At 38.8% G+C, this 68,549-nt stretch overlaps 1 protein-coding gene across 3 annotated transcripts; it reads right to left on the bottom strand.

The window, feature by feature from the left end:
* Window positions 1–17,834: 17,834 nt before the first annotated feature.
* On the bottom strand, window positions 17,835–42,294 carry YBX3 (Y-box binding protein 3). Of its 3 annotated transcripts, XM_025401713.1 has the most exons (11): window positions 41,699–42,294; window positions 37,845–37,908; window positions 36,847–36,880; window positions 34,296–34,385; window positions 31,865–31,987; window positions 28,596–28,802; window positions 22,821–22,918; window positions 20,687–20,861; window positions 20,003–20,098; window positions 19,477–19,478; window positions 17,835–18,399 (listed from the first exon to the last, which is right to left on the bottom strand). In XM_025401713.1, the coding sequence occupies exons 1-9, from the start codon at window positions 41,961–41,963 to the stop codon at window positions 20,033–20,035; spliced, it is 1,122 nt and encodes a 373-aa protein (XP_025257498.1). In that variant the 5' UTR covers window positions 41,964–42,294; the 3' UTR covers window positions 17,835–18,399; window positions 19,477–19,478; window positions 20,003–20,032. The 3 variants fall into 3 exon arrangements, with proteins under 3 accessions (XP_025257498.1, XP_025257499.1, XP_025257500.1); XM_025401714.1 differs by lacking the exon at window positions 19,477–19,478 and having other exon boundaries at window positions 19,998–20,098; window positions 20,687–20,858; XM_025401715.1 differs by lacking the exons at window positions 19,477–19,478; window positions 28,596–28,802 and having other exon boundaries at window positions 19,998–20,098.
* Window positions 42,295–68,549: the final 26,255 nt, after the last annotated feature.

Genomic DNA, 68,549 nt, shown 5'->3' with positions numbered 1-68,549 from the left:
TTTTTTTTTTTTTTTTTTTTTTTTGAGACGGAGTTTTGCTCTGTCACCCAGGCTGGAGTGCAGTGGCTGGATCTCAGCTCACTGCAAGCTCCGCCTCCCGGGTTCACGCCATTCTCCTGCCTCAGCCTCCCGAGTAGCTGGGACCACAGGCACCGCCACTTCGCCCGGCTAGTTTTTTGTATTTTTTAGTAGAGACGGAGTTTCACCAGATTAGCCAGGATGGTCTCGATCTCCTGACCTTGTGATCCGCCCGCCTCGGCCTCCCAAAGTGCTGAGATTACAGGCTTGAGCCACCGCGCCCGGCCTGCAAAATAAAATTTCTTAAAGATGATTTCTTACATTATTACAAAATAAAATGTCTTGATGGTGAATCTCCCTTAACCCTCACCTTATCTATACTTCCTAATATCCACCAATCATACTACATATTCATTTTTTCTACAAAAACCAAAGAAACAAGTACTAAATCCTCTCACCTGACAAGCATTTGCACACTCTTTTCCCTATGCTTGTAATGCCCTTCCCCTCCTAACTTACTTAATAATTCCCACCTAGCTGTTTAGGATGCAGCTCACCTCTGAGAAGTAAATGGTCCCTGAGCTTTACTCTGAGTCATCTCCTATGCAGACTGTCCTTCTTTCTTCTTGGCACCAGAGTGTTTCTCATTTGTAGTTTCCTTGTCTGTTTCTTCTGATAGACTATATTCTCCCTAAGGACAGAGAACCCAATTTATCACTATTTATGGACCCTTGCAAAGTGCCGTGGTGTGTTTGTCAAATATGGGAAGAGTATAAGAAAAAGTGATGGTCTTACATTGAAGTCTCAAAATACTTTCAGATTTATCATTTTGTTAGATCTCTATAAAACCTTAGTGAGGCAGAGAGGACAGATACTGTAAAAAACATGTAATTTTTATTGAGATTCAGTGATTGTGTCTTGTCCATAGTCACACAGAAAGTAAGCTGCAAAGTCAATATTTGCCAAATTAAATGCTTTATTAAATACATGTTTGTACCCAAATACATAAAAATTGCTTGTAAAATAAACTTAAAAAATGTAACTGTGTGCTAAAGCCTCTAAGAGGTAATTAAGAAATGCATTGAGATCAGGAAGCCCAAATCTCACTAAGGATTCATTTATATCATAATAATGCTGTGGTCTGAATAGAGTCCAGAAAAAAAAACCCCAGAGTGAAATTTTTTATGTATTCAACATTACCAAGGGGAAATATGCTTTTATCACATGATGTGAACACTTTGTGTAGCATAAGGTTGCTATTACTACATAACACAAGATCCCCAGTACTTCCTTCCCCAGGTCTCCCCAGGGAGACTGTGTCTCCTTGGCTTCCCAATATCTTTCAAAAACTCTAAACATATTCCCGGAGCAATGCACTTGTGATTTATTGTTCCTAGAACACTCTGGATTTCTCCTCAGCTACCGACCACCATCATTTCCTTCAGGTCTCTGATCAAATGTAATCTTATCAGTGAGGCCTTTCCTGACCACCCAACCCCCCCACTCCATCTTGGCACATATAGTCATCCTTGCCATTATTTTCCCTTTAGAGCTTATCATACCCAACCATACTATACAATTACTTCTTTATTTATCATCTTTCTTCCTCAACTTTGTAAAGTCAGAGTCCTTTTTGGTTCACAGAAGTATTTCCAAAACCTAAAACAGTATCTGGTACATGATAGCCCCTTAATAAATAGTTATGAAATGGATGAGTGAATGAGTCAATGATCCGTGGGATATATTTCCTTCTGGGTTAAGCATGAGGTGTAGTTGTACATTTTGGAAGCAAATTATTTGACTCTTTTTATAGACGCAGTTCACTTATAGCTACTTGTATTTCTTAGAAGTAAATTTGTTACAAAATATCAGAACCAAATTTATGGCCCACTTTATTATGTATAGGATTCATGGCTAACATATTGTGCTCTGCCTCAGTTTTAACTTCAACCTATTTGCCCTTTACTTCATTATCTTTCCAATTTACTTATTTTTATCTTTTGGTGTCATATATATATACATATATATATTTTATATATATAAAATAAAATCTTAAGATGCTTTACTATATATAGTATATAGTAAATATAGTATATATTAAATACAAATATAGCATACAGTAAATATATAGTATATACTATATAGTATAGTAAATATGGTCTATAGTATATACTACATATAGTGTACTATATATCATATATACTATAGTAAATTTAAGTATATATACTATATAATATATATATTGTAATATATTTCAGTATACGATGTATAAAGTATATATAGTATATCATATACTATAGAGCGAGTAAAGCATCTTAAATTGTTCTAGAATAGGAAGGAGAAAAATTCAATAAACGAAAGAAGTTTTTTAAAGTTATTAAAATGTCACTTCTTATAAATGATTTTTGCAAACATAGTATTAAACAATCCTTGGGGAACTAAAAATTAGCAGTTTATGAACGGGCAAAGCTAAAGACAGATCTCATTGTCACCATGCTGTGCCCCTACAAAGTGCAGCATGAAGAGGCAGTTAATCTTTTCATGGGTTCTTCCTTTTGCCTAGCACTGACAATGTAGCATGAAGAGAAAAGCATGGATATTGTAATCAGAAAGACCGTGGATGAAACCTAAATCCACCTCCAAACAGTTCATGCTTTGGAACTGTGGCAGAGATTGTGGTAGGTTCTGCCACCTCACCTGTTTCTTCCCTCTAGGTGCACTTTCCCAGCACCCTCTCATCTGGGTAGGACCATGTAACTAGCTCTTGTCCAGAGACCATAAGCATTAGTGCGTTGTCACTTCCAGTCTGAAGCCCAGGGGCTCCCTCATTTCCCTGCCTATTGGCTGGATGAGCACAGAACAGGCTGAAACCATGTTAAAGGTGATAGAACCACAGTGTGAAGGAGACTTTATTCTTAAGTAGCGACCGGAAGGAGAAATGCCCAGAGAGAGCCACCAAACCAAACACACAAGAAAAAAATAGATTAAGCCACTGGAATTTAAGATTGTTGATTACAGCAGCTAGCATTATCTTGAGGAATGCAAACATATTAGGATGCAAGAGCCACTGTTTTCCACATCAGTAAAAGGGAAATAGAATGTGTTTCAGTAAAGGTAAAAGATAGTATAGTTACAATGCTTGATATTTTGGTTACTTTTGTAGGTAATATGTAAACCAGGAGGAAAAAATATATGTGTCTTGAAATATACATGTCTTGAAATATATGAAAATAAGGTTTTGCTAAAATTTACTGATATTTTATATCATGAAATGACAGTGGCACCCTCACTGGATCTGTGTGTCACAGGGTTGTGTATTATGTATGGAAGACGAGATATTCATCTAGTATCCTGGTGAGTAGGACAGCAATACATGGAATGAAGGGGTTGCTCATGTGCAAGATGCGTTTGTTCATACCTGTTTAACATAATGCAGCCTATGATGATATCAGTGTGGTTTAGTTTATAAAACAAAAACCAATAAATAGTGTGATCTTAGCAAAACCATAAAATGACAGGAGTAATAATTATAATTATTTGTTTTTACTGCTTTCATCTGTCAAAATACTCAAGAGTTATCACGTTCAAAATGCTATTCATTTTTCCCTTTACACAAAGTCAAGTTTCCCACTTTGTGCTCTATTCTTTGATAAGTACTGGCAGGAATATGCTACCTAGCAAACGATATCCCATGACTTAAATACTATGATATAAAATAAACATCAATCCTCTATATATGTGAGTTTCAAATCCACAGATTCAACCAATTGCAGATTGAAAATATTCATTAAAAAATGGATGATTGCATATTTGCTGAACATATGCAGACTTTTTTCCTTGTCATTACTCCCTAAACAATATGGGATACCGATTGTTTATATAGCATTTACATAGTGTTAGGTGTTATAAGTAAGCTAGAGATGATTTAAAGTATATGGGATGATGTACATAGGTCATATGCAAATACTATACCACTTTATATAAGGAACTTGAACATCTGTGAGTTTTGGTATCAGCAGGAGGTCCTGGACGCAATCCTCCATGGATACTGAGGAACAACTGTACTTAAACACTATGTCTATACAATGAATATATCTTATGTTACATGATAAGGGAATAAGAGAGGAAAGAAAACAAAGATGCACATAAACACAAATGTATTCATGGCAAAATAAGGAGGAAATACTCATGACAATTACAGTCCTTATTTCTGTAAACAGTCAAGTGGTTGTAGCTGGTATTTGTAATACCGTCTTTCACTACCTTTTCTGTGTTCCCTTTGCTTTTAGCAACACCTCAGCTGGTCATGATTCTTTATCAGGTGGTGTGACCAAAACCTTCATTTCTGAAGGATCTGCCCCCTTAGTCCTCCTGCCTAGACTGGGTTGCTATAGTTTCACTGACCTTAATGACAGAGCATGTAATCTAAGAGATGCCCTAAAGGATCTACTGTATTCCAGACATGTTTTCTTCCTTATTTCTATTGCAAAGCAGTTGTCCCATTTTGCCTTAGGAGTCAGGATCTTCCTCTGCTAAGGTCAGTATTCACGTGGGACACAGGAGAAGTCCATCCATATAGCTCTTCTGCAAATACTTTTTGCCACCAATATTCCAATCATGTTCCTTCCAAATCCCTGAGCATCCAGTGAAACCATTGACCACAGCCCATAAATCAGTACATAACCACATGTTTAACTATTTTCTGTTACAAGCAAAGTAAACAATCAGGTGCACTTCTCAATGTTCAGCCCACTGGGGGGTTTCGCTTTACCAGTGTCCTTCAATGATGTTCCATAGCGGGGCTTTAGGGCTGCAGCTGTGTAATTTCAGGTAGTGCCTGCATATAGTGCAGAACCATCTGTAAACCAGACCTAAGTCTTCTCTTCCTCTGACCACTGATCATAGGGAGCTCCCAGTGAGGCTGTAAGTGTAGGCTGGGAGAGAGAAGGCAGTATAGTCGGAGTGGGCATTTGGACCACTTTTCATGTAACCTACTTGTGCCTTTAGGCCTGCTCAGGCCTGATCATGTATATACCACTTCCATTTGATGATGGAGTATTACTGGCATACCCAATTTTATGGGTTGAGGAGCCAGATAACTCCCAGTTCATGGTTGGGGGCTCAGGTCCAGTTAAATTAGTGGCCCATGATTAAGTAGACAGTCTCTACTAGGCCCAGTAGCACACCAAGAGTTGTTTATCATAAGAATAGTAGTTATTTGTGGATGATGGGGCAGGGCCTTGCTCCAAAATCCTAAAGACTTGTCCTATGATTCACCTAAGGGAGCCTGCCAAAGGCTCCAAACAGCATCCTTATCTGCCACTGATACTTCAAGCTCCATATGGCCCAAGTAGCAGAGCAGGTTGCACAACAGCCTGGACCCATTGCAGAACCTTGTCTTGTTCTGGGCCATAGTCAAAACCAGCAACTTTTCAGCTCACTTGTAAATGGGTCAGAGTAACACACTCAAATGAGTAACATTTTCCTTCAAATTCCAAAGAGACCCACTAGGCATTGTGCCTCTTTCTTGCTTGTAGAAGGGGCCAGATGCAACAACATATCCTTCACCTTAGAAGAGATATCTCAACATGACCCACATCACTGCATCCTAGAAGTTTCACCAAGGGAGAAGATCCCTGAATTTCCATCAGATTTATTTCCCACCCTCTGACATATAAATTTCTTACCAACAAGTCTAGAATAGTTCCCAATTCATGCTCATGAGGTTCAATCAACATAAGCCATCAATGTAATGAACCACTGTGATACCTTGAAGAAGAGAAAGTCAGTCAAGATCACTGAGAACTAAATTAAAACATAGGTCTGGCAAGTTGACCTACTGATATGGTTTGGCTCTGTGTCCCCATCCAAATCTCATCTCAAATTGTAATCCCCACATGTCAAGGGAGGGACCTGATGGGAGGTGATTGGATCATAGGGGCAGTTTCCCCCATGCTATTCTCATTATAGTAAGGTAATTCTCACGAGATCTGATGGTTTAAAAGTGGTGCACTTTTTCCTGCCCCGTACTCCCATGTAAGATGTGCCTTGCTTCCCCTTTGCCTTCCACCATGATTGTAAGTTTCCTGAGGCCTCCCCAATCATGCAGAACTAATAAAATTTGTTGTGTCCCCTCCCAAATCTTATCTTGAATTGTAGTTCCCATAATCCCCACGTGTCATGGGAGGGATCCAGTGGGAGGTAATGGAATCATGGGGTTGGTTACCCCCATGTTACTGATCTTGTGAGTTTTCATGAGACCTGATGGTTTTATAAGGGGCTTTCCCCCCTTTTGCTTGGCACTTCTCTTTCCTGCCACCATGTGAAGAAGGGCATGTTTGCTTCCCCTTCCTCCATGATTGTAAGTTTCCTGAGGCCTCCTCAGCCTGCTGAACTGTGAGTCAATTAAACCTCTTTCCTTTATAAATTACTCAGTCTCAGGTATGTCTTTATTGGCAGCATGAGAAAAGACTAATACAAGAAGTGAGTTAAGTAAACCTCTTTTCTTTATAAATTATACACTCTCAGTAGTTATTTATTGCAGTGTGAAAAATGACTACTACAGAAAATTGATACTGGCAATTCAGGGCACTGCTATAAAGATACCTGAAAATGTGTAAGTGACTTTGGAACTCAGTCACAGGCAGAACTTGCAACAGTTTGGAGGGCTCAGAAAAAGATAGAAAGACAGGGGGAATTTTAGAACTTCCTAGTAACTTGTTGAATGGTTTTGACCAAAATGCAGACCAAAAACCTCTTTCCTTTATAAGTTACCCAGCCTCAGGTAGTTCTTTATAGCAGTTGAAAATGGATTCATACACCTACCCTTTAGTTGAGACAGTGAAAGTGCATTAATGGCATCACCAGGAGAAAGCAAACTGCTTCTGGTGAATCTTATGAACAGGTATGGAGAAAAAGGGATTTGATAGATCAATAGATGTATACCAAGTACCAGAGGATAAGTTAATTCTCTTAAGCTATGAAACTATATCTGACACTGCAGCTGCAACTGTAAGCATCACTGGTTAAGCTTGTGATAATCCTCCATCATTCTCCAAGATCTATCTGTCTTCTGGACAGACCAAATATGAGAGTTGAATGAGGATGTGGGGGAATCACTATCCCTGCATCCTTCAAGTTCTTGATGGTGGCGTGAATCTTGGCAATCCCTCAGGGAATGCAGTATTGTTTTTATTTACTATTTTCCTAGGTAGAGGCAGTTCTAATGGCTTCATCTTGGCCTTTCACACCATAGTAACCCTCACTCCACAGGTCAGGGAACCAATGTGGGATTCTTTCAGCTACTAATGGCATATGTCTATTCCAGCTATGCATCTGGAACTGGGAAGACCACCGGATGGATCTGGGGACCCACTGGACCCACTGTGAGATGACCCTGAGCTAAAACTCCATTGATCACCTGATTTCCATAAGCCCCTACTCAGACAGGTAGGTCAAAGTGATACTTTGGGACTCCCAGAATGAGTGTAATTTCAAAACCAGTGTCCAGTAATCCCCCAAATGTCTGATTATTTTCCCCAGTGATTTTCGCCCCAGCAAAAGGCAGTAGGTTTCTTTCTGGAGGGCTTGGAGAAGATTAACAGTATACATTTTTGATAGGGTACCAGGCTCCTCCCTCAAAAGGACCTGGACTCCCTTTCATTTAAGGGGCTCTGGGTCTGTAAATTGGCTCGTCTGGTAATCAATTGAGGAGCCATGACTCTCTGTTTTTATGATTCAGCTTAGATTTTTGTTCACTTGACCTAGAACTTTTCTGCTTAAACAGGTAAAAAATGTAGTAGACTTTCTATTTGCTTCCCTTCTAAGAGCACTATAAGCAATTAGCTAATATCACAGGTCTACACAAGTCAGACTATTCTGATTACTGCTTTGACTCTGATGCCCTCTAATGTAACTACACCCAACTTGCCTTTGCCCCGCTACCCCAAGATCCAATTACTCCTACTGCATTTAGTTTTCCCAATTCAGTGACTGCAGTTCCCACTATGAGGTCTGGCCTATAGAGAGTAGAGCAATCAGAGAACTCTTCAAGGATGCCAGAACTTCCTTCACAAATTTGTTTCTTCCAGTATTGCTGAAAGATATGTCTTCTGGACTTCTCAGTGTGAGTATGTCTTAAATGACGAATTCACTCTAATTCTAATATCCCTATGCCTTTGGATTTCTTCCTCTACATTAAACCAAGGCATTTTTGGTATTTCCAATTCACTCATGGTGAACCACCTTTTGGTTAATGTTTTAGCCAAACAATCAAATTAATTTTTAGAGCTCATTCTAACTCCTTGAGTTGATCTGCAACATTAAATGCAGAATCTCTACATAGTGAGCCCATGTCAATAAATTCAGCTTGATCCAATTTTATGTTCCTTCCATTATCACCCTATACTCTTGGTATCCATTCCCACACATATCCCCTGGATTTCTGTGTGTATGAATTAGAAAACTCAAGTAGCTCATTGGGAGTGTAGTGCACCTCCTCAAGGGTCATACTTTCTACCTCACCCTTAGGGGCCTGCTGGGACTTGAGTCTAGTTGTAGGTCTAGAAGAAAGTAAGGGTGTTGGGAGTGGGTCCTGAGAATCAACAATTGTTTCATTGGGCCACTGTCTCAGAGAAGGCAATTACTGTTTTCAAGGCAATTCAGGGTTAATACCACTGGGGGTGAGGATGCCACTGTATTGGGCATGGGGGTACTGCTTCTTCTGGAGTTGAGGGGACCACTTCTGCTGGGGCTAGGAAGACCTCTTCTACTTGTAAAGAATGCTATAAGAATTGAGGGACTCAATGTCCCCAGCTTCATCAGGGTCTTCCCACACAGCCACATCCTAATGTATAGGATCCCATACTTTTCCATTTAATGCCCTCACTTCAATAAAACATACCATGCAAAGCTGGGAATTCAACTTGCCGTGTACTCAGCCAGTCACAGGATGAGGTTCTGCCTTCGATTTTCAGCAATTTCAGTCCTACAGCTACAGGAGATGAGTCTCCTTCAGCTCAAACATAAAAACTCTTGAGACAGTTATGTAGTGCTTAAGCTGGGATTTCATATCCCTAAGCTCATCCTTTTCTTTCACTACTTTGTCTAGCAACGTAGGAACAACCAACTAACATCATTATTTTCCTTAGTTTTCCAAAAGTGATTGAAAGTATCATATACATAGTCACTTAGCTCCTTGCTTCCTTGTAAGTGGTGAACTAGGAGTACCCAGTAGAGAGATTTTGCGTATCTCCATAAACTATCAGTACACTATCATTCATGCCATACACTATCAATGCTTTATTTACTACTGGAAGTAGCCATTAGCATCTTTAAATCTAATCAGATTAGAGTCAATTCTGGGAACTCCAGAAGCAATTCTGAAAACTCATACTTAAAATTCTATTCCTCTAGAAGCACTCTCAATACCAAAATCTCTATTAGTCAGGGTTCTCCAGAGAATCAGAACTAGTAGCATATATTTATATGTGTATATATAATATATACATATAAAATGTATTATGATTTATATATGGATGTATATATGATGTATAGATGATGTATATATATGATCTATATATGATGCATATAAAAGAGTTATTATAAGGAATTGGCTCATTATAGAGGCTGAGAACTGCTTGCTGCCTGTAAGCTGGAGTTCCAGAGATGCCAATGGTTTAATTCAGTCAGAGTCCAAAGGCCTGAGAGTCAGAGGAGCCAGTGGTGTAAATACCAGTCTCAGGCAAGAGAAGATGAGATGAGATGTTCCAGTTCAAGTGGTGAGGCAGGGAAAAAGGGGTAAATTCCTCCTTCATCTGCCTTTTGCTCTATTCATGGCTTCAATGGATTAGGTGATGCCCACACACACTGAGAAGGACAATCACTTTACTGAATCCACAGGTGCAAATGCTAGTATCTTCTGGAAACACTCTCACAGGCATACCTCAAAATAATGTTTAATCTGGGTACCCTGTGGCCAGTCAAGTTGACACACAAAATTAATCATCAAAACCTTCCCAACTACAATGAACTTCATAAAGGAAGGTCTCAATACCCACCAAATGCTGCTTGTTGGGGATGATGGAAATGATTAACAATTGCACATGCCATTAGCAGTCATATAACCTTAAAATTTAACCTTAAAAAGAAAAAGGAGAAGAACTAAGCAGAAAAAGTAGGAGGAAAGGGTCTGAAAGTTCTGAGTCTGTCAAGAAAATGACTTCAGGAATAAAAATAATAAGGAAAAAGTCATTATCAGCACACTTTACTTTCACAACATCATCAGGGTTATCTCAAACTGTACTTGTCAAAAAGGATCTAATATCACAGTTTAAATACACTTTTTCTAAATAGAAACTAAATGACCAGAACGAGCAAGGTATTTGATCCTTGTTTAGCTTCTCTCTTACCTATTTTCGTCGGCTATACTTACGATACAATGTCATTGGCACACACTTGGATTACTCTACATTGGCTGTGGCCTCCACTATCCTTTGCCCTACAATTATGTAGAGGTATAGATTACATGTCTCAGGCAGTGAAACATAATCCCTAGATGAGACCAGGACAGAGCCATCCACAAAAAGACAATGGCATATTCTAGTTGAGGGAGAGCTGGGATAGTCTGAAATGTCTTCCCCTTTACCTTTAGTTGAAAACCACATTGTTCCTTTCAAACATGTTGAAACCACATTCTTGAGTGAGCAGCCTGAGGTTATAGATGATGAGAGTTTTAGACCTGAACCTAGATCATGTAGCTCCTGAGCTTGTTCTCCATCTAGCCTACTTTCTGTGAATTTCAGTCTTATAATACATTTGTGTAACCAGCATTCACAACATTCTCATTTCCTAAATGGCAACAAAAGAGACTAGCGAGGATTGTTGTGGAGGCCTAAAGCAATGTTGAGAACATTGGTATTTAATGTGTTGTTCATTTATGCAAGAGAATTTAAAGATAACTTCATACCATGCCTCTCAACATTTTTCACAAAATTTTTATAATCTTTCACTTTGCCTCACCGAATTTCTCTGACTTCTGCAGTAGTCAAGACAGGTTTTGGTTAGATTTACTTGAGTCCACAAGGCAAGTTTCAAAATGGGAGAGGTGCTTTAATTGGCTGGTTCAAACCAGGTCTTTTGGCCACCCCAGTCAGCATATGGCCCCAGATTCCCTTGTCTCCCCCAAAACTCAGCAGTTATCATGTTCATAGAGCAGAAACTACTGGACCTACATGATTAGATGGTCTTTCTATTGGTCCAAGGATAAATAACTTAATAATATCACTAAAACTACTAAACAATAGCAGAGTTATTTTTAAGAGCCCATGGAACATTCACTAATCCTGGATCATAAACCAAACAAAACTCAACAAATTAAAATAATCAAAATGATACACTGTGTGTTCCCCGATTATGATGAAATAAAAGTAGAAATTAATACCAGAATAACAGAAAAACCAACAAGCATTGGAAATTAAACACCATACTTCTTAATGGGTCAATGAAGACGTTTCAAGAGAAATTTTAAAATACATTAAACTGTATGAAAATATGAATAGAACATTTGAAATCTGTGGGCACAATTAATGCCATATTGAGAAGGAAATTTATAGCATAAGTGTTTATATTAGAATAGGAAAAAAGTAAAAAATAAATAATCTGAGCTCCAGTCTTAAGAATCAGAAAAAGAACAAAATAAACCTAAAGCAAGCAGGAAAAAAGAAATAATAAAGAACAGATGTCAATAAAGTGTGAAACAGAAAACCAGAGAGAAATCAATAAAACAAAAAGCTGGTTCTTTGAAAGTTTTTGATGAAACTGAAAACCTCTTATGAGACTGACAGAAAAAAAAAAAAGGATGCAAATTACAAATATCAGTACTGAAACAGAGATTTTACTACCGTCCCCAAAGACATAAAAGGAAAATCTAAAAAATCATTATAACTCTTCATACATAAATGTGGTAATAATTTAGAGGTAATGAATTCCTTAAAAAGCACAAACTACCAAAACTCCCCCAATATAAAATAGGTAATTTGAATAGACCTATAATTGTTGTATTTGTAGTTTAAAAATTCTCAAAAAAATCCTCTATGCTCAGATGGTTTCACTGAAGAATGCTACCAAACATTTAAAGAAAATTTAACATCAACTATACATAATCTCTTCCAAAAAATAGAAGAGGGAGGAACACTTTCCATCTCATTTTAGAAGGCTAATGTTAACTGTGATACCAAAACCAGACAAAGACAGTACAGAAAAAAAGAAAAGCTACACACCAGTATCCCTCATGCACAGAGGAGTACAAAACTTCAATAAAATATTAGCAAGTTAAATCCAATAATATATTTAACATTATACAACATGACCAAGTGCATTTATTCAGGGAATGCTAGGCTGGTTCAATATTTGAAAATCAATATAACCCACTATATTAACAAGCTAAAGAGGAAAAATCATGTGATCATATCAACTGAAGCAGGAAAAGCATTTCCCAAAATCCAATAATCATCCATGATAAATACTCTCAGCAAACTAGAAAACAGAGAGGATCTTCCTGAACCTGATAAAGAAGATCTACAAAAACACCTACAGCTAACGTGATACTTAATGATGAAAGGCTGAATGCTTTCTCCCTAATATTGGGAAAAAGGCAAGATTATCCACTCTACTATTCTTAGTTAATGTAACACTGAATGTCCTCACCAGTCAGCACAATAAGAACAGAAAATAGCCCGGGTGCGGTGGCTCACGTCTGCAATGCCAGCACTTTGGAAGGCTGAGGCGGGCGGATCACGAGGTCAGAAGATCTAGACCATCCTGGCTAACACGGTGAAACCCCGTCTCTACTAAAAATACAAAAAAAAAAAAAAAAAAAAAAAAATCGGCTGGGCGTGGTCGCGGGCGCCTGTGGTCCCAGCTACTCCAGAGGCTGGGGCAGGAGAATGGCGTAAACCCGGGAGGTGGAGCTTGCAGTGAGCTGAGATCCCGCCACTGCACTCCAGCCTGGGCGACAGAGCGAGACTCTGTCTCAAAAAACAAATAAAAATAAAAATAAAAAATAAAAATAAAGAACAGAAAATAAATGAATAAATGGCACACAGATTAGAAAGGAAAAAATAAAACTGTGCCTACTTGCAGATAACATAATCTACCAAAAAATTTCCTAAAACTGTTAAGTTCAGTGAATTTGCAGCATAAAAGGTCAACATATACAAATCTATTTCTATACACTAGCTATGAACAGTAAAAGCTTATAGTACCATTTGCAATCACTAAAAATGAAATACTTGGGTATAAGTCTAATTAAATATGTACAGAACATATATGCTGAAAAGTAAAATGCTGACGAAAGAAATCAAAGATTTGAATAAATAGATGTATGTGTTCATGGATTGGAAGACTCAACATCAATTCTCTCCAGACTAATCAAGGGCTTAACACATTCCCTATCAAAATCCGAGCAAGATTTTTTTTTTTTAGAAACAGATAAGCTTATTCTAGAATGTACACAGGAAGGCAACATAACTAGAATAGCTAAAACAATTGTGAAAAAGAATCAAGTGGGAAGAATCACTCTACCTGATATTAAGATTTACAGTAATTATGGCAATAGGTTATTGGCAGAGAGATAACAAACAAGACTAGTAGAACAGAATAGAGACCCGAGAAAAAGACCCACACAAGCAGAACCAACTGGATTTTGGCAATGCTATAGAAAAGCTATGCAACTAAGACAGTCTTTCCAACAAATGGTGCTGGGACAACTGGACAGACACAGGTGAAAAACTGACCCTCAACTTAAACTTCATATCTTATACACAAAGATGAAGAAAAACATGGAAGAAAATCTTTAAGACCGAGGCTAGGTAAAGAGTTCTTAGACATAACACCAAAAGCACAATCAATAAAGGAAAAAAAAATAATAATAAACTGGAGTTCACTAAAATTAAAAATTTTTGTTCTGCACAACATACTGTTAAAGGGGTAAAGATAGGTAGGTGCAGTGGCTCACACCTGTAATGCCAACACTTTGGGAGGCCGAGGTGGATGGATCACGAGGTCAAGAGAGCGAGACCAGCCTGGCCAATATGGTGAAACCCAGTCTCTACTAAAAATACAAAAATTAGCCAGGCATGGTGGCGCATGCCTGTAGTCCCAGCTATGGGAGGATGGGGCAGGAGAATCACTTGAATCTGGGAGGCAGAGGTTGCAGTGAGTCGAGATTGTGCTACTGCATTCCAGCCTGGGCAACAGAGTGAGACTCCGCCTCAAATAAATAAATAAATAAATAAAAATTTAAAAAGAACTCATCTAGATTACATAAAGAACTCCCAAAATTCCAACAGTAACAAAAACCAAACAGCCCAACAGAGTGAGACTCCGTCTCAAATAAATAAATAAATAAAAATAAAAAAAGTAAAGAACTCATCTAGATTACATAAAGAACTCTCAAAATTCCAACAGTAACAAAAACCAAACAGCCCAATCAGAAAATTGGTAAAAGACATGGAAAGACATTTCACCATAGAAGACAGAGAGATGGCAAATAAGCACGTGAAAATATATTCAACGTCATTAGCTATTAGGGAAATGCAAATTAAAGCCACAATAAGTATCACCTCACCTATAAAAGTTAAGCAAATAATGGTGACAATACCAAATGCTGATGAATATGTTAAGAAACCAGGTCTCATACGCTGCTGCCATGAATGTAAAGTGACATAGCCTCTGTAGTAGTTTGCTAGGGCTGCCATAACAAAATACCACAGATTAGTGGCTTACACAACAGAAATTCCTTTTCTCAGGTCTGGAGGTTGGAAGTCCAAGATCAAGGTGCTGGCAGGTTTGGTTCACCCTGAGGCCTCTCTCCATGGCTTGCAAATGGCCTTCTCTTGCAGCTGCTTTACATGGTCATCCCCCTGTGCATGCATGCTCCTGGTGTTGCTTCTCACAAGTACACCAGTCGTATTGGATCAGACCTCACCCTAAAATGGACTTATTTTAAACTCATTATATCACCCCTTAAAACAACTTATCTCCCAATATGGTTATTGGATTAGACCTCACCCTAAAATGGACTTATTTTAAACTCATCTCTCACCCCTTAAAACAACTTATCTCCCAATATGGTTACATTCTGAGGTACTGGAGGTTAGGACTTCAACATTTGAGTTTTAGGGGGACAAAATTAGGCCCTTAACAGCCATGCTGGAAAACATCTTAGGAATTTTTTAAAATACACACAGACACACACACACACACACACACACGAAAGCTTCTTCCCACCATTTTTATTACTCGGGAAATTCTGTTCTCAACTGATAAGAGGGAGTTTTCACTAGTGGTGCCAAGTCCATGTGGCAGGCACAGGTGTTGCCTGGAACTCCTTATGTGCAAGTCTTCATGAATTTAACAATGAGATCAATGCATAAAAGAACAATACTATGGCAATAGCACAGTGGTGATTTCTAGTCTCTTTTGTCACATGCCTCTATTCTATACCCCTTTTACTAGAATACTGTCCAAACTAGAAACATAGGGAGGGATCTGCAAACTAAGCTCCCTGTGTTATTTGACCAGTGTGGATCATTCATTAGAGCTTACCATCCCCATTCTGAAAGCCTGGGTGATTCTGGAGCTAGGTCATCAGTTAAAATGAAATGCTTTCACAAAGCATTATGGGAAAATCACAAAGCTGATGAATTCTTATCTCTGCTGCTGTACAAGGTCACCACATTTCCAGAGATTTGTATCAGCACCTGTATCCTTTCTAGACTTTTTCTTATTAAACAAGATGCTTATGCCATAATATACAAAATCATTCTTAAGAGATTCTTTTCCATTTTTTACCCAAAACTAGCTTCACTCTAATTTAGCTCTAAAATGTTTCTTTAAAATCTCAAAACGTTGGTCTTTATAAACACATTTATCCACTCCAAGAGCAAAAATCTTTCAAAACTTGCATCTTTGCAATAAACACAAGAGCCCTTAGAACACTGTTACAGCTGATTTAGTTGTGATCTGAAAGCACCCAGCATCACTCTTACACATACTAGGCACTCAAATACTGACCCGCATAGTGCTGCTTTCTAATAGGTGCAGTGCCATCAAGTATGAACAACCACACAGTTAAGCTGCGATTGCAGTATGACAGATAGCCTTCCAGTTAATTTCTGGCTGTGGTCTCACCCCAGTAGCATGTATTTCTTGATAAAGCAATCCAAGGTCCCTGGTCTGCTGCTGTGAAATAACGTGCTTTTGGCCCATCCTCACATCACATCCAATTTGTGTTCTTTCTGTACCTACAACCAGTGTGTTTTCCCCAACTCTGCATTCATTCCATTTTTTTCCTCCAGAAATAGAATAGCTACAATCCTGAAACAGTATGTAATAGTATCTAGAAGTAAGGATATTGGGATTATATCAGGCAAAATGTTTGCAATGGCAATTAAGATACCCTCAATATTCCATCATAGAAGGCTAGTACAATTATGGATAGTTATGTAATGGAATGTTATATAGTCAATACAAATGATGAGAGGACTCTACACATGTTGATAACAGGAAAAATATTAGGTGAAAAAAAAGTCGGTGCCAAAAAATATACGGTACATTTTAAAAACATTTTTAAAAGTATGTTTAAAATATTCTATACTAGAATAGCTTTAAAGTGAGCAGGAACAGAGAAGGGGAAGTTAGGAAAAAGAAGACTGGCTAAATAGTATAGTTGAATTATCCATAGAATTTTAAACACGGATATGTCTAATGATTGTTTTTAAGTTGTTAACATAAGCACAATTTAAGCTCATTTCCTCTTCTCAAATTTGCATTAGTCTGCCAATCACACACACACATACACACACACGGACTCACACACATGAAATATGTGAAATGGATGTATTTTTAAGATATGCTAACTGGTTGCCTGGAGGAAACTGGAACCAAGATGGGAGACTTTTTTAATAGAATACTTTTTTATATAGTTGATTTTTTTTGCTTTGGCCTATTACCAATTTTTACCAACCCTTTTAACTTCAAGATAATACAAGGTTCTTGAACAGTTCACATTCACCTGCTTGCCATTTATTAGGCAAACAATGCCTCCTCCACCTGCAGTGTTCTTCCCTGCAGATACTCAAATGTTTAATGACCCCTCACCTTAGGACTCCATTTAAATAGGAGACCCTCCCCACTATTTAAAATCAACATACCCATATAATTATGCCAGTCCCTATCCTCCTACCATGTCTTCTGTTTCTTAACAGCACTTATTGCCATCTGAATTAAATTCCATATTTGTTTATTTTCTATATGTGCCTGGTCATTGAAACAATGGTATTTTGTTGGTTTGTTCCGTCCTAGCCACTAGAATAATGTTTACCACAAACCTAGACTCAATATGTACTGTTGCAGCAGATCTGAAAAATAACTATATAGCACTGACAGCTGCTATAGTTTTTCTCAACTTAGGGGCACCATGGCTGGGAGTGGGGGAGAAATGTGAATGAACCCAAAAAGGCAAGAGCTCCCTTGTATACCCTTGTCACCCCACTGAATGAAGATTACTCAAAGAGACAGTACCAAATAATTCATGCCTACTACTGACCTCAGACATGAACTTGTGAATTTCCAGCTGTACATTTCAACAGGAATCCAATTTTTTATCATCTGAAGCTTATATGCCTAAATTTGTGAAACAGCATTAATTTAATTTACATTTGGCTTTGAATTTGCCACTAATCAAGTCAAGTAAAAGAAGTGGTGGAGAAGACAAACACAGGCTAAGGTCGGCAAAAATACACTCCTATTAAACATTTTGTCCTTTGAAGGGTAAAAATTTTATTTTTGAGGAACTTCTTACTGCACATTTTCAAAGAGAGTCACATAAGAAAGCAAAAATGTTATCCTCCCCTCATCCTAGAAATAAATAAGGAGGACATAAATTTTTTTTTTTTTAAATCATGACACTTGGAGGTTTAGCACCAGCATCCAAAATGAACAAAAACGGAAAAAAAAGCATTTACTATATATTTCAGATTTCTTTGGTTGGGGTTCTCCCCATGCGGTATTAATATTTCTTCAATATATATATTACCAAAACAGTAAAAACCAGGAAAAAAAATATAAACCTAGTGGTCGCTGAAACTGGGGAGGCTGCTCTCTTGTCTTCTGTGCAGGAATTCCCAGGTTCTCAGCTTGCTGGAAAAATTTGTTGACATTTTCTTTTTGTAGTTGTTTCTTAAAGAATAACAGTAAACATTCCAATGTCCAAATCTTGGTTTGTCTTCCACTTTATTGCTTGAATGTTTCTTTGGTGTTGGTAAGGTTGTGGCCTGCTTTTTGCTTTATTTCTGAATGGTCACTAATTCTTTAGGTCACCTGGGAAAAATTAAAATCAAACTTACAAAGAACGACAAAGTAATCATGAGTAAAAGAATAAAAAGGCAGAAATTATCTGCTTTTCATATAATTAGAAAAAGAGTACTTCAAATGCTCTAAATACAAACACATCTTGTATAGATCTGTAAGCAATATGTTAATTAAATGGAAACTCTCGCTTTTTAATAAAGTATTTTTATAAACCAGAAGTCAGTACATAATAGCGAAAATTTTATAAAATTGTATAAATGAAAATTACCATTACTAATGAACAATACTCAAAATCATTTTAGTGGCTGCACCCTATCTCCTAATATGAAAATACCACAATTAGTTAGCTACTTACCAAATGTCAGACTAAATTGTAAAAATATTTTTTCCTAATATTTAAAATTATTTCCTTAGAAACAATACCTAGAAATAATGTTACTCCATAAAAGGTTATGATCATTTTTATGATTAATATGCTACTCTAAATCAGTTAATTCCAAGTTTGAATAGGGAACTTATTTCTGTGACAGACTGTCCATGCTACCCAAGATAAAACAGAATATTGCCCTCATAGCAAATGCCTACCTAATCAAAGGCTGATTAAAATCCCACATCATTGGATATAAAAGCAGATGGCCTTAAGACACAAGAACTTATAATAATCCCAAAACTTCATTTATGAAATGTTAACAATTTTTGAAAAATAGCATTGACACCGAGTTTACAACCTCTCTCTTAACTAAAAGCTAATGGAAAGGGTGATAACCAAGAAGTATAAGAACTAAAGTCTCAGTTAAAAGGGTTATAGGAGGGAAAAAAAAAAGCCCAGAACTTATAATTGAGTTGATCTTTCTAGCTACAATCCTTTCTATGTAAATAAAATGTCCAAGATCTTTAAAAGACAGAAAAAAGTAGAAAATGACAAGAAAATAACAAGCTATCCTTTTATGAGAGGTTATTCTTTACCATACCCTATTGTAAACACTTCCTGTTATTTCACTTAATAATCCCTGCAACAACCCTAGTAAATATAATTACTATCCTAATTCTTACCAGTAGCAGACAGTACTGAGACAGAGGATAAACTGCTCAAGATCACCCAGCAAATGAGAGGTGCAGTAGAGCCTGCATTGGATAGAAAAACCTTGGCTCTTATACATTATGCTGCACCGCCTCAAAATAAATAAAGTTGATTATCAAACGAAAAGGGAAGGAAAAAAAAACCCTTTAGTTTATTCTACTGTTTCTGATTACTTAACAGGTTCTGAAACTGTTTCTGATTACTAAAACCAGGCCTTTGTTAGCAACTTTCAGCATCAGTTTTCCTAAGTGGTACTGGCAGTTAAAAAACTGCCTGTCTAGAAAAAAGAAGTTGAGTATCATCAACTCCGTCTGAATGCTTATACCCTCACCAAAGCTTATCAAAATGAGGTCAATCCCAGAAATATTTAACCACCAAATCACTCTTGCCACAGAATCCCAACAGAGACAAAGAGTTGGCACAGATGAACTGCAGAACTAGTTTAGACTAATTTGCACTCTTGTTGAGAAACCAGTAATACTAAACAGAAAATACCAACTCAAGACTGGGCTGCCCCAGCGCTTACCCTGCCGATGGTGAAGGTGCCTGGGGAGCCTGGTGTTACTCAGCACTGCTCTGCTGGGTGGGTGGAGCGGGGTTCTCAGTTGGTGCTTCACCTGCCTTGGCCTAAAATGCAAAACAAAGCCATAAATCAGATAAAGTCACATGACAGTGGAAAGTTCAAGACTGAAAGTTCTTCAAAGTTTGAATTTTCCTGTAAAGGAAAATTAGCATGCAAAAAATTACTCTTATGTATGAGTCACAAATTAGTACCATATTCAGTCCCTGGCATTTCTACCAAAACAAAACAAAACCAAAACCCCACAAAAACAAAAAACAAAACAAAATTAGTACCATAGAAGAACAGCTTACAAACGGCAAACTAAATACCGCTACTCTCCATGAAGTCTGTGACATACAACTGCTTTCAACTCGTGCTTAGAGGCAGCTTCCTCTCGATTAATGCCTCTCTTATTTGAAGAGCCCTAAATGTATGAGCTCTGAATCCCCATTAGTATGGGTCATTCTTTCAGAGAATGTTAACTGGATTCAAATATTTGGTCTGTGTTATGTGCAAGGCACACCCTATATATATAGATCTTGAGCAAAATGTTTTTGTATTTGTTAAGTGTCAAGTTATCATGTGATAAAACCACTCTTAGAATGCTAGTTTGACATGATTAAAGACAATCCACCCTGACTGGTTGGATTGACCTCTTTGCCATCTTGTGAAGGAGCGTTAGGAAGACGCGGGCGACGCCGGTAATTGTAGGGACGCCGGTATCCACGGCGAACTGACGGCTGGTTTGGACCACTGGAGGCTTGCTGATTTTCTTTATCTTCAGCCTCTCCAACTGCTGGGGCAGGTCGTGGGCGAGGAGGTCCTCTGCTGGAGGGAACACAGGACAAAAGAGAACAAGTGCCAATGGGACAGGGCTTCTCCAGAAAATAAGGTTTAATTTATTTTTAAAAATTAAGAAGTCAAGTGATCAGGACCAGGTGTGGTGGCTCACCCCTGTAATCCCAGTACTTTGGGAGGTTGAGGCAGGCGGATCACTTGAGGTCAGGAGTTTGAGACCAGCCTGGCCAACATGGTGAAACCCCATCTCTGCTAAAAATATAAAAATTAGCCAGGTGTGGTGGCACATGCCTATAATCCCAGCTACTTGGGAGGCTGAGGCAAGAGAATTGCTTGAATCCATGAAGCAGAGGTTGCAGCAACCAGAGACTGTGGCACTGCACTGGAGCCTCGGCGACAGACGGAGACTCCATCTCAAAAAAACAAAATAAACAAAACAAACAAACAAACAAAAAAAGTCAAGTGATCAGTACTTATTGCTAGAATTATTCACAGGCCAGTGCAGCAAAAGGAATCAAGGTTTCATGAAATAAAAACAAAACAAAACAAACAAAAAAACACATTTTCCATCATTTTCCCCTTTCATTTGAATACCTATTTGCAGTGCACATACACATACTGAACACATACTCTGTTCCTATCAGACCCTTTGATAAGCACTAAGAATAGGAAAATTAAAAAAGAGAAGAAGAGTAGTCTGGCATCTGCCTTCCATGAACAGAATTTAGTAGAGACCAAGGGAATTAAACATGAAAAGAAACAATATTATGTGTCAGAGTCTGTGCTAGTCGGTTTTCAAATTAAATATTTAATTTGAATGGTAATTCTGTGGATGAGATTTATAACGAGAAAACCAAGAGGTTTAGACGATAAAGCGTACGGTTGAGCTGTATAAAAGTGCTGCTTTTATAGGTTAAAAAAGGTCAACTATGACTTTCCAAGATCACATAGCCAGGGACTGACGAAGCTGAACCTCACACATGCTACCGCATCCTTTTTGTTCCAATAAGACATTTCTATGCCATCTCTTTTATTTGAAAGTCCTTAGTACTTAATCATTCGTGATTATGCCTAAAACTGGAGGGAACCTTGTGAAGAAAAAGGATACAATCCTTTTACAATTACATTGGTAGAATCCTTTCCCAGTATAATATACTTTTTCTCCCTTTAATAAACCCATATTGACACATTTCAAGGTAGCATAAACACCATTCAGGAAGGAAGTTGTAGTTTTCCCACTTACCACAAAGGGTAAGATAAAAGAATGGGCAGGCTTATAGTATAAAAAGCTTCAAAGGGATCTTAGGGAGGGAGTCTAGCCCAACTCAGTCTTCAAAAGGAATAAAGCACAAATACAATAACCCAGCATTCACTAATATTAACCTCAATGGTGGTAATAATATCTAATACATATTGAGGTCTTTATCAGGTACCACACTAATTATCTTAGCTGCATTAGTACCTTTAATCCCCAACTACAGAATACCTCTGTTTTCAGACAGGGTCTCACACTGTTGTGCAGGCTGCAATGCAGTCCAAGAACATACATCTAATGAATTGTAGAGTAGGAAGATAAATTCAGGTGATCTGATTATACCCTGATTTAAACCCTCTACTGGACTGCCTCAAGGAGCAATATTCAGTATCCCAAACACCCTCTGACACTCAATTCTTCCTCCATTTGCAGCATTACCACAGAATTGCCCACCAACAATTTATCTGATTTATTTTGATAAAAATTAAGTATTAATTTACATCATATTATAGTTCCAGAATACAAAATGATGCTTTGGCACAGAGATAACTAAAAAATCTAGTATTAAGTAGGGGGGAAATGTCACACCACCACCTGAAAACTCTGGCATGCAATCAAAGCATTCACATCTTCTAGATATATAATGAATCCATTAAAACAGAACCACACGGTCCTCATTCTACCACTGTGCACACAAGTCCTTTAATGGGCCATTAGTGGAAAATGCCACATACCTACGGTACCTTGGGCGGTAAGTTGGATTTCGATGAACCGGTCCCTGAAGTTGTGTTCCCTCTGGGACTCCATCCTTCATCTCTCCAATCTCACCAGCCTGGAGAGGCAATGAGAGCTGACAGTGAGTGTCACAGCACAGGGGATAAGATACAGTGCATACAGCTATGTTCAGAACAGTTTTGAGAAGTAAAAAATAAAATGCTTCATTACAAAGCTAGGCACTCTCAGCGGTAACACAAACTATTTATGAGTAAATCTTTGTGAACGACTGAAAAGGAAGACAAACCTAGTCTGACTAGAACAGTCATTTGCTTAATCCCAGAGCACCTCACTTTATTTTCGTGCATCAATTTAACATTTTGAAATCGGATACATCTCATTCATCTCTTTAAATAAAATACTCTTTTATTTTTCTTTACAACAAAGTTACTTTAAGCCAGTGGAATAAAATTAACTTATTGTACTACTTCCAGGGGGAAGAAAGAACAACTTAAAAAACAAACAAACAAAAACCCACCAACAATGCCTGCAATTCTTTACCATACAAGCCATAGCTTAACTTTATTTTCTTATCTCAAAACATCCCTTCCGCCTCCTAGGAGCCAAATACTGTCCTTCATATTTCGTCAAGAAAAGAGACACAGTCAGAAGACAGTTTCCACATTCTCACTAGCAAATCTACCAAGCTCCCTGTATTTACATTAGAATGTTCTTGTCTCCCATTACCCTGGATAAGTGATCCAAGCTCATATTTGAAACCAACAGCCTCTCTATTCTCATCAAGTAGATACAGCATGTTAACTCTATTCTTCACTATATATTTTTGCCTTTTCTATCATTTCCATCCAAGCATATATACCCAGTGAAATAGCACCCATACTTTTCAGTTTCTTAAAAGTTTGAAATAAGCACAAAGTTACAGAAAAGTTACATGTAATTCTCAGATCCCATTCGAGTTTCACCATTTGTCCCAATGATGCCCTTTATAGCAAAAACACCATTTAGAATTATGCACGGAAGTAAGTTATATCTTTTTGTTTGGAGCAATTATTTATTTATTTATTTGAGATGGAGTCTCGCTCTGTCACCAGGCTGGAGTGTAGTGGCGTGATCTTAGCTCACTGCAACCTCCGCCTCCCTGGTTCAAGTGATTCTCCTGCCTCAGCCTCCCAAGTAGCTGGGACTACAGGTGTGTGTCACCATGCCCAGCTAATGTTTTGTATTTTTAGTACAGATGGGGTTTCACCATGTCCGCCAGGATGATCTCAATCTCTTGACCTCGTGATCCACCCGGCTCGGCCTTTCAAAGTGCTGGGATTAGAGGCATGAGCCACCACGTTGGTTTTCATGACCTTGATGCTTTTTTAAAGATGACAGACCAGTTATTTTGTAAAATATCCCTCAACTTAGGTTATTTAGTGTTCACTAATGATTAGATTTTGTTTTTGCATCCCCAGAAAAAGTGACACTGCATTCTCCTCACTGCATCCTGTGAGGTGGCATATAGTTCCAATTTGTGCCATTACTGACAACGTTCACTTTGATAAGTGGTTAAGGTGGTTACCTGCCACCAGGGTCCTCCTCTGTAAGTTGACTCTTTCCTTCTTTGTAATTAATGAGTCCTTTGTGAGGAAGTACTTACAAAGTGTGTAAATATACTATTCCTTATCATATTTTTCAATATATTGGTTTATTTATTTATATTTTTATGGACTCATGGTTTTCTATTTTATTCAATGAGTTGTAATCTGTTACTATCATTACTGGCCAACGGGAACCCCTTCAAGCTGGCTCATATCCTTTTGACATGTTTCCAACATTCTTGGAGTACTTCTTCCCTTTCTGGCACAACATGATGTTCCAGCCTCATATTGTACTTTCTCTGTCCCAGCTCTGAAATCAGCCGTTTCTCCAAAGGGAATTCTTTTTGTTTGAGAATGTTATTTAAAAACAAAAAATTGGGGGACAGGTATGCTCAATGCTGTTACTAAGGTATCACTGCTTTCAGGAACTTAATAGACAGAACTATGGAACACATATACACACAATGTTACATATATATGTGTGTCTGTGTATGTGTATGTATGTGCGTGTATGGCAAACACACATGCCTACCTTGATCTGCCCATCTAATGGCTTTATAAGTTGTTGGTGAGATAAGGGGTAAGGGAGAGACTGGGGCAACTCTGCATTGTAAAAAGCAAATCAAATCACGCAAACATCTTGCTCTGCTCTCGTATCTTCTTCTAGCTACTACCCCATTTCTTTATAGACATACATACTAAAGAAAAACCAAACACCATGACCACCACTACAGAAACCTCAATGGGGGATATGTCTCCTCTTCCCACCCTTTGCTGTTTCTTAAGTTTATTCTATTTAAACTTTTGTCTTCACCAAACCACTAACCTCCAAGTTACCAAATCTAATAATCAATTCTCAGCTTAATCTCCTCTACTTATCAACAAGCATTTAACACATTTCATTCTTGAAATACGTTCTCCTTGGCTGCTCCTTCTCATTGTCCTTTGCTAGACAATCCTCATCTTTCTAATCTTTAATTGTTGTTGTGTCCCAGAACTTGATGCTGGAATCCTATTTCCACCTACACTCACCTTATAGTTAATCTCATCCTGCCCCTATGGCTTTAAATATCCTGTTTTATAACTCCAAATCGGCCAGGCGCGGTGGCTCACGCCTGTAATCCCAGCATTTTGGGAGGCTGAGGCGGGCGGATCACAAAGTCAGGAGATTGAAACCATCCAGGCTAACACAGTGAAACCCCATCTCTACTAAAAATACAAAAAAAAAAAAAAAAATTAGCCAGGTGTGGTGGCGGGCGCCTGTAGTCCCAGCTACTCAGGAGGCTGAGGCAGGAGAATGGCGTGAACCTGGGAGGCGGAGCTTGCAGTGAGGTGAGATCACGCCACTGCACTCCAGCCTGGGCGACAGAGCAAGACTCTATCTCAAAAAAATACATAAATAAATAAAAAGAAATAAAAAAATAACTCCAAATCATTATTTACAATCCCATTTCTCCCTTTCAGACTCCCATTCACGCTTTTCCTGGGACCTGATGGACTTGATCCCTTGCTCCATTTAGGTCTCTTCTCAACTACAACTTAACGAACTCCCCAAAACGCTGGCAACCACTGTATCTAAGGCTACACCTTCCATCCTCTAGCCACTTCCTACCTCTTCCCTCTACTTTATTTTTTCTGCCTACTTAACACCTCCACTTGTAGGTGAATTTAATAGGAAAAAAAGACCTCCAAAGAATTTTCCCTCCAAACCCAATCTTCTTCAATATCCCATATTTGTTTAAATCAAAACTACAGAGGTATTATTTACTCCTCATACAATACATTGCCATTCCTCATACTCCTCATTCAATCCATCATGAAATGACAACACCTCTGTCTGCTTAAAACATCTTCCAAATCTAACCATTTAATGAGACCTTGCACTGACAGCTTCTCTAAAACAGCCCATGTTCATCTCTCTACTGAGAAGATTACAGCAGCTGTTCTCCCTCCTTTTAACTCTTGCCTTCTGTGGTCTAGTCCCAACAAAACAGTCCAATAATCTCTTAAATGTTTCTTTACTATTGAGATCCCTTTACTGGCTTCTCATCACATTTACAGTAGGTCAAGTCTTTACAGTGGTCTACCAGCATGACTGACCTCCCCTGAGATCTCACCTCATACCCTCCCCGGCTTCACTCACATCATCCCCATCACATGAGCCTCTCTTTAGTTTCCTAAGTAAGCTCGGCCATTTCTTCCTCAGAAACTGAGAGTCACAAAAAAAGACTGACAGAAACAGCAATTAAGGTGTATAAAGGATGAGAGTCTGGCAGAAAGACTGGGTGACATGAACAAAATGAATTAAAATTAAGTTCTACCACTTCTTGTCCATGTAAAATAAAAGTTGTTGATTTTTAAAAATAATCAAATTCCTTCATTTGTGACAACAAAAAATATGGAAACCACTGTTTCCCTCAGGCTATAGAGAGAACTAAAGAACCGATTCCAAATATCTGTCACTTGGTAGATGCCACAATGTTGCTCCCTTCCCTCCATCATATAATTATTTTCTCAAAGACAACAAGTACCTAGTAGCTCAGTGAACGATTCTACTTAATTTTCAAATCTACAGAACTATTTTCTTTAAAAATGGAAGTCATTCAGTCACTAATAAATCATGCTATATTATGTCCTTGCATAAGGCCTATTCTATATATTCCTATTTTTTTCTATTATGCCCAATACATTTCATAGCACTGTTTAATAGAAAATGTTGGCAAAGACTTTTCTATTTGATCTCAGTAATTTTACCATCCTAGAGATCCATCTATATATTTTTAAGACATCACACTGACAACTTTGAAGTAGCTTAGTTATATGGATGAGAGCTTTAGGAATTTTCTTTTGATGATCTTGACTGGCTCAATCAGACTACTTAGTCAGGGAACTAGTAGATATTATACAGATTATTAAAAAATACTGTTTAAAGGATCAAGACAACTTTTACTTCTGACATGGAATAGGTAGGAAAGTCAGTCATTCAGTCCACAACTAAATGTAGTTAGGTTATGGGAATAAGTGTACATGTTCAAAAGGAGCTTTCGATTAGCTTCTGCACATCATGTTTTATGTGGCACTAAGGAATGACTTTGCTCTGAAACTTCAATTCCTAAGGTGAAATACATTTTATTTCAAGAAAAGAACCACCACGCTTTCAGCAAACATGACATATGTTGTATACGCCAAACACCAAGGAGGAATATTTCAGGAAAGCACTATTAAGACACAAAAAATAAGTGCATATTACAATCTCACTGACTTTTCCTGTCCTTGTTTCCTAGAAGCCCCGAGTGCTGCCCTAAAGCTACTATGTCTCATGTACCCAATCTCTCCATATATGTAAGTCTACTTGTTATTTTTAGCACATTTGTCAGGGGCAGCTGTTGAAGAGTAGAAGGAAAAAAACAAGAAAGAACACAGTCATGCATGATGGGACAGGAGAAGGGTAGCAAAGAACAGACTGAACATAATGTTCAGTCAAAACATCTAGTGGGGGGGAAAAAAAGAAACCCCAAGGACACTAAGGAGAAAAAAGTTGTGGCTAGTGATAACAAAAATGATGACCTATCCCTAGTTTTCCAAGTTCCCCAGGAACTGCAAAGTTGATGTAAAGTTTATTAAGCACAAAACAAACTCACAGCAGCTGTACTAATATTTTGCAGTAAAAAAGCAGAATCAATAATCAACAACCTCCGTTGTGATAGGTTGCCTTTAAAAATCAGCAGTACCTCATTTAAATCTAATACTTTAAAAACGTTATTTATGCTGCAGGCATCTTTTGCTAAATCCTTTATATTTAACCATCACAACGCTATGGTGCAGGCATTTAATGCCCCCCAAGTAAGTAGCAGAAACAGGATTCAAATTAAGCCTGACTTCAGAGTCCAAGCTCTTACACACTCCACCTGTCTTGTTACCTTAATTATTTTTTCATTCTTCTATCAACTAGAAACTTTAGCCACGAGGGTTCCCTATTATAGGCACGGAACACGTGGTTTTGCTTTTAGAAATGTTACCGGAATGACTGCTTTGAAAAAGCAGACTGAAGGCCTTGCCTCAAGCTTTTGTAGCATCAGGAAGCCATAAGCAAGGTTTCTGCAGCTGGTGTTGGAGGAGGAGGAGGAAGAGGAGGCAGAGAAGGACGGAAGGGTGAGGATTGCTGAAGAGAAGTCTCAGTTGCAATTTTACCTGTATTCTGTTGGGATGGGGTAAGACCCGTGAGCGACGGTCAAAGGTCTGTCCCACGTGGTAAGGCGGGAACCGCCGCTGCCGGTACTGAGGGCGATATTGGGGGCGGCGCAGCTGATTCCGGGCCCCAGAGAACTGCCTATCAGTGGCAGGGGGGTCAAATCCTTCACTGCTGCCGCTCCCTTCCTCCTCCTCCTCCCCAGCGTACTAGCGAAGCAAAGAAACAGAGATTCAGAAGAAGTTTTAGCAAGGAAAGAACCAAAGAACACCATTTAGGATGAGTATCACCAAAAGAAAATCTCCCCAAAGCAATAATCCTTTCCATTATACAGACAAAATGCATTTAACCCAGATTATCATGTGATTTCCTGGGATAAACTACATTAAGATTAGAGTAGATCTGTGCAGATAAAATACCAAGAAGCAGAAAAGCAAGAGCAATCAATCTACAATCAATTTAATATTAATCTAATTAGAACTGGTATCAGCTAACCAACCACCCGAAGAGTATCTGCAAAGCTTATAATGTTTAGCTCCATCAAATGCGTGTCTCCCAGGATTTACCATCCACTGAGGCAATGTCAGGGAAAAGCCAAAAAAGAATACATTTTATGATGTTACCAACATATTTGACCCAAGTGGTATTCTTCCTACAACAGTCTGTAAAGTGTGGATGGGATCTCTGAAAACTTCCAGGGGGTCAGCGAGGTCAAACTATTGCCATAATATTACTAAGATGCTATTTGCCTTTCCCAGGCATTCTCTCAGAAGTATATGGTCTCCCAAGGGCTACAATGACATGTGGTCTCTCAGCAGACTGAATGCAGAAACAGATGTGAGAATCCAGCTATCTTCTATTAAACCATACATCAGAGATCTGCAAAAGTATAAAGCAATACCACTCTTTTCAATTTAAATAGTTTTTTCCATAAATACTGTTATTTTCATGAACATATAGTTACTTTAAATAAATACTTTAAATTTTACTTTCTAATATAATATTAATATAAATACACATTGACAAAAGCTCTAGGATCCTCAATAACATGTAAGCATATAAACAGATCCCAAATCCAAGAAGTTTGAGAACCACTGACCTATGGCATGACTCCCTTTATATGTTTAAGAGTAAACCTTTAACCATACTCTGATGGTAATAAGCCCTAATACTGGAGGTTTCTAAATACAGAACTTATTAACAAAGGAAATTACTGATTCATTTTATATTTTTCCTCTAAATTATATCATATATTACTATTTTACATTTTAAAAAACCAAACATCCTACAAAGACTATGTGATTTCATGTCTGACTTTAAAGGGGATGTGCAATTGTCTTTAATGGGAAGTAACTAGATTTTAAAATGAATAAATAAAAAAAGCAAAATAATGACCCATTACTTTTTTTACAGGAGTGTATTTAAGCTTTGGACCCTTCCAGAACAAGTCCACATGTGCAACCAAACTCCCCCTCCAAAAAACCCTCAACTAGTGTAACTTCAAAAAAAACAAGCCTTTCTACTCTTCATAAAACCTCTACCAAAGATGAGATTCACAATTATGTAAATGTTTATTTGCACAGAAAATGCTTACCAAAATACTAAGTGTGAGACAACATAAACTGTTTTTCTTCTTAGGCTTATCTTTCTCTTTTGCATTTCACACAATCAAATCTTTAAGAGTTTTACAAAGCATAATAATGGCACCAGCACTGCTGAACATGCTCTTTTGAGAGATACTGAACAAGTTGTTGGGACTTAGACATTACGACAAAAAAACTCATTTATGTCTACACTTATGAGTTTTAATAATTTTGTTTCTTAAGCGTTTTAACAATTTTGTTTCTAAATATCTTTTATATGCATAACTTTAGAATTTTCAGGTTTTGGAGGGGAAGTCTTTAAGAAAAATTTTTCACTGAATGTTTTTCTACCACTTTTACTTTTGAATTAACCTAGGAGTCAAAATAATCACAGTTAGAGCTCTGTGACTCTGATGAACTTGAAAGAGAACATGTAGGAAACGCTATAGCAGCTCTTTCCTAGCTACCCCCTCATAGCTTATTAAAAATCAAATAAGATAAGCAAAAACAAAGAAACAAGTGAGAAGTCCTAAGGAATCTGACAGAATTAATTTGGGCAGGGTGTGATGATGGTAGAGAAAAGAGGAAAAGTAGTTAGGTAAACAAAAAGATGTAAATCTATCAAAACATAAAGATAGGTCATTCTCAATCTGCAGATATTTAATTCTGTTGCGTTTTTCTTTGGATGAGATAGGTAGTCACAATCCTGTGCTGACAAACATTCGGAGTTTTCTTCCATGTGCCAGTACCTGGTTCTAATTCTAGAAACATCAAGAACTGATTCAAATCTAGTAAGTTCCTCATGACCACAAATATACCGGGTCCATTTTGGGTGCCTTGAGAATACTCCTATAAACTGAGCCTCCCAAGAAAGCTCCAGCCAGATTTGCTTACACACTCTTTCCCCTGCATTGAAACCAATTTAAAGAACTAAAAATCCACAGAATCACTTATTGCTTCTTTCCTTTGAAATAATGGAAAAATGCTATGCTAAATAAAACAGCCTCTTAACCAAGGCAAATTAGTTAATAGTTCCCTGGCCTGCACTTTTATTGCCTATTCACAAGTTATTTCCCATTCTTTCACCAACGAAATTTTTATTTTCTTAGAGGTCAACAGTGTTGGCACCAAGGAATGAACAACAAGGTTAAGTCAATGATGGAAATTGCATTCCTCTTTGCCAGTGAATGTGTGACTAGGTTCTGGCCAGAAAAAAGAGCCAAATGAAGAGAAACCTTGTTAAAACCTCAGCACTGTCTCCCTTAAGTCTTCCTGTTCCAAGATAATTAAATGTCTATTACTTGTAGCCAAATATATCCTGACTGATACAACTTCTGAATGGCAAGTTTCTAATGAGACCAGTAGCTCTTTAAAAATTTTGAGCACTAAAATTTCCCCTTTAGAGTACCGTGTATACTGCTCCAGTGATGGGTGCACCAAAATCTCAGAAATCACCACTAAAGAACTTATTCATGTAACTAATCACCACCGGTTTCCCAAAAACCTATGGAAATAAATAATAAACATTTTAAAAAATAAGATAAAAATTTCCTCTAAAGAAAAAATAAAAATCACTTAAATCATTTGTCTCCAGGAGAAGACAAGGCGTTTATCTGCTCCAAGTACATACACTTAATTCCATGCATGAAGAATTTCTCAATCACTGGTAAGTAACAGAAGCAACGTACATTCCGGGGAGGGCCACGGCGCCTTCCATAGTAGCCACGTCTGTAACGGCGCCGATCAGCAGCGTAACGACTCCCTTCCACAGGAACTCCATCCGGGCCAGTCACATTGGCAGCTTCTGCACCCTGAGAAGAAAAGAAAAAGATGGCCTCAAAATCAAAAAGAACATAAGCTAACTCACAAAACAGCCCTGGACTGCAAGAGTGTAAGACTGGCAGAACATACTAAAAAGTCACACTGTGAGTTTAAAAACAGATCGAGGTTTTAAACAAAGTGAGCAAGGCACTTCACAACCTGATTTAAACATGCATGGCTTGTGTGCTCCCACAACCTGAGCTTTGCTTTCTTGTCTAGTTATGCCAATCGCAAAAGCAACGTGTAACCTCTTTAAAGAACATAAACTAGCAAATATACAACTGTCAAAGTACAAGTAATGCTAGACCAGGAAGACTATTCGTCAATGGGAAATATCTGAGATACTGTTACTTTCCTAGAATGTGTTGAAACCTATGTTAGTCTAGGAGGTACCAAGAGAATCCCTATTCATGGGCTCACGTGATTCTCTGTCCAGCACAAAGGTACTGAGTGAAACTTCTCCCATTTTGGCAGCAACAAGAAGGGTCTTTGATGAATAACATTCTCCACACATGTAGTCCTTCTTTACACTTTCCTTCTTTAGACTATCCTTGAAACAGATTTAGAATTCTTATTCTCATATGGACAAATGGATAATGTTTCAAAAATGTAAAAAGAAATGTAGACCAAGAAGATTTCTGAGAATGTATTTCACACCCTACATCAATTTGTAAAACCCCATGTTCTGAAAACATACAGAAGAAAAATCAACCCAAAACAGTTTTTTAAAAATTGGACGGGATATCAGAGATCCTCACAGACCGGCATGTGCCGGTGAGTGACCTGGAAATGTGAAAGACTTACAAGATACCCCGGAGATCACACTGGTAAAGATAATCACTTAAATTTCTGCATCAAATGAAATGAAGTGTTTTCTTTTAAAACACAATGGTTTGAGAGCCATCAGGAACATGAACTATGGAATGGTATATGTGTACGTGGGAGGAACACATACAGGGAGTTAACCTGTCATTCATTCAGTTAATTTCTAATTCAGCTGCCACGACTACCTGCCATGGCAGTTGTGCTACATGTAGTTTTAGCGTGTTTTTAATCTAACTCAACATTGTTTTACTAATATCTATAACAGACTAAACACAAAGCATAAAGGATACTACTGACATGGAATTAAATATGTAACAGTATTAAAAACTTCTGTAGCTAGTCTTCAGGATAATCCCTCAACTTCTTGGATTCAATTCACCTGAACAAAACTATTTTAGGGTCTATCAGGATACCTTCAGCTTCCCAAAATCCAAACCAAACAGAAAACAAAATGATTAATATTCAATTTCAATTTCCTTTTATTGAGATTAAAATATACTTTACCATGTACTATTTGTAGGTAGAAGTGCTTACAAGTCAGCCTGAAAACTTTACTTTGATAAAAGAAATCTTCTGCCCCAAAGCAGTATTTTTTTTCTTTTCTTTTAGTTTTTGAAACAGAATCTTGCTCTGTCACCCAGGCTGGAGTGCAATGTCTCAGAGGTACAGACTCCACCTCCTTGGTTCAAGCAATTCTCCTGCCTCAGCCTCCTAAGTAACCAGAATTATAGGTGTGCGACCACAATCAGGTATTTTTGTAATTTTAGTAGAGATGGGTTTCACCATGTTGGCCTGGCTGGTCTCGAACTCCTGATCCCAGGAGATCCGCCCGCCTCGGCATCCCAAAGTGCTGGAATTACAGGTGTGGGCCACCGCGCCCAGCTGCAAAGCAGCTGTAATAATAAGATAGTTAAATTTTAATCTGCATTTCAAAATACATACCTTTGGTACAAAAATAAAAGTTATTTTTAAATTGAGAAATGAGCTTTTCTTTCCATAATCAGAGTCGATCATTTATTAAATAAGAATTAAAGTATCTTTATTGCAGAATGTTTAAATATTTCTGCTGGCTGGGGGCGGTGGCTCACACCTGTAATCCCAATACTTTGGGAGGCCGACACAGGTGGATCACCTAAAGTCAGGAGTTTCAAGACCAGCCTGGCCAACATGGCGAAACCCCGTCTCTACTAAAAATACAAAAATTAGCCGGGCGTGGCGGTGGGTGCCTGTAATCCCAGCTACTTGAACCTGGATGGCAGAAGCTGCAGTGAACCAAGATCGCGCCAATGCACTCCAGCCTGGGCAACAGAGGGGGACTCCATCTAAAAAAAAAAAGATTCTGTATAAAAGTCACTTCCTGCTATTGTACAAAAATTCCAAAGTCATGTCAATTAATAAGGGGCTGACAGACAATTTACTGTGCAACAAAACTATGTGCCAGCACTTTGATACCCAACCACGATTTCCTCTCACCTTCTCTCCTTCAACCACATCAAACTCTACAGTTTCTCCATCTCCTACACTGCGCAGATATTTCCGTGGGTTATTCTTCTTGATGGCAGTCTGGAAAGAGAACAGAAAATTTTATTTGAAGTAAAGAGAACAGAAAATTTTATTCAAAGTATATTTCAATACTGGCCAGAGATGTCACTGCTTTCAAGTACACTAGAAGGAACCTGAAGAAACTGTTGATCAATTATTTTTTTTCCATCATTCTCCCACTAACTTGGAGCTCTAAAACAACAACAAAAAAACCACTATAAAACTATATTCCACATTACTTTCTTGATTTGTGCTATTCATCTTGACAGGTAGATTAAACAGAACATGTTTTTCCTATAATTGCAGTATGTGCAGTGACTACACACTACTGTCCCAGGCTCATCACCTGATCATATTAGCTGTATTAATTACCTCAAACCAAAGATGAAGCTGTAGCTCCATCAGCAAGGGCAAAAAAATGCTTTTGTGAGATCTTACATACACACACAAACACATATTTAGGGATAGAGGTTCCTGTAGACAACAGAAACTACTCACTTCAATAGGGGTTTTTAAAATGTGAGCTAGGCTTGAGGGGGAAAGGAGGCAGTGATAAAGAAAAAAAATTAAAATGCCAAGGGGATAACTATTTCTGACAGAGTAAACAAAATTGTCTCAAGAATCAGAATGTATTAGCAATAATCTGGCCTCCCCCCTCCTCCCTCCCATTTTGCAGATGAGTTAACAAGAAGCTAACAGTTAAAGTGATTTATCTGAAGTCACAAAAGTAACAGCCCCAGGGATGATTGGGGAAGTGGAGGAGAGGGAATTCATAACCCTGTAGTCTACCTATATGATATTTATTCAACATTTCCCCCATCACACAATTCATATGTCAACAAATCCTATGTTTCCTATAATACATTAAAAGGTTAGTGAAGATGCTATTCTTCATTAAACATCTACATCTAAATATCTCCTTATGAATAGGTACTGTTCTCTCTTTTTCAATCAATGAAGGCAGAAAATAATTCCTGCAATGCATTTCCATTTCTTTGGCTGGTATCTCTAAACAGTTAAAGGGGCTTGAGTTTCTATGGAACTAGGTCAACCTTATTTTACAAAGCGATTAAGCATGTGTAATCCAGCCCATCCCCTAACTCTGAGTAGGAGGGAAAAGAAATAGTGAGCCAATAGAGCAGAGACCTCACCCATAGAGGAAAAAAGGCAGTTCAGGACAGGATATATGCGCACGCAGCATGAACATTCAGCCATTCCAAAAACAGCCCCTCCCTGCCGGCTCTCTCCCTTTTTCCTGTTAAACTGGGCAGGCCTCAACACACTGAGGTGACTCACCACACAACCTCACGGGGGCTGGAATCGGGTCATATACTCACAGGCTAATAAAGCCAGCCACCAATACAGCAACTTCTGAGGATCTTTACCTCTAGCAGTCTTCAGCATTCTTACCCCAAAAGGTCTATTAACCTCAAACCTCCAAGTATTATAAACAACTCTATTATGACCCTAAAAGTCACTGTATCTCAGCAAAATAAATCTACTCAAATTATCTAGGTACAACTGAGATATATCCAGTCAAGTAGAAATATAAACAATAGAAACCATAGCTAGATACCACTATCTCCAACTCCTACTGCCACTCCAATACACACACAAACCTAAACAGAAGGAAACAAAAACACAGAAAATCAGATGTATTCTTGACTTCTGCATTGCAAGAGAACGGGCTGGCATTAGTACCTGCTGCTATATCTTCCTTACTGTTATCCTCTGAGAACACATATTTCAGACAATTCACTGAAAACTAAATAAAAAGAACACCAAGGATAGTATTCCTTCTCTTAGCCTATTTTATAAAGGAAGTCTAGGATATATTAATAACAAAATAAATAACATCCTAGGCTATCAAAGCAAAGAAAAACTGAGGCACCAATAGCAGAGAAGCTCCATATCTTACCCATTGCCTCTGTTTCCTGCAAATCTAAGGGAATTTGCATCTTTTGACCTGGATATGTCCTAACATGCCTCATTTAACAAGAGTGAGGGCTACCCTGGAAACTGGAAGTTTTCTCATCTTACTATCTGCTTCTCTGTGCTATTTACTTCAATTGAGAGCTGCTTTGACAGAAGAGCTTTAACCAACACTTACCCAGGCAGAAGCCAGATTGGCTCCAGGCAAACACTAAGGAGGAACCACATCAGGAGAACAGGATGCTAATATGGAAACAGACTTTTTTTTTTGCCTAAGGACTCAAAGTCTTTAAAAATTACAAAGTGGTCTAACCAAATATTGCTTTATAAAACTGCAAAAATAAAACTATTTGAAAACAGTTAATATGACAGGACAGAAGAAATTATTTGCCAATCTTAAAATGTGGAACTGAGCTCTTGTTGCAAAATAATTCACAGAAAGAGTTTAGATTAAAATAATAATCCACAGGACTTACTTTTGGGAAAGGGATGACAGAAGATTACATACCCCTCCTCACATAGCAAATGTAGTATTTATAATCCCTCTTACCTGATGTACAAATACATCTTCTTTGGTGTCATTTCTGTTGAAAGACAAAAAGCTCACAATTAAAGGTAGTAGGTATGCGGAAAAACTTAAAAGAACCTATGTGTTATGAATTTAAATCCCAAGTCCTCAAAACACAACATATATTTTCACTTATTTTCTACACTCAATTCAGACACCTAAAATCAATCCTTGTTAAACATTTCTAACTCCACAAGCCACCCACCTTCTTCCTCCACATTGCCACAGTGCTTAGATCCAAGCTCATAGACTCAACATACAGAAACATCCCCTTCCTCTGTCTCTTTCTGAATCACATGGTGTGTAATCAGAGCCTTAGATTTTCCTCCCAGCAAAAGCAAAGCAAGACAGTTAAAAGGACAGGGCACAGCTGTGAACTAGGCTCTCCTTACACTGAAACTTAAAACAGTCCCCCACCCCCACCCCACCAAAGGAGACAAGAAATTGGAGAAACTTTAAGAAAGGGTGGGAAAGCAAGAAAATGTCGATATCATGTAAAAACCTCAGAATACTCCCAACATCTTGTAGTTGTGTTCTCATTCCTGTATGGTTAAAAGCGGCCACAGTTTACAGTTTCTACATAGGACTGGACCAGAAGTGGGTTAAAGATCCAGCTCAAGTACTGACTAGTTGGGTGACCTTAGGAAAGCAGCTTAACCAGTCTAAGACTCCATTTCTCCATCTGTGAAATTAGGGATATTGTCTCATTTATCCTAAGGCCCTTCCCATTTCTGATTTTATCCCCTCCTCCTTTTTTTCCTTAATGACTAGACTTTACGAAATAAGTTATTTATTAGTGTCCTGGAAATGTATTTTAAGTAATATTTAACAACCAGTAGCCTAGAAATAAGAATATTTACAGTGCTTAGAAACCTAAAAAATTTATATAAGCCATTAATGAAGTATGATAAGGGATTTATAACTGTTAGTGCCACAATATAAGTATAATTTAAAACATGCAAATATACACACACACATACCGATTTATAAATCCATATCCATTTCTGACGTTGAACCATTTGACAGTGCCAAGGACTTTGGTGGCTAAAATAGGATTAAGCAGATAAATTAGTATCTGACCTACAAAGAGATAAAGCTCATATCACTAAGATCTTGATAACATTAGACAAAGCCTAAACATACCTAAAGAAACCATTAAAAGCTTAATTCCAAAATACATTAGAAAAAGAAAATGGAGCAAGCCAAGACAGTCTAAGGAAACACTTTTCAGAAGACTAAACCTTTCTTCCTTATTCAACTTTTCAGGAAAGTCACAAGATAAGCAGTGATTATGTCTATACAATTCTGTAATCATTAAAATTGAGAAACACTGAAGGAAAAAAAAAATGTTCAAGAAGAATGTTACAAGTTTTAAGCTAGACAAATGTTGTAAGTTCAAAAGAGGGGCTACTTTCACAAAACAGTGAAAGACCTTAATACAGCACTTTCATACTTCGAAATATTAGGCAAACTTGAATGAGAAACATGGTGGCTCCTTGTTAACAGGCACTCTAGAAAGACGTAAAGCAACTTGTCCAGTTGCCAAATGGGAGCCCATCAGAGGAGTCAAGAATAATAATAGAACTGCTTCTGTCTCAATCCAGTTCGGTACTTACCACCCTGAGACATGATATAACAGGTCTTTTCAAACCACATGATGAATTTGGGTTTGTTTCTCTGTTTACCTTGCTCTCTACAGTTGTGCGAATCAAACTTAAGCATTTTCCGTAAAATCCCCCTCTTTACTGTGATCGCTGTCTCTACCTCATGAACAGGACCACTTCTCTACAATGCCTGGTTTTAGCAGAATTAAGAGAAGGAATCTAAACAAAATAAAACTTCATGTAACTTGTATTTTGTAGGTTTATATTTATCTCAACTATTTCATATATGATCTTTGGAATCAATCGTGAATGACAAATTCAGTACTTCTAGGAAATGTCCCTGTCTAAATTCAGGAAGTGCAAAAAGCAATTATCGAGACTTAATGAAACAGGAAACCTGATAATAGATTACCTTAAAGACAAAATAAAGAAAAAAGGCTCAGTAGAGAATGAAAGTAATTATTAACATCAATCCATGCTGTCTCTTCATAAAATACAAAGTTTATAATTTCCAAGGATAAACAATAAGGCTTCACTTTTAAATTCAAAACTAAAATAGTAATTAGGACTCGCTCTGTTGTAGGCAGGGTTAGTTCTGAATTTTGCTAGACTGATATACTTGGGAAAATACTTTAGCTCTCTTTGTGGGGGGAAAGAAAAACAAAAACTAAAAACATGTCTTTATATCTCCAAAGTTATGCAGTCTACATTGATTAGGCATTCTCCAGCTTCAATTCCAAAGATCTCTCATCTCTCCAAAGGGCAGATCAAACCCAGGCAATCTTACGCTTGAGGCCACTCTAATTGGAGCAGCAAGGCAAAGGACAAAAAAAACCAGTTGATGTTTTAGATGCAAATGTACACAGAAGAGGCCCGTTTTTTGATACATGCATATGCATTTAAGTCAGGCAATATTCCAAATAATATGCTTTTAGTGCCTCTTTTTATTTGCCCAAAAAATTAATTACCTGGGAAAATATAAAGACTGGAACTGTTTTTTAATATCTAGCATTGTTGATGGAATAATCTTGATTAAAAAGGCAAAACTAATAATACAGGGAAAAGATGATAAATAATTCTCAGGGCTAGCCTCAATCCAGGCTGTAGGTTATTTTTACTCTCCAATGTAGTTTAAAAAAAAGTTTTGTAATTCCACAAATACTTCTCCGAGGATTTCATATGATCAAATTCATTCCCACTTCTTGCTTTAAACCATAAACCCACTACATATACACTAAGGGGAAGGTTTGGGGAGGAACACCATAGATTTCCATAATATTTATCAGAAGGAAAATTTTTTTGCACTTGTGAAAACAATTTTTCCTGGTCTATGTGCCTATAAACTCAAGTTAAGGCCCATTTGCAAATACTAGAACATATCCATTTTAGTCAGCACTGTGCCTAGCACATCTTAGGCATCTATGCGTTTGCTTGGCAAAGAAAAGGGGATGGCAGGACACACCAGACAGAGACAAACAGTGTTGAGGCGTCATGTAGAAAGGGCTGTCCTTCATTTTTTTTTTTTTTTTTTTTTGAGACGGAGTCTCGCTCTGTCACCCAGGCTGGAGTGTCCTTCATTTTTAGAGAGATGCAGTAAAAATGGAAAGATAAAAGTCATCAGACTCATCACCAGGGATCTGCAGAGGCAGTTGGTTGAGGAAATCAACCTTCATTTATCTGTTCCCTTCATCTTTAAAGATAGTAGTATCCGCTTTCCCAATCTCAGAAGAGTACAGGATTAAGTGAAAAACCGCAAAAGCTTTCTACAAAAATAAGGTATCATTAAGAATGTTATCTTAACAGTGCTTTGGAGAACACAAGGTTGTCTCTCTCAGACATCTGGCAGAAAGTGTTCCAATAAATATTTGCTAGAAACAACATCACAATGTACTACTGACTAGATTTAAGCAACTTTTAGTCCAGCAAAATGAGGCCTATTTTGTTTCTTAACCTACACAGGTTACAATTACCATGTTGTTTGGTAGGGACTTAGTAAAAGCCCTGGAAAAAAAAGAGGAAAATAGTCCTCTCAAGGTGGGGAATATTGAAAGGTGTTACACTTTTCTCACATTGTTCCCTCAACTTTCTTCCCAAAGGGGAAGTAGGGCTCAGAGAGATCAGACAAACATGCCGCACCCCAAATAGTGAAAATGTCTCCGAAGCATCCTACACCATCTGTTAACATTCCTGTGTTCCTGTTTAAGAGTGAACGATATGGACACACACCCTTTAGGGAGGTTATTCACCACCCACCTGCTTTGCAAGCGTTTAAGAACTCACACAGGGCGTTACTTAAGAACAGAACGCTTAAGTTACGTGACTAAACCAACAACCATCACAGAAACCCTTTCCATCCACTGCTCCCCTCCAAATCTGAACATTTCATCTTCCTGTTTCCCTTCCTAGGTTACAAGTGCCAAGGTAACAATGTTTTGAACTAACGTCATACTCCTACTTCCGACGAAGTTTTTTCAGCTGCTACACCACGTGCGTTCCCACAGTCCGGGAAGAGGGAAGCGTGTAGCCATTGGTGGACACTGAATGGCTGTTTGCAGCAGTGGGCACAGAGAGGGGGAGGAGGACGTGGGACTAAGATCCAAGTTTCCCGGAGACGATTGCAACACCTCTTTGCTGGCATGGGGCCGACAGGAGCATGGCGTCTTTCCCATGCCCATGTGGGAAGGGCGTCAGGGACAGACACCCGACCCTTTCTGGCAAGAAGCTTTTCTATCTTTCCCTCCCCGTTTCCTTCTAGCGCCTTCCTCTTCCCCAAAGGAAATGCTCTCCTTTCCCAGATCCCAAGCAAGGACCCCAAAGTGCCAGGCCCACGTGTCCGTCCTTCCCCTACGTCCACATCCATCTCTACCCAAGGTCCCCTCTCCCAGACCGCCTCTCTTTTCCTCTCCAAACGCAGGCATTTTCCACCACGGCAATCCGCGACAGTGCCCGTCTGGTAGACAGAAGTTAAGACCTAAACTTTCTGGCCCGGAACCAGAAGGTAGGTGCACGCGTCGGCGAGGAGCGCAGGGCGCAGCGCGCTCACCTGGGAGCGCCAGCAAGGGAGGCGGCCAGCGGCGGCCGGAACTGGGGACGCGGAGACCCCCGGGGACCCCGTGCTGTCAGCGTCTCCAACCCGGGTGGGAGATGTAGCGCGAGCTGCCCACACGTGCTCCGCGGCCGGCCGGGCCCGCCCCACTACTGCATCCCCTGCCCTCCCCGGCCTGACTCACCGAGAACTTTTTTCTCCGCGTCTTCGCTGCCGGCGGCGGTGGCTAAAGAGGTGGCGGCCGCGGTACCCGTGGCTGCGGGGGCCGCGTCCCCACCCGGGTTTCCTGCGACGTGGGCGGCGGGCGCCGGGGCCGCGGCCTGGGGCGCACCGCTGCCCACCGGGCTCTTGGGCGCGGGGTCCTGGGGAGCCGCGGCGGCCGCCTCCGTCGGAGCCTGCGGGAGGGTGGTGGTGGTGGTGGTGGTGGTGGCCTCGCCTGCTTCGCTCATGCCTCCTCCTCCTCTGCTCTCGCTCAGGCGCCTCGGTGGCGGTTGGTCGGCGGTTAGCGCGGCTGGTGGTCGCGGCGGCCCGGGCTCGCTCTCGGGGAGGCCGGGGCAGATCTCGCGGCGCAGGCGGCGGCGGCCGAGGTGGGGTCGCGCGGCGGAGGCGGCTCGAGCTTTGGGCTGCGCGCTCGCTCTTGGGCTCCTCGCTCGATCTTACTGCCCCAAAAATGGCCCCGCACAAGTTTTTCTAGGCGGCGCACCGGCCCGGGAGGGAAGGGCGGGCGAGGGGAGAGGGTGGGGAAACTTGGCTTGGGAGTCGGGCCCTGGGCTCTCATTAGCATTTAAAGGCGCCCGGTGCCCTTTCCATGGCTCCAATCCGCCGGGACGCGAGCGCGCGGGCCGCGTTGCAGAGCCAAGGAAAGCCAGGGTGAACGAGGCGCCTGGGTGGTCGTCTGGAGCGTTCCGAGGAGCCCGCGCTGCTGACCCTTTGTTGGAGCGGGGTGCAGGGGCTCTCCTCCCTCAACCCATCTTGACACCCGCAGCTGACCTATAGGAGAGGTAAAATAGGGCACCCAAACTACTCTGCGCTTTACTGTCTCAAACACTTGTTTTTAAATCCTTTGCATCTAGTCAGTCATTCAACATATATCAAGCTTCAGCAGCTATTCGTAGCACAGCCATTAAGAACTGGAATAATAAAACCTTAAGACTATTTGGCAACTTACTCCTGAAAGGTAATATACGGATAATTTCATCTGTAACACGCAGATGAGGAAATTGACCTCACAGATTTAATGTAAATTCAGAGTTTACACCAATTTAACCGCGACAAATAATGAGCTGTCAATATATATTTAATAAGGTACTTGAAAAAAGCTGAATAAATCCACGTCCTACCTTCTGCTCCAGTTGCCTCTGCCAGCTGGTGAAAGCTTAAGGAACTGAGCCCTCTTAGCCTCCAGGATGAGAGGTATAGAGAAACAGATCACCCAATCAACATTATTCCCAACTTGACGAGCCCGCATGGCCCTTTGAGAATGGACTGGATGGTACTAAACACAGGGCCAAAAGGTCTGGGATCTATACCCAAAGACTGTCTGGAATACAGGATTATTTGGCCCCTAGGGTTCAGACAGACGAGGTATAAATTCTGGTTCTGTTCTTTATTAACCAGGTTAACTTGGGACAGAGATTCAATGTCCCAGAGTCGGTTTCCTTCTTTATGAGAGGTTCTCAAAGGTGACATGAAAAGTAGATGAGATTATCATGTGTAACTCCAGTGTCCGGTCCACTTAAAGCTCCTTCGTTTTGTTTGTTTTTTAAGTTATTGCCTGTTCCCTCAAACAGTTTACCAAATTTTTTCCAGGAATGTATCTGTAATGTCGATGTCTACCTTACATCAGTAGGGTAACTATCAAGTGTAATTCATCTTTGTATCTTCACTGGTTAGTACAGTATGTAGCATAGAGTTTGGACATAATACATTTTTACAGAATGAAAACAGACCAAATTCTTCCAAACTCAATTACTTAACTGCACATTTGCTATCAATTATGAAGCTTTCCTGAATTCTTACTTTCATGTTTCATCCACAAAAAACACAAAGAAATTATTTGAAAAAAATGGCAAATTATGGAATTTTGAGCTTTTCTATGTAATTCATCAATATTTTAAAAATTACAAACTCTTAAATGTTAGATTCATATTTTAGTTTGACTTCAATATGGAGCATACAGCGATGTTATATAAATGCAGATGCTTTTAAAATGCTGGTCTAATTCTGAGAATGATTAAATTATTTCTTAATTTGAAAGGTTATGCTCTTAATTACAATTAAATTATAAGAATGATTTATTCTGGTGAGGACTGACCATTGACTTTCTTATTCAGCAAAATGATTATCATTGCCATTACCTTTCAGAATTACATTACAGGAAAAAAGAGATTGAACTCTTCAAACCGATCCAAAAGTAAAGCCTTTTAAGAAAATTCATCCTTGGAAATAATTCATAACTAACAGGTGTGGTCTCCAACCTCTGGAAGACCCTAAAATAATTACAGATGCACCCTGGGATTTCCTAGAATTTGTGCTGGACTGGCTCCCAAAACTACATATCATTGTCATCCAAAAAAAGCAGGGAGCAGCTGGAAGTTCTTGGTACTGGGCTAAATAAATCTAAAGAAAATTAGAACAAACATGTTCTATGTTGTTTTCATAATCATAACTAGGAAGCAACTTGGATACAGATACACATAAATTTATCCATTCCATCATTCACTAATTCATACACTCATATTTGCTAAGCAAAGACTTTGTCAAGTACACCATTATGAGTATCCAATGTTGACCAGAATGGAGCTGGTCATAAGGTCTTTTGATGTGATGTTAAATTATTTTTCACTATCAACATTTCTGTTGTAAGACAATATCATCATTTATTAAGTTTAAGTCAACAAAGAATTATAATCTAATTGCTGACAGCAATCATTTTTAAGCAATTATTGATTTGATCATAAAAACAAATGCCACTCTGTTCCTAGCATGGAGGAAGTTAAAGCTTTCACAACTGTTGGAAGAGCTGAAGGAGGGAAACTCAGAGAAGCTCCGTTGAAGATCTCAGACTCCAGTCCCCAAGACAGTGGTTCTCAGGAGTTCTCCTGAAGCCACTGGAGCCACAAGATCTTTCGGAAGTTCTCAGCAATTCAGGGCTGGATTGAGGTTTTGTGACACTTAAAACTCATACAATTTAGAGAGCCCTTTTTGAGATAAAGTTATGAATACTAAATTGCTATGAATACTAAATTGCTAGGACTGCTCCTAGAGTCTTAGAAAGGATCGGCACAAGATAGGAGCCCTGAAATTTAAACTTCATTAGCTTTACTTCTGTACCTGCTATCTCAGTCAGCACCACAGATGCAGTAAGTCCTCAAGAAGTTCATCTGGAAGCAGCTTCAATGCCCACGCATCTTTCTGTAACTGACTCTGGAATATAATGGTCTCCTCCTCTTCTTCCTTCTAAACTTTGAGCGAAAGCCTCTCATTTGCAGATTCCAACTTGGAAATACACAGGCCAGGAGGGAGATTCTGGGAAATGTAGTCTCTGCGTTTGAAGAAGCCAAGGTTGATGCTAAATTGAGAAGAGACTAGCATATCACCCTAAGGAAGAAAATGCAATTAATTGACTAAGGAGATTGAGGAGAATTCAAGTTATTCAAGGGACTGGAGCTTAAAGTAAGGAAGCATTGTATATTAGCATATTTGAAACTGGAAAACAGTGAAGTATTAATCTAAACTTAATTAATACAAAAAAGAACATGAGGGAAATGATCAGTTTGGAACAGAAAAGTTCAAGAATAAGAGAGTAAAGGTATTTCAGGATGTCTCCAGCAATGTTCAGGGGGAGAGTGGACCTTGGTTATCATGCTCTGTTTGGCACTCAGTAATAGTGCATTCAGCACATTTATTAATCATTCCAATTCAGTGTTGAGAACATCATGCAAAACAGGACAGGAATGCCCCTGTATTGATGAATTTATGGTATAGACCCACACTGTCCCAATGGAAATATAATTTGAGTCCCAAGTGTGAACCAAATATTTAATTTTAAATTTTCAAGCAGCCACAATAAAACAGTGAAAAACAGATGAAATTAATTTTAATAGATTTTACCTAACCCAATCAATATAAAATATATATTATTTCCACATTTAATCAAGAGTAAAACTATGAATGATGTATTCTACATTCCTCTTTTTTTTGGTGCTGTCTTCAAAGTGTGTATCTTACACTTTTAAGACATCTTAATTTGAACTTACATTTAAAGAGTTCAGTGTGGCTGATGACTACCATATTGAGTAGCACAAGCCTTCTAGACAATTAGAAGTTTAGCCTGAATAATTCTTCAAGATTCCATTGGGAAAAAGTCCCGGTCCTGAAAGGTGGACCATACATTAGTCTGTGGTTACCCATCAGGATAATGCTACCTGTTGGGCTGGTTTGAGCTTCCTTTGTGACATATAATAGCCAAAGAATTGGATATTATATCTAAACATGTAATTGGATATTATATCCAAACATATAATATCCAAACATGAACCATAATGCTGTAATTCTGAATAACTCTATAATGATGTCACTGATAATTTCTAGGGTATGTAAACAAAGTGAATTTACAATATCCATTCCATGTCACCACTGCCTTTATAGACTATGCTTCTTATTTAACTTTCACATATATTGGCCTACCATAGTGAAGATGTATTATAGGATTTCTTCCTTTTCATTAAGAGAACTAAGAATATGGTGGGGAATTGGCTGTGACTTTACTCTCCCCTATGGGAAGCTGGATTTAGAGTTCAGAAAATGTTGCACCTGTAGACCTGAAATTATTAAGCAGGAGGAAAAAAAAAAAAGCAATTACTGAGAAGTTTTAAAAAACCTGATTATTTCAACATATATTGATTTTATATAGAAGTTCCAGCTTCTAAGTGACGTTGTTGCATTTGTTTTGCTTTTACTTATTTTCTCAACTATGTAGATGTGTTCATAGTGTTTATTTAAAGACTAGCAGATGGATACAGTTTTGGTGAAGAACTTGAAAAGATTATCCGATAAATTCGAACTAGAAAGAAATTTATCCATCTCAACCCCACTCATTTTAGAAACAAGGAATTGCAGTTCAGAGATTAACCGACTTTCTCAAACTAATTTATGTGTTTGGTGGCGAAGCTAGAACCAAAACCCGAGTCTCCTCAAACCCAATTCAGCGCCCTTGCCACCATAAAATTCTGATTGACAAAATGTCCATGCTCTATCATTGAGTCCCCTCAAAAACAGAGCAAGGCAGCACTTCGGGAGGCCAAGGCGGTTGGATCGCTTGAGCCCAGGAGTTTAGGACCAGCCTGGACAACATAGCAAAACCCCGTTTCTACAAAACCAACCAAACAAACAAAAACTAAGAAAAATTAGCTGTGCTGGACATGATGGCACATGCCTGTAGTTCCAGCTACTCAGGGCTACTCAGGAGACTGAGGTGGGAGGATCACTTGAGCCTGGGAGGTTGAGGCTAGAGTGAACTGTGATCATGCCACTGTGCTCTAGCCTGGGTGACAGAGTGAGATCCTGTCTTAAGAAAACAAAGAAAAGAAAGAAAGCAAGGCTGTCTGGCCACAGAAGATAATGTTCAGATCTTTCCAATTAGGTCCTCTGGAGAGGAAACCAAACAGCTGTGTGCAATTTTATTTGAAGCATTTTGAAACTTTCTGAAGCAATGAATAAAATATATTCTCTTCTTCCTAAAAAAGCTTTATTCTGTCTCTTTTTGCAATACTATTTTTCTCTTTTTTTTCTGTTTTAATCCACTTTCTTTATTCTTTTAACTTTCTTTATCACCTCACTTTATGTCCGTACTTGTTTAGGAATTAAATCTCAGAGACTATCAAATCTAGATTATTGTCTAGAAGATATAGAGTCTTTTATTTCTTGGTAGATACGATAATTCTTAAAAATGCACTCTCAAACAGCAAACAGGAAAATGCACTCTCAAACAGCAAACAGGAAAATGCACTCTCAAACAGCAAACAGGGAGGAAAATCATCCAATGTGTCTCTTCTTCAGTTTTTGCCCTTCAAAATTCTTCCTTCTCTTCTCTTTAAATTGAACTCTTCCTTTTAGTCAGACTTTCATTTGATCTCTTTAGCATCCCTAGTGGCTCACCATAATGATCTATTTCATACTCATTTTTTGGAGACATGTTTAATTGGATTTTGATGTTCCTTTAACATGGAAACTTTGGAGTAGAAACTGAGAATGAGAAAATTTGGGAGAAAGAAAACTGGCTCCTAAGAAAATTCCAAGAGAGAAAGATTTGTTAAAATTCCAATCCGAGTTTTAACTTCCAAATGAATATATATATATATATATATTCAAAAAATAAATACACGTGCTCATGCGCGCGCGCGCGCGCACACACACACACACACACACACACACACGACCACAAAATTGTAGTATTTGTTAATGTAGATCTGAATATGTATTTATTTTGACATTATGGAGTAAATATAAACAAGAAGTATAATATCTGCTTCTCCAAGGATTTAGATCTCCAGAAATCTTACTGCACTGTGAGCAAAATATTTCTAGTTTTTTATTTCCTTTTATTCTGCTTTTGCCAAATCCCTTGCATCCATCACTATTGCTCTTTTAGTAAGCATGGGATGGTAGGGAGCAGAATTTAAGCACAGATGAGTATTATGACGGGATACCTATTAGTTTGTTTGGGGTGCTACAGAAAAATACCATAGACTGGGTAGTTTCTAAACAACAGAAATGTATTGCTTACAGTTTTGGAGGCGGGGAAATCGGAGATCAAGGCACCATCAGATTTGGTGTCTGGTGAGGGCCTATTCTTCATAGATGTTGCCTTCAGTGGGTCCTTACATGGTGGAAGGACAAAAAGGCTAACAAACTCCCTTGGATCTCTTTTATTAGGGTGCTAATCCTATTGGTGAGGGCCTGTGCTCATGACCTAAATGTCGCCAAAAGGCCCCATCTCCTAATGCCATCACCTTGGTGATTAGGCTTCAACGTGTGAATTGTGGAGAGACACAAACATTCAGACCATGGAACCCATGTGTTGACTAGCATGTATTTTACTACCATTTCCAATTACAGATCAGCTTGTTGCCAATTTCCAGAAACACATCAACCTAGTGATATTTTACTTTAAATCATAAAATATGTATTTTAAAATAGTTTTAGTAAAATAATTTTTATTCTATTGGTATTCTTTTTTTGCAGCCTACACTGATTTGCAACATTAACTTTCAAGCCAGCTTTTTCTTCTCTTTGACTTTTTATTACATTTAAGATGAAAAAGAGTAATCAATAATAGAATGGTCTTATTGATAAAGACAGATCAATTTTAGAGTTTTTCAAGATAAATGTTTTAGCGTTTAAAGCTATACCACTCTAGAAGTACCCACAGTGAAATTTTACATGAAAAATTAAGAAACAAAACTAGGAGTCTTGAAATATCAAAGGGATAAACTTAAATTCAAGTAGGTTAATTTGTAAAAACAAGATTGCAAGAATCAACTGGAATGGTTTGGTTTGTTTTCTGAGGGGGTTACTTTTTTTCTTGTTGGTGAGTTGAGTGATGATTTATATACATTTATTATTATTATTTTGGGGGCCATCCTAAAAAAGACCCACTAAGCTAAAAACCTGTATTTTAGAATAGAAGGCAATATTAAAAAGTATGTTCCAGTAAAGACATATACTGTTTGACTGTGGCTACTTCCATTCTCCTGTATGTCGATTTCATGAATTTCTTTTCAAATTCAGGATTCATAACCTATAACTACTATGAAATCTAAAATATTTCCCTAAAATATAGAAGCTGACATCTAAAAGGACCCATTACACATACTGGGGCCTAAGAAAATAGAAGAATGCCATTTTATTTGAATTGCACTGATGTGTATAACTAGCTATTTTAATGTATCTAATAAGTGTAAAACAGAAGAACACAAGTTAAATTGTACCAAGAAGGAACTTGGTTTGGTAGCATCAAAATGTGAGGGGTGAGAAATTCCATCATGTGACAAAATGACTTTGAGGTGTCCCTTTGAGGTAACTACAATCTTTGTGGGCAGGGAATTGGTTAATGGTTGGATGTAGTCTGGGCTGTTTGTGAAAAGGTCATTAAAATATACTCAATTAGGACTTGACTGTCCGGATTTGACAGGAGTAGGAATCTGCTGTGGAGGGTTATCCACACTCCATTCCATCGCTCAACCCTTCTTTATAGATTAGGAAATAAGATTCACTATGAAGACTCAACAGGTATAACTGGGCACACCTTATCCTTGGTTTCTGATCTCAGTATATCCTGGTCCTTCAAGATTAGTTGGCACTTTCCTGACCTTCATTATGGCTGAAACTCTTAAGCAAGCTGTACATACCTGCAGAAATAGGCCACAGTACTCTTTGAGGTAGAAGTCTGTCGGGAAAATGCTGGATTGGGGTTACTGAAGCCTTTTGCTCCAGATGGGGACCAGCCCCTGTTGAGAGTAAATTTGGTAATCAGAGGATCCCTCTCATTTCCTGCAAATAAAAACTGGAAAGAAGAGACAAAAATATCTTATGAGTAGAGACTCTTATAATTTCATTTGACCTTAACTCTCAGTCCAGTTCATTTTTCTTTTTTATTTTTCTATTTTCTTTACAGACAGGGTCTCGCTCTGTCACCCAGGCTGAAGTGCAGTGGCACCACCATAACTCGCTGCAAACTGTATTTTCCAGGCTTAAGAGATCCTGCCTCTCCTGCCTCAGCCTCCCGAGTAGCTGGGAATACAGCTCTGTTGCTATTGTTCCTCAAACTCCTGGCCTCAAGTGATCTTCCCACCTCACCCGCCTCAGCCTCCCAAACTGCTGGCATTACAGGCTTGAGCCACCAAACTTGGCCAGTTCATTTTTTTAATCCATTAACTTCTTAGGCCTTTCTCTGGTTTGCTGTATTCTGTGGTTTTGAGGGTGGGATAATTACTTGAATATGAACAGGAAGCACTCTTCATCTGGTACTTACCATGGTCTACATATTAAACAGGGACGTTGTATTTATTATTTCTAACCTTTACACCAGCTCAGTAAGTTTGGTGTTATTGCAATTTTATAGGTAAGGAAACCAAAACTCCGAACGGTTACTCAATTTGCTTATGATCATAAAGATAGTAGGTCATAAAATAGGGATTCAAACTGAGATTCATGAGGGTCCAAAGTCAGGACCATCTCCTCAGCTCTACGCTGACATTCATTCCTCTTGTCCTTATCCATGCAGATTATGTGAGACTATCAGCTCTGGACAGTAATTAAGTACACGTTCAGAGAGGCAAGTTTGTTTAAATATTATAGGGGAAGTTACATCATTATATGCTTACCTTAGTCCTCCTGCCTCCCTCCATCTCTGTCAAGCTCTGAGGCTCAGAAATACGGAGGCAAAGAGTGGAAGGGAAAGGATGTATGTGCAGTCAGGCAAGTGACAAGGCTATGACTGGTTTTCCATTTTTATATGCATTGATATTTTATGTGTATATTTTTTTCTTGTTTCTATCTTATATACAAGCTAGAATTAACATCAATGTCTCCTCTGCTATGCTACCCCAACTCCATTTAAAATTCCAACTTGATTATGTAAATTAAATTGCGTGTTATTCATATTGCAATAGAAGAGTCAGAGAGAATTCTGACTAACTGGATTTGTTTCAGTGATTTTCTTTTTCCTTATTCTAGAAAGCTAAGTGTTTGGCATTTGGTAGTTTGCAGGACTGAAAGCAGAAGCTGCTTCCAGAAGAACCCCCTTCCCCGCCCTCTTAATTTTGTGAGAATCCAAGCCCACTGAAGAAATTATGCCAGGAAATTCAGAGTGGAAGGGGAAAAGAGTTAGTGTCTGAAAGAAGATACACAAAAGCAGAATTCAAGTTAAGGAGAATCTCAAGGCTGGGGAAAAAACAATAAGCTCATCTATGTAACTGGGACTGTGGCTGTTCCCTCTTGTGTTCTCTGGAAGGACTTCGAAACGTGGAGGATATCTTCATAGTAGGCACATTTGAGTAGCATCGTGTTCCTCAAGGTTCTCAGTTCTAGCAAAGATTCCCATGAACACTGTGGTGCAGAGCCATAGAATCACTGGACTTGGGCATTCCTGCAAGTTGGACAGTGTTCATCTCATCAGTAAGTGTGGTCAGAATCTAGATTAAAGACTAAACAGCATGCTCTATTGAAGATGGGATAGGTGTGAAGAGGAGGGGATGGATTTGGGGTGGATTCCCCCAAATAAAATTAATTTTAAGTGAAAGAAAATAATGTAGGCTGATTTTTTTTTTTGGGGGTCTCCAACATCCATTCTTTACCTTTTTTTCTCCCTGCTCTGTGCCCCAGAGAATTAACCACTTTGAACAGCTTCTACAGACTTCTTTGCTCTGGCTTCCAGTTGGGTCCAGTCATTGGAGGGCACTGCAGAAGAAGAGAATGGAATGAATTGGGATATTTATTTCCAAGGATCCTTCCCTATAGTTTGATGGAGTCCCTTTCCTGAAGGCAGCAAATCCTGTCTGGGGGCCCTGTCTAGTCTGGGTTGGGTTCTGGAAACGATTTCCTCTCTTTGCACTCTCAAACCCTAGGATCTTTAAGCTTCCTGTTGTTAGCCCTGAGGGTGCTTCATCATTCCTGGTTCATCTCCCCTAATCCTCCCTACACATTTTAGGGTATTTTTTTTGTTAAAACTCTCAATTAATTGCCTTTTATCATGCTTTTTCCTGCCAGGGCCCTGACTGATACATTATATGACTTTTTTTCACCACACACGAATATGTGGGCTATGATTCATATCTCTTCTATGTGCCTTCCCCCCGGCTCCCCTGCCACTGGAATTACCAAAGTATTTGTGTGGTCCATATCAGAGCCATGGGTAGATTACAACTCTTAGCACTGAAGCCAAATCATTTTGAAATTTTAGCACCGAAAGTCCCACATCCTGGGAAATGCCTTAGTCCCAGACAAACTGGATGACTGGTCAGCCTAGCTGTGACTCTGGTGTAGATTTGGGTGTGCACTTTCACCCAAATATATAGTCCCCAGTGACTATGAATATAGTCCCCAGTGATATATGACTAGAGTACTATGGTGAGACTGTTTGAAAGTTACTACACAATTATACATATAAGATTGTCCAGCAGAAGATAAAGAAACTAAATTAGGGTAAATACAATCCATTTTAGTGTTTAGCAATTACCTGGAGAATACTTTTTGGGGGGCATGACTATAAGACCATCATTTCAGAATGGATTGTTAAAAATTAAACTTCTGCTTGAAGATGGTGGAGTCATGTTGTCAGAATCCTGGGCACAAGGCAAACATCATTTCCCCAAACCTGGACATGCCATCTGACACATGGTTTAACATGATGGGACAGATGATAGAACCTGGAAAAGGCCACTTAGATTAAGCTGGAGATGATTACCTACCAGAAATTCAGAGTGTTTTTAGGAGACACAATTTCCATCCCAAGAGAAAAGACATTTCTGTCTTGATTAAGGCTCACTAATGAGGTGGCAGGTAGCTGAGAAAGGAAGATGACCTCTGGAACGCCTGAGGGTGTCAACCTCAGGAAGCCACTAGTGCTCTCAAGTCATGTGTTTCTGAGACTAGTTCAAGGTACTTGACAGATGGTTCTGGGTGCTTAAAACCAGAGAAGATTGTAGGTAGACATCCCAAATGTTGCCAGAAAGCTCGGGAAAGCTGACTATATTCATAGTAAGGTTAACTGGCCCATTCAGCCCTGGTATGGGCAGGAGCAAAGCTGAATATCCTTCTCTCTGCAAAGCCTAATCTGACTATACCCAATCCCTTTGCCAAACTTCTCTCAACTGGTGAAGCTGGTAAAAGAAACTGTTTCCTTCCATAGCAGGAGACAAGGTGCAGGCAAACAGATCCTTTTCTGTGGATTGACCCAAGGGCCCATGAGAGAGTTGATGGGGAATTAAGGTGGCAATTAAAATCTCTGAATGCTACTTTTCAAAGTTTTAGGTAACTGGGGCCCCTGGATAGCCACACTGGATACCCTTCTCTCATTCTCACCAGAGAATCTGCTTCTGTGAATGTTTGGCTGCTGGTACCCCCATTGAATTGCAATAGACTTTAACCTGCCACCAATGTGGTGGCCTGAGGCACCTGGAGAGAGCCTGGGACCTGAAAAAGACTGGCCCCATAGCAACACCAGCTCTACCAGTATCATTTTGAAATTTTAGCACCGAAAGTCCCACATCCTGGGAAATGCCTTAGTCCCAGGCAAACTGGATGACATGACCGGATAAAGGAAATTTGAAGTCGTATGTCCTGGGTTTCAATTTTACAAACTGTGCAACTTTAGACAAATTTCCATTTCGTTTCTTCAGTATCTTCATCAGTAAAAGGCAATGATAATAATAGTACCTCTTGCCAAGCATGGTGCCTTATGCCTGTAATTTCAATACTCTGGGAGGCTGAGGTGGGAGGATCGCTTGAAGCCAGGAAATTTGAGAGCAGCCCAGGCAACATAATGGGACCTTGATCCTACAAAATTAAAAAGAAAAGAAATTAGCTGTGCAGTGGTGCACGTCTGTAGTCCTAGCTACTCAGGAGGCTGAGGCGGGAAGATCACTTGAGCCTAGGAGTTCAAGGCTGCAGTGAGCTTTGGTGGCACCACTATACTGCAGTGTAGGCGACAGAGCAAGACCCCAGCTCTTAAAAAATAATAATTATAAGGTTGTTGTGATGATTAAATGAGACAAAGTGCATAAAGTTCTTGGAATAATACTTGTCACAACCAAAATACCCAGTGAATGTGTGCTTACCCTCATCATCAGAAGGGACACATGTGTAAGATAGCTGTTTAGAGTTGAGGGGTGTGCAATCACCCTTCTTTTATTGTGCTTTTGAGGAAAATTTACATGCTCACAACTAACCACACAGTAAGTGCTTTGATGAAAAAGCTGAGTGTGTTTTGGGGTTCTTTAGGAGAGGGAGTTCCAGTGGGGCCACTCTTGTCTCAGTAGAGGTCACATGCAATTGACACCTCTTTTGCTTGACTCACTTTGAGTCACAGCTCTGCACACTGTGCTCAGAAACTGGGAAAAGCTAACCGGCTCTTACCAGGTACTTTCTGTGTAATAGGGAACTGGTTGTGCTTGGGAAAGATTTTTAGACAATAATAAACTGGAAATTTGAAACAGGAAAGTACAGTCTAAACCTTCACCTGGTAATGGATGAAAAGCAAGGAGAGTGGCACTACCCTCTCATTCTTCCCCAAACACGGATGGATGTGAGTAGGGGACTATGACCCAAGGGTCAGGGAGAAAGGAGAAATGGAATGGCTTCAAGGATGAAGAGGCTTGACTGAAGATTTGGTTTGAATGAGCAATTCATGGCTTCCCACCAATAGAAAAACCTCATATCTCCGTTTAAGCCCCACATGGCTACTCCATTATCTGAGACTCCAAGTTCTGTGAGACTAATATAGACTCTGAGTAGCCCTGTCAATGAGTGGATTTGGAACTGTTCTGGAAGAAAGAAAAATTTCCAAGAAGACTAAGTTTCTGAAAGGCACAGGCAAGAAATGTCCCCTGTGCTCAGCTCACATATTCAGCTCTTGAGGAACTCAGAGAACTTATCACCCCTCCATCCAGCCACTGATTTTTCTGAAGGTTCCTGTCCTTGAAACATCTCTCATTCAGGCTAAAAAAATGGTTTCTTTTTGTATGCTGTAAAGAGGACAACAAAACAGGTGTAAATTTTCTTTATAGAGATATATTAATTGATTATGGAAATGAGGTAGAACAATATTGAAATATAATATTAAATTATATCTTTTTGTCAGCCTATTTGAGTGGCAGGTTGGATTTGATTTAATTTCATTTAAAGAAAATAAAATAATTTGACAAATCATGGATATCTCATTTTGTGAAGACTCATGTCCTCATTATTTTCTCGAAATCTTCTTGAAACCATATAAAGTTCTGTAATAAGTGTAGATATCTTGATGACAGTTAATTTAGTATCTATCACGTGTTAAACCCCACTCTACAGAGCTAATTCTAACTAGTTAATATGTACACCCAGCCAGTTGATCACAAGAAGATTAGTTTACAGGGCATGAGCCATCAGTGTAACTCCAAAAATTTGCATTTCTTATGTGCATATCTTAAATAAGAGACAGGTATTAACAGTGTACACTGTCTCAAGGCCAATTTCCTATTACTTCCTTCTGCCTCTACAGTGTCCCTGGGGAAATACTTTCTTTACCATTTAAAAATTTTTTTCATTCAATCTTTTAAAAAGAGGGAGGGATATGCGCTATTGTGAAAAGCTTAAAAAGTAAAGAGTTTGGCTGGGCGTGGTGGCTCACGCCTGTAATCCCAGCACTTTGGGAGGCCAAGGTGGGAGGATCATGAGGTCAGCAGTTTGAGACTAGCCTGGCCAACAAGGTGAAATCCCATCTCTACTAAAAATACAAAATTAGCTGGGCGTGGTGGCACATGCCTGTAATCCCAGCTACTCAGGAGGCTGAGGCAGAAGAATCGCTTGAACCCAGGAGGCAGAGGTTGCAGTGAGATGAGACTGCGCCACTGCACTCCAGCCTGGGTGACACAGAGACTCTGTCTCAAAAAAAAAAAAAAGTAAAGAGTTTATAAAAAGTGAAAATCTCCCTTTCAAAGCCTTCTCTCCAAATCCCACTCACCAGAGATAACCACTATTAAAAGTTTGTTTTACATAATTAGGTACAGTAATGAAAATATAGAAGGCTAGAGAGTCATGGTGATTAAAAAAATAAATAAATGGAGAGAAGAGAGGAATCTTGCTTAAGAACAAAGTGCTGAGTAACCGCTGACTGGCGAATGTGAAAGGCAAACTGAGTTGTAAATCAGCATTCAGCAGCCATCGTGGCACTAACTGGATCAAGGTAAGATTCATCAATTTACACTAAATCAAGGAAGAAAATTTGATGAGGAGCAGGACATCTCCATGGGTTCAAAATATCTCCCCACAAATTTCTCATTAGTTGGAAGAGAAAAAATAGTAATTACATAGTGGAGAAACTGAAGAACACCTTGATTAGGTAGGTGATCAAAATTAACACCATCAATGAGTGGTAGATGGACATCGTGTGTCTCTAGATGAGGTATCCTGTGAGGATACAACATCACCTACGTAGGATTCCAGCTGTAAATGCATAACCTGAATTTAATAATGAGGAAATATTAAACAAAACCCAAATGAGGAATGCTGTGTTAACACGAAGTGGGTCTATATTCTTCAAAAATGCCAATGTTATAAAACAAAAAAAAACCCTGAAAATATAGTCAAGATTAGAGGAGGCTAAAAAGGCATGACAACTAAATGCAGTAGTAAATTGGATCTGTGAGCTGGAAGATGAAAAAAATCTATAAAAGATATTATTGGGTCAACTGACAACACTGGAATTCAGATAGTAGATTAAAGCATTATGTTTAACACTATGATATAATGTGGAATTTATTTAAGTTGACACCTGTTCTGTAGTTATGTAAGAGATGATTATGATTGTTAGGAAATACATCCTGAAAAGTTTCGGGTAAAGGACCATGATTTATGTAACTTACCCTCAAATGGTTCAGGCAAAAACAAAAAAAGAAATAATAAAGCAAATGGTGTAAAATTTTAATAAGTGAATCTGTGTAAAAGGCAAGTATTTGGATTATTTTTGTACTCTCTTCTACTTCCAACTTTTCTGTACATTTGAAATTATTTACTGAAAAAGTTAAATATTCTAAAAGCATTTTTTTAATCTTTCAGGATTTTTCTGTACATTTACAATGTTTGTGTGTGTGTGTGTGTATATATATGGATACTATATATTCAAATGCATTTTCTGTCATTATAAATCGTTTACTTTAAAAATTTATTAATCTACCAATTGCTATGATAAAACCACAGAACTGGGCACTGAAGAGGAGCTGGAGTGGTTCTCAGTGGTACACCAAGAAGCCTAAGGCCTCAAAGCAGAGAGTATGACATCTTTGTCATTGGTTACGGTTCCTGTGGTCACCTGGCAGGTTGGGGAACAGAGCGAAATAAGGGTGAAGGGCATAATGTGAATATCTTACTATGTCTAAACACCCAAATCAAAATATAAAACACATTAAATATATGAGATAAATATGGGCCATTATACATTTGGCATATTTTTCACTTATTCATCTTAATATATGTCAGATTTATAATCCATGCAACATCTAGCATATTGTGGAGATTTAATAGAATTTTAAGATAACTAAGAAAATAAATTATTTTATTAGATTCTCTTGGTCAATCACAATGCTTATGACCAAAAGGCAAAAGAGACATTAGTTATCAAAAGACTCTGCTATTGATTGTGAATCCTTTAGAATATAACCTGCTAAATTTAAGGCCTTTTTTTCTCTCTTATTATTTTTTGAGATAGGGTTTCACTCTGTCACCCAGGTTGGTGTGTAGTGGTGCAAACAAGGCTCATTGCAGCCTCGATTTCCTGGGCTCAAGAGATCCTTCTGCCTCAGCCTCCTGAGTAGCTGGGACCACAAGTGTGCACCATCACACCTGGATATTTTTAAAATATTTTGTAGAGATGGAGTCTTGCCATGTTGCCCAGGCTAGACTTTAGCTTCTGGGCTCAAGGGATCTTCCTGCCTCAAGCTCCTAAAGTGCTGGGATTACAGGCGTGAGCCACCACACTTGACCTTCTTTTCCCTATCTTTAAAAGGCCATAATAATGCTGATTTCTCAGCAGCTCTCTGGGGAGTAACTTGTAAACAATGTCTAAAGGCTTCAATAACTTATGAGTGCCTTATAAAGCTAAGTTAATACTGACAGGTGTTATGGGCTGAATGTTTGTTTCCCTTGCTCCCCAAATTTCTTATGTTGAAGCCCTAACCATCAGTGCAATGGTATTTGGAGGTATGGCCTTCTGGAAGGAATTAGGTTCAGAGGAAGTTATGAGAATGGGGCCACCATGATGAAATTAGCATCTTTATAAGAAAAGGAAAAGACCAGAACCCTCCCTCTCCCTGCCTTGTGAGGACTCAGCGAGAAGGCAGCCATCTGCAAGCCAGGAAGAGAGCCCTCACTGGGGTACCAAGTGGGGTGGTATCTCAATCTTGGATTTCCCAGATTCTAGAACTGCGAGAAATAAACTCTTGTTCTTTAAGGCACCCAGTTTATATTTGTTATGGCAGCCTGAGCTGACTAAGACAACCGGGTATCTCAAGTCACATACAACTCTGTAGTTTCAGATGGTGAAGAGTAGAGTGAGTGGGAGGTCTCAAGACCGGCTGGAGGCAGTCATGAGCTTTAAGAAATATTGCATGTGAACATTGTGACGGTAAAGATATAGACATTACTGTTATTTATTTGGGGATATAATTCCAGGAGCAATACAATATGTACCAAACAGAATCAAATGAATAATGTAGCAAAATTTTGAAACACTTACCAAAAGGTAAGGTTCTTAGAGAGCCCGGGAAGGTTATTTCAGGTCCTCACCTAAAACTCTAGTTAACTTGGCTTGTTTGTTATCACTCCTCTGAATGATACAAAGCAAAAAGGTAACCGAATTCCCCAAGCTTGACTCAGCATGCCCTTTCTTTCCCCACCTTCACTTTTTTTTGGTCTCATTTTGAGACAGAGTCTTGCTTTGTCACCTAGGCTGGAGTATAGTGGCCTGGTTACTACTCATTGCAGCCTTGATCTCCTGGGCTCAAGCAGTCCTCCCACCCCAGCTTCCTGAGTAGCTGGGACTACAGCCATGCATCACCACACCCTGCTATGATTTTTTTTTTTGTAGAGACAAGTTCTCGCTTTGTTGCCCAGACTAATCTCAGACTCCTGGCCTCAAGCAATCCTCCTGCTTTGGCCTCCCTGCTGGAATGGCAGGTCTCTTTCCCCTTTTATCATTTTTTCCTCTCTTTTCCAGGCTCAAGCCCTCTCTTCAGCAACAGTAGCATCTTGTTACCCTTATCTTACTCACATATATACAGAAGGCTGTCACCAATGAGAACTAATTTGAGTTATTCACATTGAAACCTCACCTACTGTAAAATATATGCCACAAGTAGACTGAAATTCTAACAAATAGAAACTTACACATTTTAGTTAGTGTGTTTTTGGTAAAGAGATTTCATATCTTGTGGAAACTTCAATGGGTTAACAGTGGTTGCCTGGACTGTTTCATTAAGAAGAGCTCGGCGGGGCGCCGTGGCTCAAGCCTGTAATCCCAGCACTTTGGGAGGCGGAGATGGGCGGATCACGAGGTCAGGAGCTCGAGACCATCCTGGCTAACACGGTGAAACCCCGTCTCTACTAAAAAATACAAAAAACTAGCCGGGCGAGGTGGCGGGCGCCTGTAGTCCCAGCTACTCAGGAGGCTGAGGCAGGAGAATGGTGTGAACCACTGCACTCCAGCCTGGGCGACAGAGCAAGACTCCATCTCAAAAAAAAAAAGAGCTCTGGAGTCACATCTGAGCTCAGGATGAAGGAGAACCTTGACGGGTTAGTGATGCCAAACATGTCTACACAGGATTAGTCGGGGGATTCCGTGTTCCTGTGTCGGATCTTCCATCTATAGGTAAACGTATTGCCTCCTCTGCAAATCCTCTTTTTACTCATGTGCTGTCACGGCTTCATATGATTTTACAGGCTGTTTCTTCTGGCTGGAATACCCTTTCTTGTTTGCACACCTGAGAGCTTTCATTATTTTTTCAAGACTGTGTTCACACTTTACCTTTTCTCCAAAGCCTCTCCCAGCTTCTCAAAGCTTCTTTTGACATCACTGGATTGTGAACTTCTGGTTTCTCACCAATCTCTGCAGCACCTGAAGAGGGCCCAGCTAAAAGTGAGCACCAAAAGAATGGTAAGGGAGTAAATGTTCACACACAAGAAAAAACACAAACTAGTGGAGGAAAAGAGAAGACAAGCAGTATCTAATATAGGAAGTTAAGCATGCAAAGAACACAAAAAAAGTGACTTGCAGTATTGTGGATATTTGGAAGCAAAGAAAAATCTGGGGATAAGGCAAAGAAGCATAGAGGAAATGACATTTGAGTGACACTTTGACAAACATAATATTTTGAGAGAGATGGCAAGGATCATTGCCATAAAGGCAGTGTAGGTAAGGAAGAAAATGTCCTCAAAAAGGCATTTCTGTCATTTTATATCACTGACAATATAATGGAAACTAGTTTATAAAACAGCCTCTGTTCTGTAGAATAAATAGTAAGAGAAGATGAGAATCTATTTTGTAGAAGAAGTTCAAGATCAGATCCCACTCTCCCTCTGGGAACAAATCTAAGAGCAGAAACACTAAAGAATTATTGGAACAATGAAGGAAAAAATGGAGATAAGTTACCCAAAATAAACTTTCCTGCATCTTACATTTGCTTAATTAGGTCTGCCAACAAGGTCCTGATGGAATAATAAATAAAAGTAGTGATCATTACTTAGAAAGAAGTAAAGCTAAAGAGGGCAAGGCATGGAATATTGACTAAATGAGGAAGTTATTCTGCAGTGAAACCTCTGTTTCATAATTGCCAGGGAACTTGAAATGGGAACTATAAGAGGTATAAGATAACTCATCTTTGTAGAAACATTTGGCTTCAAACTATTGTGGTTTGACTTTGAATTTTTGCCTAGATTATCTTGTAATTCTTTTTTGTTTGTTTGTTTGTTTATAAAATAGGAATAATGATGGTTATCATGATGATGACTGAAAAAACTTTTGTAAGGATTAAGTAACCTAATCGAGTTCCTTGCACATAATAGGACCCTAAAGCAATGTATGGTGGCTTCTGTGAGTGCTAGGCATTATGCCCTATGAGTTCTACTATGCACTAGGCATTTTAGTATATGTTATCTGATAGTGTTCTCAACATCACTTTTAATAGGTATTATGAAAACCAGGATACAGTCAAACAAATGTCCTCAGAGAGTTAGGTAAATCCTCAGATTCCATATTTAGTAAATGGCAGACCTAGATCTTAAAGACTGGATGGCCTGGCAACAAAAGATGTAATAATTCCGTTATACCATGCTCCTTCACAAACATGTGACAATTTGAGCGCAATTTTTTTTCCCTTTTCATTTTGTCTACTACTAGCCTTGACTCTAGCTTTTGAGCTTTCACTTACCTTTGAGAGTATGTAGATGTCATTTGTGAATGCACCTATATGTATATATTTAATTCTCCTGATCACCATTGTACCAAATTGTAAATGGACCTTGAGAAGTAGGTCAGTTAAAAATTTTGCTGTATATTTGTTTGATTTTGGTTTTTGTTACATTTGGTTTTGTTTGGTATAACTCTGTATAAACCTAGAAAAATGTCAGTTAGAAATGGTTTCTCTGTCCTGAGCTTAGAGCAAGAGTTCTTAAAGTGCAATCCCAGATCAGCAGCATTGCATCACCTGGGAATTTGTGAGAGAAGCAAATTCTTGGACCATATACCCCAGGCCTAATGAATCAGAAATTTGAAGGGGAAGAAGGTGGCTGGCAGGCAGCAGTCTTATGTTTTAACAAACCCTTTAGGCAATTCTAGAGGGTACTGTAGTTCGGGAACCACTGACATAGGGCGTAAGCAGCATGTAATTTAGCTTTTGATAATAGGTTATACTTATAGTGCATTGGTAACTTTTACCTTTCTTTTTTGCTAAGTATAATAAGAAATACTGGTTGTAAACAACTTCAGAATGTCATTTTAAAAATCCACTGACTTGCTTCTAATCAATATATTAAATATCCTTACTATATCTGCTTTATTATTATTATTAATTTTCCCTAGGAAAAAGTCTTTTTTTTATTATTATACTTTAAGTTCTAGGGTACATGTGCACAACATGCAGGTTTGTTACATATGTATACATGTGCCATGTTGATGTGCTGCACCCATTAACTCATCATTTACATGAGGTATTTCTCCTAATGCTCTCCCTCCCCCAACGCCCCCCGACCCACCCACAACAGGCCCCTATGTGTGATGTTCCCTGCCCTGTGTCCAAGTGTTCTCATTGTTCAATTCCCACCTATGAGTGAGAACATGTGGTGTTTGGTTTTCTGTCCTTGTGAAAGTTTGCTCAGAATGATGGTTTCCAGCTTCATCCATGTCCCTACAAAGGACGTGAACTCATCCTTTTTTATGGCTGCATAGGATTCCATGGTATGTATGTACCACATTTTCTTAATCCAGTCTATCATTGATGGACATTTGGGTTGGTTCCAAGTCTTTGCTATTGTGAATAGTGCCACAATAAACATACATGTGCATATGTCTTTATAGTAGCATGATTTATACTTCTTTGGGTATATACCCAGTAATGGGATCACTGGGTCAAATGGTAATTCTAGTTCTAGATCCTTGAGGAATCGCCACACTGTCTTCTACAATGGTTGAACCAGTTTACACTCCCCCCCCAAAAAAGTAAAAGTGTAAAAAGCTTTTACACTTTTACAACAGTGTAAAAGCGTTCCTATTTCTCCACATCCTCTCCAGCACCTGTTGTTTCCTGACTTTTTAATGATTGCCATTCTAACTGGTGTGAGATGGTATCTCATTGTGGTTTTGTTTCGCATTTCTCTAATGACCAGTGATGATGAGCATTTTTATGTGTCTGTTGGCTGCATAGATGTCTTCTTTTGAGAAGTGTCTGTTCATATCCTTTGCCCACTTTTTGATGGGGTGTTTTTTTTCTTGTAAATTTGTTTGAGTTCTTTGTAGATTCTAGATATTAGCCCTTTGTCAGATGGGTAGATTGCAAACATTTTCTCCCATTCTGTAGGTTGCCTGTTCACTCTGATGGTAGTTTCTTTTGCCGTGCAGAAGCTCTTTAGTTTGATTAGATCCCATTTGCCTATTTTGGCTTTTGGTGCCATTGCTTTTTGTATTTTAGTCATAAAGTTCTTGCCCATCCCTATGTCCTGAATGGTATTACCTAGGTTTTCTTCTAGAGTTTTTATGGTTTTAGGGCTAACATTTAAGTCTTTAATCCATCTTGAATTAATTTTTGTATAAGGTGTAAGGAAGGGATCCAGTTTCAGCTTTCTACATATGGCTAGCCAGTTTTCTCAGCATCATTTATTAAATAGGGAATCCTTTCCCCATTTCTTGTTTTTGTCAGGTTTGTCAAAGATCAGATGGTTGTAAATGTGTGGTGTTATTTCTGAGGCCTCTGTTCTGTTCCATTGGTCTCTCTCTCTGTTTTGGTACCAGTACCAAACAGGCTTTCTTCAGAGCTGTCACCCGGCTTTGATGAAACAACCATGACACTGACCCTAGACTAAGGTTTGAATTCTGCCTAAGTCACTCACTACCTCGGTTACCTTAGATAATTTACTTGATTTCTCTCTTTCTAGTTTTTTTTTTTTTTTTTTTTTTTCTGTAAAATGAGGAAGAGATTGGTACAGTCTCCTTTGCATTACTGTGAGGATTGCCAAGAGTCTGGATCACAGTTTGTTCTTCCGTGGGAATCATTGCCATCATCGTCATTGCCCTGTGTGCGGCCTTCCTTCCGCCAGCTTCTGTGTCCTTGGTGACATCATAAAATCAGGGAAAGGGAAGTCTGGAAACACTGGCCATTGAAGAATACGGTTTCTGAGAATTTCCACTCTGAATTTGCTTTCAGTTCAGTGTTATCGCCACCCTGTGGATTTCTTGGGTAATGAGACTCAGACCGGGAAGTGAAAACGGGGATTTTCAGCAAATCGGTTCCAGTAAATCTCAGCTGCTCTTGTGCGCGCCCTCTTTTGAGCACCGGAGGAATGAGCACAGTCCTTCATTCTTTTGGTTTTGCAAAGTTGTAGAGCTGCGTTCATAAGTGGTATCATTAATTAATCTGCCCTTCTCCCTAGACCTTCCTCTTGCCCAATTTTCAATATAAAAACTGATTCCCAAATAGTTTTAATTTCAAAGCTGGTCAGTGGTAAATTTAGGAAGATAATTTAAGGTCTCCTGACTTCCAATCAAACATAGTTTCCTCTTGCCCAACTGGATAATAGATGCTTGTTTTACAATTAGCTGATTATTTCTCAGTATTTACTTACTTTATAAGTAGTAATCAATTGACCAATTGGACTTATGGCACTGTGTTTACATGTGATCCTGCCCCTTTCTAGTTTATTTTCTGGAGGTTGTCAATCATCTTCCTTTAGAAGTATTTTCTGCCATTCTTTTTTGTGGAATTATTGGGTGATTGTCTAAAGGCCTGTTCCTATTTGCAGGGACTCTTTGAGAATTTCCACCTTTGTGTATTTCTCATACTTCCTGAAATATCCCTTCATTTCTCAGAAACTGTGCAAATCTTATTTCCTCTAAGCCCAATTTAAGTCCTGCTCACTTCTGAGCCTTTTAGGCCATAGTAACTCTTGCTCTTCTTTCTGAGGCTCATATCACTGGCATATATGAATTATTTTAATGTCTTAATTGTATTACTAAGAGCACTCGAATTCCCAACACATACATGATTAATGCTTATTTCTGGATCTATTGTGGGCATCCCTGCTTTCTCTTCCCCTTTCTATCATATTTCCATCTTTCCAAACAATCAGAAAAAAAAAATCCATGGCCTATTTTAGGTAGTGGCAGATTATTGTGTTTTGTTTCTACAGGTGTTTACTTGTGGCAACCTGTTTCCTCGTTGTGCATGTGTGTGCATGCTAAGTACGTGTGTGTGTTTAATTCCCTTATAACCTTCTGCTGTGAGGATTTTATCTATAAGTATTCCTTGGGATCTGTGTGCAAGTTGCTTTCCTCTACAGGAAAGGTTTTCCTTTGCTTCTTACATGCAAACTGAAGGTATCACTTTAAAACAAAATTTCAGGTTGAAGTTTTGGGGACTAAACGTTGCAAACATGTTTGAAGCCTGGCTTATGGTTATGAATTCTTAATGGCAATTATTTTCCCTCTCTCCTCTCATTTCCAAGGTTGAAACCTTTAATACATTTGTTGTTCCCTTTTTGTTGGCTTGTTTGTTTGCTTGTAGCTCTCCATCACAATCAGGGTGTAGTTTTATTGTATCCCAGGTGCATGTGTGCTGGAGGAGTTTCTATGAATTAGTCTCCAATTTGACTGTTTTTTCATTAGTCCAACTTGAGTGTGGGTTTTGTGGCTGTCCTTTGTCCACACTGGCTACACCAATGAAAGCTCAGATTATCCTTGATTTACGTATACCCTCAGGACAGGACCAAATTTTAGGCTTTACTTACTTCCCTGGATTTTTGCTTTGTCTTTATTTTTGTTAAATCTATGAACATTTCCTTTTATTTTTACCAGATCAGTCATGCATTTAGCCATATTTTTTCATGTTACAGCTAGAATCCTAAATTCTTTGAGTTGAGATACTTGTCCTTGAAGTACACAGTGATCACCCATTGAAAGTTTTAGACTAATTTTAGGATGAGTTTGTAAATTTCATGGAACAATTCTGTTAGGATTTTAGATTGCAATTTCACTAAATTTGGAGAATTCCAGGAGAATTAATATCTTCACAATACTCTTCCTTCTCATTCTTGAAAATAACTTATGATTCCACTTATTTATGTCATTATGTTCTTCAGTAATGTTTATGTTTTTTCCTTTGAAGATCTTACGCTGCAGTTTTGTAAACAGGGTTTTTTTAACTTCCATTTTTTTATTTGTCACTGTTGTATAACTAGCTAATACTTACATAGTACTTACTATGTGGCAGAAATCATTTTAAATTCCTCAGTAATCTTTTACCTGATGAACTTGTTTATTGATTTAAATAGTCTGTCATTTGGTTTCTCTTGAATTTTCAATGAAGGCAACTATATTATCACTAGTCATTGACTCCTTTCTCATTTTCTTTTCAGTACCTGTGCTTTTTATATAATTATTCATTCATTTTTTATTATTATTTGTCTATTTGGTGTCTCTCTTTAATGAGATTGTTCTGCACTGTGTGGGTTGTCACTCTTGATTGCAGTTTTATATTTTCATTTGAGAATTCCTCTTCCCCTGCTTACAGTGTTCGAGTGGAGACGGTTAGAATCTGAAGGATAGAAATCTGACAGGATTGAATTGAGGAAGAAAATCTGGGCCCAAAGATAGAAATCAGATAAGACGGCTATGGATGAGATTTGTTCTGTACATATATATGCAAACACACACATGCATATATATATAAAAGTATTGTCAAACCATTTGCAGTGGTAGCTCAACCTGACGGTTCAGAGTTTCCAGACAATACAAAATGTGTTGGGAAAATAGTGTTGAAAGACAGATACTTCCATCTCTCATGGAGCTTATCTCAGAAGAGGAGTCAAATGTTGAAAAAAAAGATTATACTACAACAAAGTCATAATCATTGTACTAAGGACATTAAAGCAATAGATCATTTGGCAATGTGCTGCTCAAAAGAATCAAGTTTAATTCCTCTTCCCCTGCCTACAATGTTCTAGTGGAGATGGCTGGAATCTATTACTGCAAGACCTTCCAGTGCAGGAATGAAGATTTTTCTATTCCTTTTGGGTGTTGCCAAACACCTGGAACACTGTGCTACTTCTGTGACCCAGTTATTCATACTAATGTCTCCGGTCTAGAAGCAAATGCTACACTGTTCACTGCATGACTGTCTCTCTGTCTCTCTCTCTCTCTCTCTGTGTGTAAATGCTTATGTTTGTGTGGGGATGTGGAAACGGGGCCAACCTGCCTGACTGTTTTACATTCCATCTCTAAGCAGTCATCCGAAGGATGATTGTCCTTGGCTCCAGACTCCTCTTTATTTTCATTAATTGCAAGTTAGCAGAGTCTGCAGAATTCATCTCACTCGTATCAGCCATCTTATCTGATTTCTAATTTCCATTTTTGCGCCCAGATTTTCTTCCTCAATTTGATCCTGTCAGATTTCTATCTTTTAGATACATATACATATATTTGGTTTTCTAGTGACATTTCCTTCTTTTGTTCCAACAGGGTTAAGACTTTGTTCTTTATTTTAAAATTCATTCTCAAAGATTAGTTGTGAGGTGAAATTTGTTGCATTTGTCCATCCTGCTTCATTGATGTAATTGTTACTAATACCTACTTATTAATTGTTTTCCTTATTCTTAGCTATCTTTTATTGGCTGAACTGCTAGCACAACAACCAATAATAGAAGAAGTAATGAAATAATATTTGTATTCATCAACTTCTGATCAATGCATAGGTCAGAGAAACAGTGACGTGAAAAAAATGAATAATGATCATAGGCTATTATATATTAACTGAAATCACTTTGCATTTCTCCAAAACGTTCATAAATCATATCACAAAATTCTCCCCACAAGCCTGGGACAATTGGTGTAATTTCAAGTAGAGAACAACAGATCCAAAGAGTAATTGAGATTCACACTATTAGAATGTAACAGAATGTCTCAATGCTCAGGGTAGCATGGCTGTTAAAAGCACAAGATGTGCAGCCAGACAGTCTGGGCTCAAATTTCATTCCAATTACCAACTAACTTGTGTTACTACTGCAAATTATTTAATTTCCCCCTCTCATAGTTTTTCATCTACAAAGTGTTATTAATTAGTACTTCCTTTAAAATATTATAGTAAAGATTAAATTGAAAGAGCTTAGAACCGTTTCAATTATATAATATGGTGGTCAGGCACAAAGGCTCATAGCTGTAATCCAGCACTTTGGGAGGCCTAGGCGGGCAGATCACTTGAGGTCAGGAGTTTGAGACCAGCCTGGCTAACATAGTTAAACTCCATCTCTACTAAAAATACAAAAACTAGCCCGGTGTGGTGGTTGACTTGAAGTCCTGGAATCAAGTTATCCACCCACCTAGGCCTCCCAAAGTGCTAGTTATAGGTGTGAGCCAGCATGCCTGGCCACATATATGATTTGTATTAGTCCTTTTTCTCGCTACTGATAAAAGACATACCCAAAACTGGGTAATACAGGAAAAAGAGTTTCATGCACTTGCAGTTCCACATGGCTCACAATCATGGCAGAAGGTATGGAGTACTGTGTCACACCTTACATGG

The sequence above is a fragment of the Theropithecus gelada genome, chromosome 11, assembly GCF_003255815.1.
Source record: "Theropithecus gelada isolate Dixy chromosome 11, Tgel_1.0, whole genome shotgun sequence".
Taxonomy (NCBI): Eukaryota; Metazoa; Chordata; class Mammalia; order Primates; family Cercopithecidae; genus Theropithecus; species Theropithecus gelada.
This window is presented reverse-complemented; position numbering and strand designations above follow the sequence as displayed.

What these genes read in the sequence shown, in the direction of transcription:
- YBX3 (XM_025401713.1), bottom strand. Translation starts at nt 41,963, where the DNA reads ATGAGCGAAGCAGGCGAGGCCACCACCACCACCACCACCACCACCCTC. An exon ending in GGATATGGATTTATAAATCG is followed by an intron (nt 36,881 to 37,844) that starts GTATGTGTGTGT and finishes GTCTTTCAACAG; the next exon opens with AAATGACACCAAAGAAGATG. An exon ending in ATGTGGTTGAAGGAGAGAAG is followed by an intron (nt 31,988 to 34,295) that starts GTGAGAGGAAAT and finishes TTTTCTTCTCAG; the next exon opens with GGTGCAGAAGCTGCCAATGT.